The sequence below is a fragment of the Medicago truncatula genome, chromosome 5 (genome assembly GCF_003473485.1).
Source record: "Medicago truncatula cultivar Jemalong A17 chromosome 5, MtrunA17r5.0-ANR, whole genome shotgun sequence".
Lineage (NCBI taxonomy): Eukaryota > Viridiplantae > Streptophyta > Magnoliopsida > Fabales > Fabaceae > Medicago > Medicago truncatula.
In genome coordinates, this window is record NC_053046.1 from 33,809,298 (window position 1) to 33,881,386 (window position 72,089).

General features: G+C 32.6%; 6 protein-coding genes, 2 long non-coding RNA genes and 1 pseudogene across 12 annotated transcripts in view; 2 read left to right on the forward strand and 7 right to left on the reverse strand.

The window, feature by feature from the left end:
- Positions 1-1,506, reverse strand: part of LOC11434410 (helicase sen1) — a 5,474-nt gene extending 3,968 nt beyond the window's left edge. Inside the window, exons 1-2 of the mRNA XM_003616070.3 lie at positions 1,414-1,506; positions 1-175 (exon numbers count right to left, since the gene is read on the reverse strand). The exon at positions 1-175 is cut by the window's left edge and continues 374 nt beyond it. Of these exons, the coding sequence (XP_003616118.3) occupies positions 1-175; positions 1,414-1,506 (268 nt within the window). The remainder of the gene's footprint in view (positions 176-1,413) is intronic.
- A 6,160-nt stretch (positions 1,507-7,666) lies between these two features.
- On the reverse strand, positions 7,667-12,274 carry LOC11433628 (uncharacterized ATP-dependent helicase C29A10.10c-like; annotated as a pseudogene).
- A 2,749-nt stretch (positions 12,275-15,023) lies between these two features.
- Positions 15,024-18,804, reverse strand: LOC11430062 (helicase sen1). Its single transcript, XM_024784957.1, has 7 exons — positions 18,752-18,804; positions 18,468-18,639; positions 17,440-18,009; positions 16,080-17,165; positions 15,662-15,986; positions 15,313-15,541; positions 15,024-15,240 (listed from the first exon to the last, which is right to left on the reverse strand). The coding sequence occupies exons 1-7, from the start codon at positions 18,802-18,804 to the stop codon at positions 15,024-15,026; spliced, it is 2,652 nt and encodes an 883-aa protein (XP_024640725.1).
- Positions 18,805-24,985: 6,181 nt separating this feature from the next.
- Positions 24,986-31,179, forward strand: LOC11426666 (uncharacterized). Of its 4 annotated transcripts, none has more exons than XR_005646177.1 (9): positions 24,986-25,424; positions 25,630-25,755; positions 26,497-27,036; positions 27,419-28,708; positions 28,820-29,144; positions 29,654-29,909; positions 30,039-30,272; positions 30,422-30,590; positions 30,917-31,179. XR_005646177.1 is itself a non-coding variant. In XM_024783928.2 (8 exons), the coding sequence occupies exons 2-8, from the start codon at positions 25,639-25,641 to the stop codon at positions 30,447-30,449; spliced, it is 2,790 nt and encodes a 929-aa protein (XP_024639696.1). In that variant the 5' UTR covers positions 24,986-25,181; positions 25,630-25,638; the 3' UTR covers positions 30,450-30,871. The 4 variants fall into 4 exon arrangements, 2 of the variants coding, with proteins under 2 accessions (XP_024639696.1, XP_024639695.1); XR_005646178.1 differs by having other exon boundaries at positions 30,422-30,537; XM_024783928.2 differs by lacking the exon at positions 30,917-31,179 and having other exon boundaries at positions 24,986-25,181; positions 30,422-30,871.
- Positions 31,180-33,662: 2,483 nt separating this feature from the next.
- Positions 33,663-34,266, reverse strand: LOC11430063 (ubiquitin). The gene is made up of 2 exons (XM_003616074.4): positions 34,143-34,266; positions 33,663-34,047 (listed from the first exon to the last, which is right to left on the reverse strand). The coding sequence occupies exons 1-2, from the start codon at positions 34,164-34,166 to the stop codon at positions 33,811-33,813; spliced, it is 261 nt and encodes an 86-aa protein (XP_003616122.2). The 5' UTR covers positions 34,167-34,266; the 3' UTR covers positions 33,663-33,810.
- A 2,885-nt stretch (positions 34,267-37,151) lies between these two features.
- Positions 37,152-37,877, reverse strand: LOC11428696 (uncharacterized). Its single transcript, XR_003012130.2, has 2 exons — positions 37,727-37,877; positions 37,152-37,545 (listed from the first exon to the last, which is right to left on the reverse strand). It is a non-coding gene; the product is annotated as an uncharacterized lncRNA (long non-coding RNA).
- Positions 37,878-41,533: 3,656 nt separating this feature from the next.
- Positions 41,534-44,496, reverse strand: LOC11436875 (E3 ubiquitin-protein ligase SINA-like 10). Its single transcript, XM_003616077.4, has 4 exons — positions 44,459-44,496; positions 44,139-44,300; positions 42,336-42,983; positions 41,534-42,024 (listed from the first exon to the last, which is right to left on the reverse strand). The coding sequence occupies exons 2-4, from the start codon at positions 44,286-44,288 to the stop codon at positions 41,800-41,802; spliced, it is 1,023 nt and encodes a 340-aa protein (XP_003616125.1). The 5' UTR covers positions 44,289-44,300; positions 44,459-44,496; the 3' UTR covers positions 41,534-41,799.
- A 4,266-nt stretch (positions 44,497-48,762) lies between these two features.
- On the forward strand, positions 48,763-56,590 carry LOC11436417 (probable helicase MAGATAMA 3). 2 transcript variants are annotated; one of them, XM_024783686.2, is made up of 9 exons: positions 48,763-48,959; positions 49,234-49,296; positions 50,589-50,708; positions 51,285-51,839; positions 52,086-53,612; positions 54,218-54,542; positions 54,667-54,925; positions 55,024-55,266; positions 56,229-56,590. In XM_024783686.2, the coding sequence occupies exons 2-9, from the start codon at positions 49,291-49,293 to the stop codon at positions 56,248-56,250; spliced, it is 3,057 nt and encodes a 1,018-aa protein (XP_024639454.1). In that variant the 5' UTR covers positions 48,763-48,959; positions 49,234-49,290; the 3' UTR covers positions 56,251-56,590. The 2 variants fall into 2 exon arrangements, with proteins under 2 accessions (XP_024639454.1, XP_024639455.1); XM_024783687.2 differs by lacking the exon at positions 49,234-49,296.
- Positions 56,591-57,280: 690 nt separating this feature from the next.
- On the reverse strand, positions 57,281-58,220 carry LOC25494866 (uncharacterized). The gene is made up of 2 exons (XR_003012132.2): positions 58,063-58,220; positions 57,281-57,954 (listed from the first exon to the last, which is right to left on the reverse strand). It is a non-coding gene; the product is annotated as an uncharacterized lncRNA (long non-coding RNA).
- Between the last annotated feature and the right edge of the window lie 13,869 nt (positions 58,221-72,089).

The following is a 72,089-nucleotide window of genomic DNA, read 5'->3' on the forward strand; positions in this document are numbered from 1 at the left end:
AGGCGTGGGGATAGTTGAAGTCTTTGGATATTTCCATTGTCCTGATTTCGCAAAAAGCTTGAGGAACATTCCACAAGCTTGAAGACAGATAACTATGTGTTTCCTCAATCAATGCAGGAAAGAATGAATTCACGTAGTCATTTGTTGAGATGAACGTCTTTGGAATCTTTGGTACCTGCGCAAAATTAAAGAGCACTTCAATTCAAGATGCCTTTACTGAGACAAAGAGTTCTTTCTACAAATATGTTTGACATGTCACAACAGAAAATGAAGAGACTAGGCAAAAAAGCTAGTACAATTTAAGTACTTATTATATCTTATAAAGGGATCCTGTGTCGTCCAGCCAAATCTTATCCATTAGATTAATCTATCGATTGAGATGCGATTTTGTTGGCAACACAGAAGGGGTTATATTAGTAGGCAATCTAACTTACAACAAATAAAAATGTGACTAGCATCTAATTCTTCCAATTATTTTCTTGATCCAATTTCCTCACAATAAAACAAAAACAAATGATAACAAGATCAAGAGCAAAAAAAAAGCAAAATCAGCAGTGTTTCTATTTTCTTTCAATTAATTAACAAAATCAGCAGTGTTTCTATTCACCTCAATTAACAAAATGAAACATCCTCATCTCCACTACGCTTACTTTATTCTCGTGTTAGTTCTAAGCCGCCCAACACTCTATTCCATACAACATCGTCGGTCTAACAGCTGTCCGGTAGAATTTTCTCTTCAATTTGAAAGGTACTTTTGCATCACATAAAACACCTGAGGCACTTCTCCATTTCGTATTCAAGTTGGGTGTTTTATGTGATACGAAAGTACCGCTCTAGTTGAAGGGAAAATTATATTGGACAGTTGACATACCGGTGATGTTGTATGGAATGGAATGTTTGGCGGTTAAGAACCATCATTAGAATAAAGTACACGTAACGGAGATGATGATGTTGTGTTGGATGTGTGGTAAGACTAGACAGGATAGACTTAGAAATGACAACATTAGAGAGAGTTGGAGTAACACTTATAGTAGAAAAGATGGTGGAAAATAGGCTTAGGTGGTTTAGACTTGTAAAGAAAATACATGTAGATTCTGTAGTATGGAGAGTAGATCGGATGAAGGATAATCAGATTACAAGAGGTAGAGGAAGACCTAAAAAACTATAAGAGAAACTATTAGAGCAGATTTAGAGATTAACAAGTTGGATTCAAATATGGTTTATGATAGAATATTATGACGTAATTTGATCGATATAACCGATCCACTTAATGAGATAAAACTTGGATGTTATAATTAACATAATGAAAATGGAATAAAGTCAAGGCATCAAGAAGTTGAAGGATGAGTAACCCAAAAAAATTACAAGCTAATGTGTTTTGCATGTTAGAGTATTGAAAAGTGAAGAAAGAACCTGGTATTTGAAAAGATTTTCATTGAGAATATCCTCTAGAGTCCAAGAGAATACAATATCTATTAAGCTTCCACGATGAAGACATTTCTCCATTGCAGTATATCTCATCTCCATATTTCTTCTATCCCTTTTGATCAACTCTATGCATGCAACAACCAATATCACAATCCATGGTTTCTTTGTTTTGTACACATGAAAATACAATAAAAATATATGCAAAAAAAAAAAAAAAAAAAAAAAAACTTGTTAAAAAGCTAAGCACATTTACATATGCATGATAAACATGAAAAAGTAGAAAAAGAAAAAGAAAAAATTACCACGAGCTAGATAAACCAAAATACTTGCTGATCACCAATATTTGGAGAATTATACAAGTGTAGTAAGACCCTCTTTACAGAACTTTTGTAGCTAACTACAACAAACTAGAGTAGTAAGACCCTGTTGACCAGACTAGAGTAATAATAATATATTAATTACATAAAGGAAAAAGAAACTGTTTATTGAAATTTGTTAAATAAGTTTTTTATTTATATTTGATAATGTATATTATTAAATAATGGAAAACGTTGACCCTTAACTCTTTTATTAATAAGTAGTTAATGCAATAATTAAATAGGGTTATATTCAATAAACAAAGGTAGTGTAGAAAAAAAATAGCAATAATTAATATTGTACAGTATTGTTTTAATTAGTATTTTAATTAGTATATTATTTAAGTTCACAGTAATTATATATATTTATTTAATTTTTTTAATAATGTGACCTTTAATTTTTACTTTTCTATAATAAATAATTAATGTGATTGATTTTGACCACATTTATTAATGTTATCTTAAAAGTTGAAAAAGTCAATTTTTTTATTGGGAAAATAGTCATCTTGATCCCTGAATGTGTAACGGGACTTACAATATTCTATCAATGCATCGAAATTTTAAAATAGTCCCTGACTGTGCACTACATTGGTCAAAATAGTCTTTTACATTTAAATTATTCGTTAATATTGTCATATCAGTCTATCAATTTATTTCCTTATTGTTATATCATTTCAAAATAGTTAATGTCATCATTGATGAACTATTTCAAAGTCGATGACTATTTTGACTAACCAAATGTACAATTAGAGACAATTTTAAAATTTCGATACATCGAGACAATTTTAAAATTTCAATACATGGTGTGACTACTCGTTACACATGAAGGGACCAAAATAACTATTTGCCCTATATTATTTCAATTATGTACGTTTTTTAGAAACTTGGAATCCGATCCAATGACCAATTAAATAGGACTAATTTTACAATCCAAAAGTAGGACCTAATTGAAACATGATCAAAACACTATATAGATTGATTCAACGCATAAATGGCTGGCACCTAAGAGATTTAAATTCGAAACCTATATAAAAAACACACTCCTAATCTCAATGGGGGTGTTTGTTTCAAGTTTAGTAGATTTATTTCTAAGAATAACTTTCCGGAAAATATAAGGGATGAAAGTTTTTTTTTTTTTTTTTTTGTCAAACAACCTAATGGTTCAGGCTCACACATTGTAAAATGTGGATAAGTGGGAAATTCATGGTTCGAAAGCCAATCCTTATACATGTTGTTCAAAATAGTCCTTTTAAAAAGGAGTAATAATCATTTTGATCATTGAATCTGTAACGAGTAGCAAGAATAGACCTTAATGGATCAAAATCAAAATAATCATCGATTGTGCACTATTCACTTATGTTAAAATGCTTCTTTAATTGTCAAATTAGTACCTACTTTCATATTCGTCTCTACATAAAAAGAGTTAATGCATCATGACTATTTTGACTAAGTATGCAATCAAAGACTACTTTAAAATACAAGGTTAATTAAGTTTTTGGTCCCTATAAATATCTGCAGTTTTGTTTTTAGTCCCTATAAAAATCAATCACACTTTTTAGTCCCTAAAAATTTTCCGTTAGTGTGTTGAGTCCTATAAATTTTCCATCAGCATTTTTGGTCCTTGTTAAAATTTCCATCAACATTTTTGATTCCTAAAATGCTTAAGAAAAATGTTACAGGAACGAAAAAGTGTGATTTTATTTTGTAGAAACTAAAAACAAAATTGTGAATATTTATAGAGACTAAAAACTTAATTAACCCTAAAATATATAAACACCTTAAATTAATGACTTTGACACATCATAATTGAGTCAGGGGACTAATTTCTTAAAAAAATTACAATGACGAGACCAAAAAATTGATTTTTAAAACAGAGGGATCAAAATTTCAAAAAATTTAAAATAAAAAGACCAAAATTACATTTAAGTCCCAAATCAAAGGCAGAGAAAGAATGTCGAATCAAAATCTTTAGCTAGATTTTACTTAGCATCCTATCAAACTCTAGCTTCTAATTTTGTTGTTGAAAACATCAAATTCTTAACACAAAAAGAATGAGTGATTGCTTGATTTCACTTTAACAAAAGACTAAAATTGTTCTGACTCAAATTCTTTTAAATAATTCGTCTTAGACTCAATAAAATTTTCCAAACCTAAAGGATATCGTGGTGTAAACATGAACGTTATTAGTGAAGAGAAAAAAAGTGACATCTATATTGAAAGAATGATCAAAACAAGTTACGTACCTCTTAAGCTTGCTTTGAGTGTGTTCTTGGAGCTTGATTCTTCTTCTCTTCTCTTTTCTTCCCCTAACCCTATTCTATTTTCACTTGTGCGTGTAGTTTCTTTTTAAAACAACTTATATAAAATAAATTTGTATCTTTCGGAGAGGTTATAATTATATATAATCAATGGAATCAACTCACGCGATTGTAGCCAAATTTATAGTCTTTTTTTTTTTGTCACTCTCCAACTTTCCTATTTCGTTTATGATTTTCAAAATTTCCGCTTCACTTTCATCAAGTAACATTTAATTAGAAGGGGGGTATACGAGAGTGTAACTATAATTTTGAGATCCATATTTTTATTTTCTTCTCTGTTTTATTAGTAAGTTTAGGGATGATAATTGGAATCAAGTTCGTCGGACACCCGCAAAAATATCCACAATTAATCTGAGTTTTTGGCTCAGGTAATTACCCACAAATTTAAATGAATATGAGTGCGGAGCCCGACCCTAATCCGCACATATACTCATAATATTATATATAATTTAAATCTACATACCATTAAAGTTGATTAATTGTAAACTTTTTTATAATTATTTAAACCTAAATCTTTTTTAGAAGTGTTCAAACCTAAACCAAAACAATTGTTCTCGGTTGAAATAGACTTAAAATTTGATGGATGAAGAAGATTGTTGCTGAAAATATATTTATGTAGAGTAAAAATATATTTTTGTACCGTACGAAGAAAAATTTGATGCAAACATATTTTTAAAATAAATATTTAATGCAAATATATTTTGCGCTTAAGGAGAGAAAACAAACATATCTTCAGCGTGATATCTATTCCAAATTTACAAGTTATAATTCTAAAATGAGAGAGTAGAAAAATAAGGATTAGAAGCCAACAACAAAACTAGGTTTGTAGAGATCTCTGGTGGCAACAAACACTATGGTTGGAATTGAATCATCATTGATTCACATTCGAGAAACACTATTAAGATTGAGTCTCTCGATTACGGGAAGAGATTCATGACTTTGGGTAGAATTAGGTTTGAAAACTGATTCTTGTAACCCTTTGGAATCTTTTGTAAAGTTACTAAAAAATTATAGCATAATCGAGAGCTACTCTCTCTTTGGAGTAGGTTAGTATTAGGGGTGTTCAAAACCGAACCAACCCAATAGAAAAACCGCAAACCAAACCAATCCAAACCGAAACCGCAAAAAACCGCACTTGGTTCGGATGAATTCGGATGACTTTTGCAATGAACCGCGCGGTTCGGTTTGGTTTGCGATCTGCATCTCAGCAACCGAACCAAACCAAACCGCAAGAATGATGAATATTACTTAAAGATGTACTAGCCCAATTACATAATTTAAGAATAATCTCTTTTGATTCGATTTTTTCATTGTTGCACCATCAGGTTCGATTCTAGTTCATTTCCATCTCTTTCAATTCATTTCAAGTGATGAATTTGTTTCTTTTACTTCCCAATAATTTGTTTCATGCTTATGTTTCTTCTTAATTATACCGATTTTTATACAAGTTTTACCTAATATTTTATCATATAAACAACAAAATAAAATGTCCTATGTTTATTTTGTAACAAGTTGGCAATATTAGAGTTAATGTAATATTTTTTTTTATCTCACGATAAACCGCACAAACCGAACCAATCCAAACTGCATTGATTTGGTTTGGTTTGGATGAATTTTTAAAAATCAACCGAACCAAATTAAACCACACTGTGAACACCCCTAGTCAACACCCCTAGTCAGTATTGTACCGAACTGGATAAATAAACTTGTTTCTATTCTTCATCCTCTCTCTCTCTCTCTGATTTCTAATTTTGTTTTTGTTTATAATTGTCACCCACGTTGATATTGGTTGCTTGATTAATTTGCTTCACACATCAAATTTTTATTGGTGTGTTTTTTAAGGAATTCACAACACTATGCTACATATCAACATCTCTTCTTCTTTTTTACATTTTTTTTTTATCGTTGTCTTGTTTTTATCGTTAGTCAACTTTGGATAGATATTCTTTCTTTCAAAAAATTATATGCTTTTAAATAAAAATTGTTGAATCATCTCTAAATTATTTGTTAATTTATACGTCTTTTGTTTTTTTTTGGCTTAATACATATGCTTTGATCCCTTAACTTATTTTTAGATTTTATTTTGGTCCCCTAACTATAAAGTGTCTCAATTTGATCCATTATGTCTTTTGCCGTTACCTCTTTTGGTCATATCCGTTACATTTTAACTGTTTGATCTATTCTTCATATTTTATAAAAAATATGAATTTTTTATATATTTTTCAAAAAAATCAGGTGTTAATCATTCACTGTAGGCTACAATAAACCTACATGATCCAACGGATAGGACCAAAAGAGGTAACGACAAAAGACACAAGGGACCAAATTGAGACACTCTATAGTTAGGGGACCAAAATGAAATCCGAAAATAAATTAAGAGACCAAAGCATGTATTAATTTTTTTTTTTGTCTTTTTTGGTAGGTAATATGTGAGTGCGGATACAAACACTTAGATACTCATAGAACATGATGACAAACAATAAAGTTGTTGTCCACAAATATATGAGTTTGGGTAGGGACAATTTTTTATTTTTTTTTATAAATATAGGTATGGGGACCGACGCTAATGTATCGTATCGTATCCATTACGGGTTCATTGACATTCTTAAGTAAAATTGGAAGAAAAAAGTTTACTCCGTAACACGGTATTATTTTATATAAAGTCAACATTAGTTACTTTTAATAGTATTCAATATTGTTCTCTTCAAAAAAAATAGTATTCAATATTGTTTAAAAACAATAAATTTAAGCAAATGTTATGAATGTTGCAGATATTTTTTTTAAGTAAAATCGAAAGTGTAGAAGCATAATTATGATCAATTTTGACATCTAACTACGCTGCTACTCCATCAACTAACAATGATTTGAACCATCCTAAAACACTCTCGGTCACATTTACAAGTTAAAAAACATTTTTTTTTGATATATTGAATAATTAATGTATGCAGTCACATTTATAGATCAGATACATTAATTATTCAATGTATTTAAAAAACTATTTTTTGATTATAAACGTGACCGGAGTGAGTATATGAGAAATGCTAAATAGTGCCCTTGGATATTGGTTAAAGGAACAAAAATAGAAATATTTTGTTGGGAAGTGATAAACATTGGTGAATTCAACTTTTTAAAATTTAAAAAATTATTATTTCCAATGCAAAACTACTATTTTTAGTTTCTTTAACTAGTGCTCTAAGGGCACTGGGCAAGACCCAAAATATATTAGCAAAAATAAAGAAATTAAAATAAGGGAGGACATAAATTAAACACAAAAATACAGATAAAAATAGCATGAAATGAAAACAAGACAATCTAAACAGTGAAAATAAATTGCAAAAGAGTTACATTTTAGGATGATTCCAAAAGAAGCAAAGATAATCATCACAAGTATTCCTCTCTATAGTGACCAAGAAAAGTGCACGAGGACTGAATTGTGTATTTGTTATCTTGTTTGTGCCAAACACAAAAAATAGAAGCGGATAGTACAATCATCAAGGGGACACATAAAGCTAGCTTTTTTGACCTTACAAAACCAGCTGGTACATATCTTTAGGACTAAGTTATCTAAACATTTCTTGAAGGTCCACTCTTCAAGATAATCCTGTTCCAAAAAGAAGAAAAAAAACATTGATCATTCTTCACCACCTTGGTTTCCTGGGCCTTGCAACAAAAACACAACAATTCCTCATATTAGTACTTATCCTAGGGATGAACGAACATAAGAGTTTAAATCCTATATAAAGACAGGAAATTTAACACAAAAATTCGTGAGCAACTCAATTGGCATAGAAATTTAAGTATGCGGGAAAAGTTCAAACTCTGAATTTTCCATTTATTCATCGGTGAATTTCTAATCAATAGATTATGTCAAAAGAAAATTACAAGAGACCGGATTAGTGATACACCATAAACCAATAAGAGAAAAGCCCTAAAATCCAAAACCCTAGCTAGTGCACAAAAGAGTGAGTTCTCCCAACCGTTCGCAGCTACCACACCAATATCTTGACAATGGTGGCGGAGCAGGCAACTATGTCGGCAAAGGGAGACTGATCATACAGGTTTCAGGTGCGGCAAATTGACTCTGTTGTTTATTTTGTAATTTAAAATTGTAGTGTCTTGGTTTAAAATTGTGCTAAGATTTGATTTTGGCTAATTTATTTATTCTAAACAATATATGCAAAGGAGTTCATGATTGTTCTTATTTAATTTCATGGTATAGAAGTATATTACATATTTTAAACATCTGGGTGGACATTATTGTAAAACTTAAGTTTGATATTAGCATGAGAACAATTCATCAAGTTAATGAATGAGTATCTTAAACAACAAATATGATCACAACAAGAACAAATAATTCAGCACCAAATTCTATAAATAGGACTCACAAGATTGCCCCACTTGAAACTTGATTTTTCCATTACCATTTGTAACAATTAACATAGCTGTTAATAGTATAGATTAAATTGGTTCCACTAACCTGGAGGAAGAAGTTGATGCTTCTGATTTTTCACCTAAACTTAGTTTCATAAATGGAGACTCAGATCCTTCAAGTAGTTTGATCTCGAACAAGACATCATTAATAGCCCGGGCCAAGTTCTTGTCCTCTACAGCATTATGGAAACAATCTCTTCTCTTAGCATCAAGAACTACATTTCGCCAAACCGAGTCACTGTTGATTAGAGTAGCTGCATTTCCTAATATCCAAAGGCAATATCTGCGCAAAATGAACTCAAGAGTTTTCAGTAAACATTAGAGAAGCAATGCAGCATAACAAAATAAAAATAGTATTTAACATACCTAGCCCTAGTCATAGCCACATTTGCTCTTTGTCTATTTGAAAGAAAACCAACATTACCACTTCCATTTGATCTCACAGTAGATATTATTATAATATCTTCCTCACCGCCTTGGAAACCGTCAACAGAACGAACATTAACAGAAAAGTCCGAAGTAGTATCCCAAGTGTATTGCTTAACTTTCTCCTGGATTTCATTAACTTGAGCATTATATGGAGATATTATTCCTATGCTTACTTTCTTCTTTGTCCTCATGAACACTGGAAGAACAAAAAATTCCCCGTTACACCTATAAATGCATAATTCATACCGAGGCTAAAGATTTCTTATTCAACGAAATACAACATAAAATTTAAAATAGGAATTGACCTTTATTAAGGCTTTTAATCATCTCTGAAATAACAGCTACCTCAACCATGTTCTTCAGACTTTGTCCACAATGTCCAAGTTTCTCTTTACCCTTAGCTATGTTAATAAAAGAATAAGAAGAATACATATCTCCTACAAGGAAAAGCTTGTTATAGCTTACTTCCTTGACGGCAGGAGCATCTGATAGCTTTTCATCGTAGAACTCTTTGCATGGGAATAAGCTAATGGAAGGATGCATTCTATATTGAATATTTAGCATATGCCTCTTGTATCCTAAAATTACCAGCCTCTCAAACATACTTCGGCCAAATTCACATTTATCTGCAATCTACAAATATAACAGTTTCGAACATATTAGACCAAATCATCAATTACAGAGAAAACCAACAATTAAATGCAATGATCAACTACCTTGCTTTTCACCAATGCAGGAAGTTGTCTCTCATCTCCGATCAGGATGCAATTGCGGAGACCAGACAGCTGTAATGGAATCGTTGATTCACATTCTTTTAGCTGTGCCGCTTCATCGATTACTAAAAATTGAATTGGGCTCACCTCGGCTGTGTATAGTTTAACAGAACTTGATGCAGTACAGAAGATTAGGCAAGCATTTGACAAGCAAAAGTTTCCTACTTCAACTCTCATGTTATCTCTTTTGTCAAATTTAGGAAGGGATATTGTGTCAGAAAGCGAACTTAGTACTTTAAGGCACTCATCTCTTCTGACGTAGAATGCTTGAATGTATGCAGGAAAGCTTTCATCTTCACAATTAAATTGATTTTTCTAGAATTTGGCCTGCCACAAAGAAATTCCAAGAGATCTTAGCAAATCAAGAGCTTGAAGCATTTTTTTCACTGTTTCAAGTGAAATGAAAGACTTTGGCATGTGGGTGTATAAGGTTTGCATCAACAGCTTGAGCTTCTCTCTTTGTTCAACAAATTTCTGCTTGTATATAAATGCAAATACTGCCCTATACTTTTTTCTCAAAGTAAATTTCTCCATGGACTTGAGCAGCCGTATCATGGATCGCAAGTTAGTTTCCCATCCAATATTTGAATCAAAGCACCGCTTGAGATTCTCTACACGGTTATCAAGAAAGATATCAACAAGGCCTGGATGAGAACTTAATTTCATTCTCTTACTATTTCCAAAGAGCACAATGTCACCTAGACCATATGTTTCAAGCTCAAGTGAATCCATAACCAACCTATGCAATCGAATTGCCACTTGCAAAACTGCAGTATTAGTAGGAGCACAAGTCAATGTTCTGGTTTTTAACTCGAGTAAAGAAAATAGCAAGCATGCAACTGTCTTCGTTTTCCCTGTCCCTGGAGGTCCCCATATAAGTTTGACATTAGAATGATTACAATTTATCATATTAGCACTGCTCGAAACAGCATCTTCCTGGGATTCATTCAGTTTCTGAGAGCGAATTATCATGTCTTCTTTGGTGAATGAAGCTTGACAATTTTCTTCGGAAAGGCAATTTTGACAGTTTTCACCACTCTGAAATACAAAGCAAGCATTAAACAGGTTAAATTTTACAGCACACAATGCACATGTATTTCACAGTAATTCGCGACCGTTGATTTATTGTGTATGTTAGCATTACACAGTATGCTACATAATAAATTAAGGAGAAATTCATTCATATCAAAAATTATTCTTACAATGAGATGCGGTCCCAACACTGTTTTAATTATGTTGAGGTGTTCACCCTCTGAGGGTGAATTCAGTGCATTCGAAATACGAAGATTTGTTGTCATGTTCATAAGGTAAACTGCATACAGTTTAGGCTCTTCTCTATTCCCAAAATCATGTTCAGTATCCGTCTTCAGGCATTTGGATGATAGAACTGAAACCATATCTGAAAATCGTTTTTTGGGCCGATCAACATAACCTATATGGTAGGGACTTTTGAGTGTGTTCAAGTCATCTAAGCTTTTGGGTCTAATGTTTGTGAAAGCAATGAGATCTCCACTTCCAGGTTCATAATCTCCACCATCTTCCACACTGTAAAATGTACTCTTCAACTGTATCTTATGACGGAACTGTTTGAAATGCTTTTGAGCTTTGGGAAGTTGCAATTGCTTGCTTTTTATAACTTTCTTGATTTCACAAATGGGAGCTCGAGACACACCAGACAAGCTTGAAGATAAATCAGTGCGCGTTTCCTCACACAACAGAGGAATGAAAGAGTTCTTGTAATCTGTTGCTGACTTAAATGTCTCTGGTATCTTATGAACCTAAGAGAACCAAGGTGTTTTCCAATGTTAGAAGTTAGAACATCAGATGGTAGTATAATTAAAAATAAATCCACAAATAAATAGAAGAAATGAAAATAGAAGAATAGAGCAATTTTCATTTCATACATGACAACTTTTTTTATTTATATCTAAGTTCATTACAATGTCAAAAATGCAGTCCATACTTTATGTTATACCTAATTAATGCCATGAGGAAGACAACCATTACCAACAAAAATAAACAAAATTGTTGCACTCATTAGCAAAGTATTTTAGAAATGTTTTATGGATCAAGAAATTCCTTAATTTTAATTATTTTCACATAGCAACAAAGTAACACAATTTTTTTTGGTACATGCTATTGTGTAAATAAAAGATAACATAATATAATTAGTATCTTAAACATTGGCATGCGTATTAGCATTTTTATCAAGATCATAATCATACAAGCGTATGAACATTTTTTGGGTCAAAAGTGTATGAAATGCAGTTCTAATACTCATTTCCCACTTTGCTCAAATAAGATTTACCCCTAGTCGAGAAAATCTTTAAATTACCGTAAAAATAAATTTGGAAAGAATCTACAAAAATAGTAAAGATTTCAACACAAGTTTTCATTGTGAGTGTTCAAAAGGTGTAAATGAAACCTTGTGTTTGTAAAGATTTTCGTTGAGAACATCCTCGAGGGGCCATGAGAGTACAATATCTAAAAGCCTTCTAGGTTTAGCATCTCCTTCACTTGCATTACTAGTCTTATCCATCCTTTGCTCTTTCTCAACTCTAAAGCAATCATTAGGGAAAATAAATTAGTATGCATAACAAAACACAAAGATATAGTAGAGAATGGAACAACCTGAGGAAATAGTTAAAGTGTATGGCTTGCTAAAGAATTCAAGTATACATGATCAAAAATGAAAAGATAATATAAAGCATGAGAAAAAGTTAAAGGAACAAAAACAAGGTTGGCCAAAGTGTAAAATACCGTATATGGTAGAATATGAGAGGTTAGAGTTTCAAGCACAGTTTAGAAATTTTAGTGATGTGGGACGGGGATATAGAAGTTTTACTAGTAGAACTTTTATGTTATTAATGAAATTGGAGTTTAATTATAGGAATACTAGCTAGTTTTAACATGGCGTTTGAAGGTGCTTTCATAGGAAATGACAAGATGCATCATTGCCTTTTCGACTTCTACACACCTTTTTATTTTCCTGCATGAAAGTATGGCGCATAATGATTAGTGGGTGGCATTTAATCAAAGGAAATTAAATAGACCTAAGTGACTTAGTAGTATATGATATGGAAAATGATGAAATAAAAAAAGAAGATAAAACCAACTTGAGATCATTTTAGTACTTGAGAAAATTGTGATACTCAATTTAGTGCCTAAGAAAGATAACCACATTCCTTGTCTTTTTGCAAAAAAAGGAATTGGTTCAACTTATTGGTCAACCCAAACCCAATGTTACCGCTATCTCAAGCACATATAATGTGTTTTAGTGTTTTATATAATGTATTTTAGTGTGTTATAGGGTGTGTTTGATTTGCAAAATAGTAAGTACTGGACAGAACAGTACAAGATAGAACAGTACAACATAAGGCAGAACAGCACATGACAAATTTTTTATGGCATTGAATAATTTTTTGTTTTATACGATTTTTGAGGGACAAAATGCTATTTTGGTATTTTAGACAACTTGTACGTGGGACAAAAAGTTGTGTTGTGGTTTGGTGAGGGACAAAAATATGAGTTTTTGTCCTGTCCCTTGTCTCCAGTTTGTCCTGTACCTGAAACAGTTTTACAAATCAAACACTGAACAACTAGAGTTGTCCTGTCATGTCCTTCATTTTTTAGCAAATCAAACGCACTCATAAAGTCTTTTTGATATTCCGTTTGGTGCACATGATATGATAAAGACGGGATATGATAAAAAGTTAGATAAAGATAGGATATGATACTGATATGATAGACACTTATTCTATCATGTGTTTGGTGCATAGATGATAACAAATATGATAGTATTATTTTGTCAAAATTATAAGAAATATGATTAAAACAAATTTTCCTTAAAAAAAAAATGATTAAAATAATTGGGTTTCTTGTCTCTCGTATGTGAGCTGGTAATTTCAATATGATGTGTTTTTTCTTTCAACAATGAAATTGGGTTTCTTGTTTCAACATGACATGCGTTTTTTATTCAATCAATTGTTTAATTGATGGAGAATAGCATGAGGTGTGACGGAGAAGAAGCAAGAGGCGAGAGACACAGAAGGAATTTTTGGGGGAGGCACGATAGAGAAGAAGATACGCGTGATTTAATACCTTATCAGGTTGCTAACACACCAAATACTAAGGATTAGAAAAAAAGGATGAATAAGATATGATTAGAAATAAGTTTAATTTATTCTTTTTTATTGGTGCACCAAACAGCGGATTGAAGTAAGATATATGATAGTTTTATCATATCTTGTCTTCTTATCATGTGCATCAAACGAACCTTTAGATGTTTAAGATTTTAGAATGAGATGCTAATAAGATTTCAGACTTCACTAAGAATAGAATTAGTTTTAAAATCCTTCGATTGTTGCTCAACTGGATTTATTACTACTTCTCCTTTAGTTTTAAAATTGACCTTTGACCATTGGTAGAAGAAATTAGTTTGGCCGTTAAGAATAGAATTTTGCTTTATAGTTATCACCCTATTTAGATATTTTAATCACTTATACCAATCTCAAATTTTATGTAGATTGAAAATGCCCCAAATAATGATCATGTAGATTGTATTATTCCTAATTTAGCAATAAAATGAATGAAGTTTATTTTAGTGTAAGGATAACTTAGTTGGTTGGGACAACACAACACACATGGTCGAGATTCGAAACCAAATTCTCACATTAAATGACAAAAGTTAATAGATAGTGACTGAATAAAAATCTCTCTAATTCGCTCCGATCTACATCCGTTGTAAAAATTCTCCAGTGACTGAATTTAGTCACACATAATAACCATAAGCATAACTTGGCAATCATAGTAGACTAGTAAAACCCTATCTTGAGAATAAGCACAATTACTCCCCCTTTGATACTTGTAATTATATATGTTCTCAAATGTTTGCTTAATTTTTAATTTGAAATTGCAGACTGTTTGGTTTTAAATTGTGCTTAGATTTGATTTTGGTTTTGATTGTGCTTTGACTTGTTCTTATTTAAATGCATGGCATAAAACAATGATCACAACAAGCCCAGATAATTCACCACAAAAGTTAATAGATAAGACTCAAAAGATCTCCTAAATAAGGTCTCAAAAGATGTCCCCACCCTACTTGAAACTTGATTAACCATTTGTAACATAATCACAGTTGAGCCATCACGATTTTAACAAAAACTACACTTTGGAGATTAAACAACAGCACATGACACCATGATTTTGAGAAACTCACAGCTCATCCAAACATACACAGATTAATTTGGTGCCACTCGCCTAGAGGGAGTATTTGATATTCTATGATTTCAAAATTTCCCTCCTAAACGCCGTTTCTTCAATGGCGACTCAAATTCTTCAAGTTGTCGAAGCTGAGGCAAGACATCCTTAATAGCTTGGGACAATTTTTTGTCCTCTTCAACATTGTGGAAACAATCCCTTTTCTTAGCATCAATAACAACATTTCTCCATACAGAGCCACTGTTGATTAGAGTAGATGCATTTCCTAATATCCAAAGACAGTATCTGCACAAAATGAACTCAGTTTTCAGTAAACATAGAAACAGCATAACAAATTGAACATTATATACATCATACCTAGCCCTAGTCAGAGCCACATTTGTTCTTCGTCCATTAGATCTCACAGTAGATATTATTATAATGTCTTCCTCACCACCTTGAAAACCATCAACAGAACGAACATTTACAGAGAACTTAGAATTAGCAACCTTAGTGTACTGCTCAATTTCCTCCTGAATTTCATAAACTTGAGCATTATATGGAGATACGATTCCTATGCTAACTTTCTTCCTTGTCTTCATGAACACTGGCAGAACAAAACAAAATACATTGTAAGACATAAATGCATAATTCTTACGGAGACCGAAGATTTCTTTTGCATGAAAAAGTTAAAAATAAAAAAGCTTAAAAGAAAAGAGAAATTGACCTTCATAAAGGCTTTTAATTATCTCAGAAATAACAGCAACCTCAACCATGTTCTTCAGACTTTGTCCATGTCCAAATTGCTCTTTACCCTTGGCTATGTTAATAAAAGAATAAGAAGAATACATTTCTCCTTCAAGGAAAAGCTTATTATAGCTTTCTTCCCCGACAACGGGAGCATCACATAGCTTTCCATCATAGAACTCTTTGCATGGGAACAAGCTAATGGAAGGATGCATTCTATACTGAACATTTAGCATTTTCCTTTCGTATCCCAGCATTACAAGCCTTTCAAACATACTTCGTCCAAACTCACACTGATCAGCAATCTACAAATATAATTGTTTTGAACATATTAGAGAAAATATTCAATTGAAGAGAAAAAATCAATAACTAAATCCAATGGTCCAATGGTCAAGTACCTTGCTTTTTACTAATGCAGGAAGTTGTCTCTCATCTCCAATTAGGATGCAGCGGCGGAGACCGTGCAGCTGTAATGGAATTGCTAATTCACATTCTTTTAGCTGTGCGGCTTCATCGACTACCAAAAATTGCACTGGTTTCAACCATGATGCATGAATTAGTTTAATTGAGCTTGATACAGTGCACAAAACTAGACAAGCATACGACAAGCAAAATTTTTCCACTTGAACTCTCTTGATCCCACCTCTCCTGTCAGTTTCAAAATAAGGAAGGGAAACTGTTTTAGAAAGCGAACTTAGTATGCTAAGGCACTCATCTCTTTTGACGTATAGCAGTTGAAAGTAAGCAGGAATGCTTTCATCTCTTTTCTTAAATTTGGCTTGCCCGATGGAAATTCCAAGAGACTTTAGCAAATCAAAAGCCTGAAGCATTTTTTTCACCATTTCCAGTGAAATGAGAGATGTTGGCATGTGTGTGTATAAAGTTTGCATCAAGAACTCGAGCTTCTCTTTTTGTTGAACAAATTTTTGCTTGTATTCAAATACTTCACTACTCTCTTTTTTGTTAGCAGATTTCTCCATGGACTTGAGCAACTGTATCATTGATAGCAAGTTAGTCTTCCATCCGGTATTTGGATCAAAGCATTCCATGAGATTCTCTACATGGTAATCAAGAAAGAATTTGACAAGGCCTTGATGAGAACTAAAATTCATCCTCTTGCCATTGCCAAATAGCACAATGTCACCCAAACTATATGTATCATGCTCAAGTGAATCCATAACTAACCTATTCAACCGACTTGCCACCTGCAAAATTGCAGTATTAGTTGGAGCACAAGTCAATGTTCTGGTTTGTAACTTGAGTAGAGAAAATAACAAGCATGCAACTGTCTTAGTTTTCCCTGTCCCTGGTGGTCCCCATATAAGTTTGATATCAGCATGATTGCAATTCATCATACTAACACAGCTTGAAACAGCGTCTTCTTGAGATTCATTTAGATTCTGAGAACGGATTATCACATCTTCTTGGATGAGAGAAGATTGACTATCTGGTTCAGGCGGGCAAAGTTGACAGTTTTCTCCACTCTGAAATACAAAAAGCGTTAAACAGGTTACATATTTAACTGCAAAAGTATTTTAAAGGACATAACGACATGTATTTCAAAGTAATTTCCCATGCGGGAAAAATAAACATCATTGATTTATTGTGTATGTCAGTATACCACAGTATGCTATATATACTAAATGAAGGAGAAACTTATTCAGATCAAAAGATTACTCTTACAATTGGACGTGGTCCCAACATTGTTTTAATTATGTTCATATGTGAGATTGATTTCAGGGCTTTGCAAATACGAACATTTGTTGTCATGTTCATAAGGTAAACTGCATACAGTTTCAACTCTCTGTTGTTCCACAAGTCATCTTCAATATCCATATTCATGCATTTGGATGATCGCTCCTTGTTGTTCTGCAAGTCATCTTTGATATCCATCTTCATGCATTTGCATGACAGTACTGAGATTCTATCAGGAATCCCATTCCCTGCCTTGATTGCCTTCTTAACATAGGCGATACGGTAGGGGCTTTGGAGTGTGTTCAAGTCATTTAAGCTTTTAGGCCTAATGTGTGTGAAAGCAATGAGATCCCCTGACACAGGTTTATAATTTCCAACGTCTTCAACTTCATCAGATTCAGTTGTACTCTTTAGCCGTATGTCATGATGGAACTGTATGAATTGATTTTGATCTTTTGGAATGGAAAGTTTCCATTGTGCAGTTTTTTGGACATTATTGATCTCACAAAAAGGAGCTTGAGAGACAGCAAACAAGCTTGAAGATAAATCAGTGTGTGTTTCCTCAAACAATAGAGGTACAAAAGAGTTCTTGTATTCTGTGGCAGACTTAAACGTCTCTGGAATCTTATGAACCTGAGAGAACGTAGGTTTTTTCTAGTGTTATTAGAACATGTAATAGTTGCATAATTAAATAGCAGAGATAAAAATGATCAACAGAACAATTTTCATTTCATGGTAATACAGACAATTTTTTTGTTCATAAAAAAAAATACATCTATTTTTATCCAAGTAACAAAATGGTTGCACTCATTACCATAGCCACAAAGCAACATAGTTTTTATAAAAGATAATGTAATTAATTGGAACGAACCTGTAATTCTTATTCATTTTCTTCAATAGTTAAAATTTACTCATTTTGTTCACTGCGATATACTCCATATGTGAGGGTGAGACTACATAGAAGGAAAACTATTTTCTTTATGTTTGAAAAGAGCATAAAAATACTCAATCTTTATTTAGATTGGGTATGGTTCAAATCCTTTTCCAAGAAGCAAGTGCACTTTGTAAAGAATCTAAAGATGGAAAGAAACCTTGTCTTTGTAAAGATTTTCGTTCAAAACATCCTCGTAGGTCCATGAGAGTACAACATCCTCGAGTCGAACAACCTCTACATTTGCATCGCTAACATCCTTTTCACTTGCATTGCTAACATCCTCTTCACTTTCATTACTAGTTGTCTCCATCCTTTGTTCTTTCTCAATGCTAAAGCAAATAAGCAATTAATCATTAAGGAAAAAAATCAGTATACATGCACCAAATTAACGAAAACGCAAAGAAGAGTTGAACTGAACAGTTAAAGTATGTCTTGATCTACCTTTCAAGTAAACATGACCAAATTTGCAAGTTATTATAAGAGGGAACAAACATTGTGTCGCAGCAGAATATGAAAGGTTAGAGCCTCATGCACAGTTAAGTAGCTTTGGTGATTTATCTGAAAGAAAAATGTACTTTGTGATATGTGACGGGAAGAAATTTATAGTACTATTTAATAATACTAGTATAATTAATTAAAGTGAAGTTTAGTTATGAAATGCTAGTTTTAATACGGCGCATGAGGGTAGTTGTACATTACTGCATAGGAAATGACAAGATGTCAAGATGCATTGTTTGTCTTCTCGACTTCTACAGCTCCTTTTTATGCATGAACTGAATTATGGTTGAATCAGGCTGATGGCTCATAAGGTCACCAAGAGTATCCACAATTGAAGAGTCTTAAACATTTAAGACCTAGTACTTAATAGGTACCCTCATTTTGGAAAAAAGAATTGAAGGTCTTAAAAGATGTAAGGTCTAAATTAAGACCTTATTCTTAAATTGGCCCACATCACCTTTTTATTAAAATAATAATTAAAAAATGTATTAAAATAGATAGTGTATTAAATAAATAATATTGGTGGAACCAAATTAGACATTTTGTTAGAGGGTCTCTCCATTGGAGTGGTTGAGTACCTTTTAGGTACCATTATTAAAAAAGTGATGTGTCAATGTGAGACCAATTCAAGACCTCAAAGATGAGACTCTCCATTGTGGATGCTCTAACATGTGAACTTGAAAAAAATTGTGATGAAATCATGAAAATATTACTCCCTCTCTTAGGTCCCTAAGATGAGTATTAGCTAGGTTTTTTTTTTTTTTTTTGGGTGGACACATGAATTTGGACACTCTATTTGATTACACAAAAAAAAGTACTCTTTCTATTTTAAAATAAATGTTGTTTAAGGTTTTTACACACAAATTAAAAAAATATAATAATAATGTCAATTTTACACATTATTTGTTTTTACACACAAATTACATGATAATTTTACTAATCTAGCCTTATTTATTATCGGTGTAATATTTTGTAAGTAGTGTACGCTCAATTAACTAGAAGGTACAATTGGAAATAAAATAATAATTTTACATTGAAAAGTGTAAGTGACATTCATTTTAAAACGGAATGAGTACACGTGTTATAATCATTTTAAAATTAATGATTATTTTAATTATTTATATTTTCTGCTTTTTTTCTTTTTGTGCATGTGTGACCAAATGGAGGGTATAAATCCCTCTGTCCTTCCAAAAATTGCTCGTTAATTAGGAAGTGAATACTCCATTTTCAACACTATCACTAACACAATATTTTATTGAATGAAATTCATGAGTCTCACAACTTTAACTTCAAATGAGACCTATTTTCAAAGGGTGTGTTTGTTTCAAGTTTACCAAATTTATTCTTAGGAATAACATTCCTTGGAATATAAAGATGGGAATTTTAATCCAAGGAATTTAGGAAAAATATGTTTGGTTAGCTTTATAATATTCTCAGGAACCATAAAAATAGGGGTTATAATAGGTAAACTATTTATGAATTTATTCCCATCTCCATGGGAACTTTATTCCCACCCTTTTCCTTAGGAAATTTTTTCTATTCCCAATAACATTTTATACCAAGAAATAAATTTTAGTAAACTTGTAACAAACATAAACATATACATTTCTATCATTTTATTCCTGGGAATCAACAATTATAACTTAAAACAAACACACTCAAAGTGTATGTTTCACATTGATTTCATTTAATAAATAAATAAATAAACGCTAGAGAATGTTAAAAAAGAATCTTTTGAAGATTATCTTGTATCTAATAATAAAACTTGTTATAAACAATTCTTCGTCCTTAAATACAAGACAATGTAAACATCCACTTGTATTAATGATTTGTTTACATAAATGCCCTAATTTTATTTATTAATGAAAAATGTACATATAAATATACAAACTTTTTGTTTTATTCCTTTTAAATTTTTTGTTTGACTTTTAGTCCCACAAATTATTTTTATCACCATTTCTGATCTCTACTTTTAAGTTAACTCAAGTGTCGCCTTTATATTTTTTTAAAGAAATTGTGTAGAAATGTATAGAATATTAAAGCATTCTCTAGCCATAAAAAAGATTTTTTTTTTAAACAAAAAATAAGTTAAATATGAATCTTTAAGTGCAAAAAACATAACAATTCATATTTAATTCATGCTTTGTTAAAAAAAATCGAATTTCTTTTTTGAGAGAAGTTCTTATAATATTCTAAAGATTTATGAAAAATTTCATTAAGAAATGTGAAGTGTACACATGAATTGATTTAAAAATAAGTATAAAAAATGGTGATGAAATTTTTTTGAAGGATTAAAAATCGAAGAAAAATATTAGGAGTACTAAAACGAAAAGTTAGTATATTTATATGGATTAAAATATATTTAACCCCATGCATAAATTAATACACATATCAAACAAATTTTTTACTTCACCTTTTTTTTTGTTAACGGGTTCATATAATGAGGGACAAAGAGAGTAAGTTTTACTATTTTTTCTTTAAAGTTGATTTTGTTTTTGAGAAATTGAATACACCACTTCTAATATACTCACGTTATGTTGTTATTTTCTCTCTTCTTTTTTCTCTCTCTATTGTTTTTGATCAATAAAAAGAAAGAGAAAAAAATTATCACAAAAGTTGTCTCAAATAGTTGTTCAAAGCACACTACTATTTTTTTAACAACAATGTTTATTAGTAAAATGAGTGAAGTATAAAGATGACTAAATTTGTAATTCAGAAAAAGTACAAGAGGTATTCTACCCTCAAAAAAGAAATCCGATTAAGAAAAAAGACATAAACGCGGGTTTGAAAACCACATTTTTTGCTCGCCCCTCAAACAAAAATAAACGACCAATCCGATCTACATTGAATATCAGTTATCAAAATACGCTAATTTGTCAAAGTTTTTTTTTGGTAGTGCTATCAAGCCGTCTGGTATGACGTGATATCATATTATATTATTTTCTTCACACGTTTTCAGGTTTTCTAACATTTACCTTTTGCTAGTAACGGTAAACCAAAAAAAAAGTTAGAAAAGCCGAAAACGTGTGAAAGAAAAAATATGTCACGCCATAACAGATGTGGGTTTTACTAGTAGGAAATTAAAGAGACCTAAATATTTCCTTTGTCTCTAAGCACAAGACTATATTTAGAAAAAAAAAATGTCACGCCATAACAGATGTGGGTTTTAGTAAACGAACCTTTGTGGTGACAAGAGTTCAAGAAAAAAGTAACAAAAATATGGACGTAGAAATAAAATCTTGAGATACTTTTTGCACGTGAACTTTTAGTAATGTTCTTTAACACTTTTGCAAAACATTGTTCAAAATCTCAAAAGTTTAAGCATAATTAAACAAATTTAGAAAACAATCACTACCACATACAATTCTGCGAACCAACGTAGGGGTTTGAAAACGAATTGCAAATAAACTCAGTGTGAATTTTCTAAGCATTTAAATAGGCGTATGGATCGTCTGCCAACACATAAACGACCGAAGTTTCAACATCTCCCTTCAAAGTATCAACAAGCCATAAACGCCCTTTCGATCCAAAGCAACCAGTTACGAACCTAATCTATAGATTCACAATGGTCTTGAGTTCAACCGAAATCAACATCGATGGATGAACAAACAGTAGAAATCTATCCCATTCCACCAATTACGGAAGAAGCAACCATGTAGGATAAAATCCTTTAGGTACGATGAATGACCCCTACCGTCAACACGGAGCATCTATGCACCTAGCCCTTTCGAGCAACATCAAGATAAAACCAATTATGTTGAATCTAGATATGCATCCAACAGAACAACCCCATAACTAAAGAACCCGTATCTTCAATTCGAAAAATCAAATTCAAGATTTTCAGACCAAAATCACAGAGCCGGAACAAATCCACCACCCATCTTAATCACTACGAAACAAAACAAAAACAAACGTATAAAAACATAAAAAAAAAGAAGCAAAAATCAGATCGAAAAACTCACGATCTAACATAATCCACCATAAAAACTAACTCATAACCGCGTCGGTGCCAAAACAGTACAAGACAACGACGATGTTGAATGAAACCAATGACCATAACATAATCAACTCAAACCAAGACTGTGAGAGGATAGTCGGGGCGACGCTTCACCGACGATGATCTAAAACTCACAAAAATATATTTTTCTTTTATGCATAAAAACACGAGACATATGTTCTTCACTAATAAACATAAAAATGAGGCATATTTGTCATCATTGCAGCAAAAAAGATACAGACAAATTTTAAAATTCACGGGATAAATAATTTTCATTGACAAATAAAAATAATAATAATTTGAGATTGAAAAATAATAGTCTATCACCCGTGCATTGCACAAGTTAACACACTGGTAATTAAACAAATTTAGATTTAGTAGGGACTAAAATTGAGTGCATAATTTTTTTTATAGGGACCAAAAACATATTTAATCCTAAAAAATATAAAGGATACACATTAATTGACTTAAAAGTGTGGACGAAAGTGATCATTGAAAACTTTTAGGAAGATTAAAATGAAAATTTGATATATTTACAAAGACCAAGATATATTTAACCATAATATTTATTATTATATTTGAGAAGAAAAAGAGTTAATTAGAGTATGTTAATAAATAAATAACTACGTAGTTGAAAATTCAAATAATACCTTTGAGCATTTGCAACGGTAATTTTTTTATTTTATTTTAAAGATGCAACGGTGATTCTTAGCTTGTCCTCAAATCCTTAATAATCTTTGTCCTTTTACTTAGTTCACTATTGAAGAAGGGAAAAATGACTTAAATGAGTTCGGATTCCAATGATTGGTGCATTCATAGGTGTGTTTCTTTGCACCGAAGAATTGTCATCACATCACATATTTAGTACAAGTTCTTTGGCTGTCTACTTTTTCTTTTGATAAAGCAATTGTCTACTTTTAATTTATTTAGGGGAATTATTCACCTTACTAATGAAAAAAAGAAATAGTCACTGAACACATAGAAATTGCAAAACAGTCTCTGAATGTAGAGTATATTAATCAATTTCAGGACTAAAGTGACTAACATAGTCTACATTCAAGAACTAAATTGACTAACGAAGTATGCATTCAGTGAGACTCATTTTTTATTCATGGACTAAAATGAATCTCCCTTTTATTTAACTCTCAAGAGTGTAGGCTTTGCAATCAGAAGACACATATATCTTGACTTTTTAGTACTACTACTTTTAACTTTTACTTCATCAGTCCCATAATAACCAAACTTTTTGTAAAAAAATATTGTCATAAAATAACCGACCCATTTTACTTTTCAATACAATTTTTTTTTCTTCTAATTATAACTCTAATTAATACTATTTTCATCACTTCCGATTTAATATATTTTATTTTACATTTATGATAGTGGAGAATGCACCAATACATAATAAAAGCACTTAAAACCATCTTTGTCTCTCCTTCGTTTATTCATTTATCTTAATATGTGTGAAATGAGCAAAGACCCACCCGATTAATCTTGGAGAGAGGGAGTACATTTTATTTTAAAGGAAATGATAAAACGTGCTCTTAAAAAGGAATGTATTATTTGAATATCTATCTGGATTACAACTTTATGAGACAATTATAAATTTACAAAAAAAAAAAAGTAGATATTAACATAAAAACCAAATCAATAAAGAAAAAAAGTAAAAACATAATGTTAGTATGAGAGAGAAAGCTGTTACAAAAGTTACCGCAAATTGGTTGTTCAAATATAATTTCTCTTGAAAGAATAGGTTAAAAATTTCAATATGAAAATTAATTTTTATCAATAAATATTTTCTCTTAAAAGAATATTGGTTTCTTTAACTAGTGTTGACAGAACCACTAGTTAACATTTTCCATTTTTAAATATGGTTCCCTCCCTTGATTATTTTAATACGATCAATACATTGAAGAAATGGTCGGATCTGATTTAGTCACAACTTTAAATAAAAAATATTTAGACAAATAAGGAAAAATATTAGTAGAAGAGAAGTAAATTAGCAACATCAATTTTTATTTTTATCTTTTAATTTGTCTTATATATGTGTATGTATAAATATTTTTTATTTGTGTTTATGACCAATTATTAAGACTTACTCTAGAAGAATTGTCAAAAATAAAATAAAGACTTACTCTAGAAGAAAGAGTACAACATGCATGTAGCTTAGGCTGAAGAAAGCTCGTCACTCATTAATATCTGTTTCATACATCAATATCAAACTTGCAGCAACCATTTGACATATTTGCACAACCATGTAAGCAAGTCATTTACATTACATTTTGATCAATATTTGCTGTTATTGCTGCAATGAATCTTAGATGGGGCAAAAGCACAATTGGAACAGATGAAGGGTGAAAGGAAATCAACTGGAAGGTGGGGAAGATTCATAGTGTGAAGTGAAGTGTACAAATATTATATTTATCATATGTCACTCTTTCTTACCAGTAATTAATACATTATTATTGATTGGTGGTATTAGTATATAGTCTGCTCAACTTCTGTAATTAAAGAGTGTCTTTCTAGCTACACAAGATTCTTGTAGTTCGCTAGTACAAAGAGGGTCTTAACTTATCTTCAGTATTTCTCCAAATACTTGTGCTCTTCAACTTCTCAAAGGTTGAGTGACATTCTACTGCTTAATTACTAGTATTATGGTTTTGTTGTTTATCTTGCAAATTTTTCATCAAGTTCATGATAAATTATTTCTCCTTTTATTATGGACATGTAAATGTGCTTTAGCTTTTGAACAATTTGTTTATCCTTTTTTACACAAACTTTTTATTTAGTAAACTTGTAACAAATCGACTCTCTTTTTATGCAGATTAATTTAATGGAGAAGAGATGCAGTAATAAAATGGAGGAATGTCTTCACCGTGCAAGCTTAATAAGTGTTGTATTCTCTTGGACTCTAGATGATCTTCTCAACGAAACTCTTTTCAAATACCAGGTTATTTTTTTACTTTTCATTACTCTTAACATATATGAAAAACCACAATAGACCTTTAAGATATAATAGTTTAGAATTTTTTAATCACTCACCATCAATTTTTAACACCTTATCAACTTTATTCTCCTTTTCATTTAATTATTTCAAAAATATTTTTATAAGCTTATTTCCTTTTGTTCTTTATATTGATATCATTTTTTTCTTTCCATTTGAGGAAAATAAATTAAGAAATTACCTAGCAGAACTATGGTAGTGTAATTTATATTGTTTGAATGTTGATTAGTTTGCCGTCTCTTCAAATTCTCTGATGTAATTTGAACTGTTGGATTAATCTAAGAGGAGTACTAGAAACACTCCATTTTCAAAGGTCACTTACGCGGGTCTCATAATTTTATGTGGGACCCATTTTCAAAGTGTGAGACCTACATTAAGAAAAAAGTGAGCGTCGTAATGAATGTTGGTCTAAGAGTGTTCTTAACACTCCTGGTCCTTAATAGGTCAAATTTGGTTAGAGGTTTGAAAAAGATCCAATTTCAATTATAAGTCTCTTTTCTTTCTCTAGTTTTTTTATGTCATTTCATCTTTCTGTTTTGAAATGGTAAGCTTATTTCTAGTGATCAAATTTCATCAAAACAGAACAACGAAGTATTGAACCGTCTATAATCCTAGCTTGAAGGAAGACAACAAAACTTTCAATGTCTCCGTTAAGGTAGCTTGAAATGTTTCTCAATTTTTTGGTAGGTACCGAAGATTCCGAAGACATTCTTGTCAACAAATGATTACACGAATTCATTCTTTCCTGCATTGATTGAGGAAACACATAGTGATCTATATTCAAGCTTGATGAGTGTGCCTAAAGCTTCTTTTTGTGAAATCAGAACAATGGAAATATCGAAGGTCTTCAATCCTCCGTACGACTTGTTCTATAAAATTACATTGAAGAACATTACTGATGAAGTCTACGGAGTAGGAAAGTATGAACCTGAGGTTGGTGATCTCATTGCATTCACAAATATTCGACCAAGAAGTGTGGATGACTTGAGTCGGATCAAAAGATACTGTCATATAGCTTATATTCATGGATCAAAAGATGAATTTACTGATGAGATTCCTATACTGTTGTCATATGAGTTTGACTTGAAGAGGAACAAAGCACAGAAACTCTATGCAGTTTGTCTCATTAACATGACTACTAATGTTCGTATTTGGAAAGCCTTGAACTCAGAGATGGAGGGATCGGACATGAATATAATTCAAAAAGTGTTGCAGCCTTATTCAAGGGTAAGAATCACAATTTGTTATTCATCCTAGACTTCTGTGACCTTTCTTTACATCTTTATATAATCAAAGCTCTAAATCGCATTTTCATGGTATTGCAGAGAATCATGATCAAATTCAGCTGACGTGGCCCCAATTGCAATTTTGCTATAAAGTGATAACAAATTTAATACCATAGATTTAGATTGCATTCGTTAGCCTCAATGTTTATGTTATTTTTGCGACTGCTATTGTTGCTGTTTCAACCATATTTTTTTGCAATCGCAACGCTACTACAACCTCTATTTAATACCTTGCTTAACAAGATTACTTATTGTTCTATTATATTGTTACTACTCTATTTAAATTGTCATAAAAAGTTTCATGTTTACATTATATTTTACAGATGGAACAAAACTGTCAGACTTGCTTGTCAGGAGTAAATCTCGGTCGATCCAATTCCCGAGTCAAAACTATAATCAAAGCTCAAAATCTAAACGAGTCTCAGAAAGATGCTATTCTAAGTTGTCTTCATATGAAGAAGTGTCATCACAATGATCCTATTAAACTCATATGGGGTCCACCAGGAACTGGCAAAACAAAAACAGTTGCATCCATGCTATTTTGTCTCCTCAAGTTAAGAATCAGAACACTAACATGTGCTCCAACAAACACTGCAGTGTTGGCAGTGGTGTCGCGCCTTCACAGCATAGCTAAGGATTCACTTGAGCATGGTTCATATGGTCTTGGTGACATACTACTATTTGGAAATAGTAAGAGAATGAAAATAGAATCTTATAAGGGTCTTGGTGAAGTGTTTTTGGATAATAGAGTTGATGATTTGTTGTACTGTTTTTCTCCAATGACAGGATGGAAAAATTGTTTAGAATCAATGATAAGTTTACTAAAGGATCCTGAAGAGCAATACGCTTTGTATTTAAACAGTAAACATAATGAAAATGTTATGTCATTGGAAGAATTTGCCGTTGGAAATTATAGTCATGTAAAACCTGCATATTTATCATACAAGAAACGTTGCAAGTATCATTGTCTTTTGACATTGGAGGAGTTTGTGAAGAAGAAATATGGTTACATTGTAGAGCAATATGATATATACCAAGATGATAAAAAGGTAAGTGTTGGTATGAGTATGGAACAGTTTTTCAAACAAAAATTCTGTTGCTTTGGAGGGAAGTTGAAGTCATTAATGAAAACTTTGTGTACTCACTTGCCAACAAGTTTCGTTTCACTTAAGGTGGCGATGAAAATTTTCAGAGTTCTTGAGTTGCTAAAATCTCTTGAAGTTTCATTGAGTCAAAGCAAACAAAAACAATCTTTAAATGATCATTTTGGAGTTGGACAGAGAATTTTTTCTTGGTTTGGATGGTTAAGCTTCGAAAAAGAAGAATTCCTTCATACCCTTTGTTTTCTTTGTGAGACTATCAAGCTTCCTAAACTTACATCAAAATATGGCATATCACAATTTTGCTTGAAAAATGCATGCCTTCTTTTTTGTACTGCATCAAGTTCTTCAAAATTGTACACGGAAGGAATGAAACGAGTGGAGTTTTTAGTGATTGATGAAGCTGCTCAGCTTAAAGAATGTGAATCAGCTATTCCTCTGCAATTACATGGCCTCAAACGTTGTATTCTCATTGGTGATGAAAGACAACTTCCTGCAATGGTCAAAAGCAAGGTACTTAGAGAATTATTTTCTGCTTAATTTTACTTGAAAATCAGTAGTTCTACTTCTTTTCAAGTTGTGAAATTTTTATTATGGCTTATGATTATAATGTTTTTGTGTCAGATTGCTGACAGGGCTGAATTTGGAAGAAGCTTATTTGAAAGACTAGTACTGTTGGGATACAAGAAGCATATGCTTGATGTTCAATATAGAATGCATCCATCCATAAGCATGTTTCCAAGTAAAGAGTTCTATGATGGTCAACTTTCTGATGCCAATATTGTAAGAGAAATAAGCTATAACAAACGTTTCCTTGAAGGAAAAATGTATGGTTCCTACTCTTTCATTAACATATCTAAGGGTAAAGAGCAGTGTAATCATGATCATAGTTTGAAGAATGTGATTGAAGCTGCTGCTATCTCTGAGATTATTGGAAGACTTAAAAAGGGTTGCTTTCTCTTCCTCCTTTTCTTCACTCAATTAGTTTGTTAATCTGTTTTTTAGCAATATAATATACTATGTTTGGATCGACACATTTGAGCTTATTTACTGAAATAAACACTTATAATCACTTATACACATAAGCTCTCCATGATAACTTATGAAAACAGTTAATAGCTTCTGTGAAAATAAATAGTTTGACATTATTTTAACTTTTTCTATAGAAATAGCTTAGACATAAAGACATATGATAGGTTTTTATGCCGCTTAATTAAGCTCTTTATCCAAACAGGGTCATAATATTACGATACACATTATATAATCTTTTATTTTTCTATCGGAGTTTATTTTCCTGCCAGAGTTTGTTCTCATAAGCTATCTTGGAGAGCTTATGAAAATAATCTGAAAATAGATTGTAGACATGTCATAAGCTGTTTATACGGTCTCTCCCAATTAGTCTCATGATATGATAAATAATATACCATACATTATATTAATCTTTTATTTATGTGGCAGAGTTTGTAAGGGCAAGGAATAAAGTCAGCATAGGAATCATATCTCCTTACAAGGCACAAGTTCATGAAATCCAAGAGAAAGTGAAGCAGTACATGGTTTCGGATCCTAACTTTTCTGTTAGTGTTCGTTCTGTTGATGGTTTTCAAGGTGGCGAAGAAGACATCATAATCATATCTACTGTTAGATCAAATCTGAGTGGAAAAGTTGGTTTTCTTTCCAATAGACAAAGAGCAAATGTTGCAATCACTAGGGCTAGGTATGTTGTACATATATGCACATTTTAAGGAAGAAAAAAAAAGGTTAAATTTGAAGTGCAAAAACATCTGTATGAAATGCTGACATATATAAACATGTTGGTTTAAAATTTATTTATTACTTTTTGCAGATATTGCCTTTGGATTGTAGGAAATGCTACAACCTTAGTTAATAGTAATTCTGTGTGGAGAAAGGTTGTTGTTGATGCCAAGGAAAGAGATTGTTTCCATAATACTGATGAGGACAAGAAATTGGATCAAGTTATTGAGGATGCATGCTTTGAATTTGAACTACTAGATGAATCTGCATCAGCATTTAATAAACTAAGCATAAGGGACATGTCAGAAACATCTACTTTCTCTAGGTAAGAAGCCGTCACATCTTTTCATATATTCATGTTAATTGTATAATGCTGAACGTGTAAATCAGCATTTTGATACTACAAACTGTAAACTCTGAGCAATTTAGTCTCTCAAATTTACAAACTAATATTTGCATGATTGTATTTCATAGGAAACCATTGAAATTGTGGCGACGATGAGCAAGTAATAATGGTTGATGGATTTACTACAGTTCGGGTTGTCAGCACCATGGAAAAGTGAAGAGTGAAGATTTTGAAGCACGACTATGTATGAATGCATTAAGAAAATAGTACTTTAGAGATTGTGATGCAATCATCGAGGTGTTTATTTTATATTTGTGCCACAAGCAACTCAAAATAGACTTCTTGTCATTTAAGATTGTATGACTCTTATCGTGGTCTTGATTATGCTCCTTATTTTAGCCTTGTAATTGAAACTATAAATTATTAAAAAGTACCAATTTTTGAAATCATGAAATTTGTGATGATATGGGAATATTGCCAATCAATATAAATTTGTGATGATATGGGAATATTGCCAATCAATATTATATTAGTTATTTCCGGCTTGTAATCGCTTTCTGTTGTCTGCAGTCATTACTGTATCACTAATTTGGTCAGGCTTTCTGGTGCTGTTTCTGCTACAGGTGTGCGGTTTCCTTCTGGTTTTTGCTAGCCTTCTGTTGTGTTCAGGCGAGGCTGTTCTCTGCTGATTCGGTTACTATTCTATTACTGAGTTCTTTGGGGTTGTTGGCGTGTTTTCGTGGGCTAGCAGTAGCTTTTTGGTGGTTTATTCCTTTTGGGTTTAGGTTCCTCATGTATTCGGAACGGTTTTTGGGCTGGTGTTCCGCATATATACGACACCTTGCATTTGTTTTCTTTTTTACCAAGCTCCGTGCGTCTTACGCCGGCTTGAGTTAATAATATTGGCTGATTAAAAAAAAAATATATATTATATTATCAAGTCTTGAATGATTGGTTAAATTATTTATCGAAATTGTAGTTATTGATCAAATAGTTTTGAATTTATAGGAGTTTGTATCTTTCATTCCTAAAATTGTAACAAAACTCAAAAAAGTTCATCCATCAAGTTTCACCGTTAGAGAATACAGTGTACTAATATGTTCAATTAAAAACGTGGTTTTTTATATCGAATTTCAATCTCACATATATTGACATCAGGACTGCAGTGCCCAATTGTTTGCTCAACTATTTGATCAAGAACTCATTTTTGAATTGTATGACTAATACTTATGCCCATTGGAATTGATCTTAAGTATCACTCTTTAGATGTCTAAAGTTGATTATATGACTAATACATATGAGATAAGAACTTTCAATTGGTATTTGGGAATAATTTTGTATATTGTAACTACAATTTATCCCCTCAATTTACAATTAATTTTGGTTAATAATTCTTATCTAAGAATTTTTGAATGTGTTGTGTATGTTCCAATTATTCCAATATAATCCAAAGATTTCTTTTGGACTCAAGTAATGCATTAAGATTGATCTAAAAAGTACAGTTTTTTTTTTTTGGTGAGGCCTAACACAAGCGCTTTGGTTGCTTGACCCTTGGGCCGGCCCCACACAGTTGCACATGATGAGTCACACCAGCATCTGAATATTACAACTAAGATGCCTCGGAGTGAGAAGATTGAACTTATGCTCTGGTGTGGTAGGTTTGAGGTTGGCTTGCAGATGGCACCGGTGGACGAGAAGATGATTGAGCACCATTAGAAGCAAGTCCAAGTGAAGGACCAAAATAATTTTGCCACTGATTAGGATTAGAGTGCCACTGGTTCCAGTCACGAGCAGGAGGTCCTTATCATGATGCAGACACTAGAGTGAAGTTATGGAAGTAACAAATGCTAGCAGCATGACCAAACTTAGACAAATTCGAGCAAGATAATAAAAAAGGGATTTAATACTTTCAGCTATAGATTTAAGCTTGAATCGTAACTGTCGTGACTTTGCATGATAAAACTTGTGAATCTCATCCCAAACTTGAGGTGCATGAAGACAGCAAACAACATGAGGATCAGCGGAATTTGTGGTACAGACGACTTGAAAACGTGAATATAATTGAACGTGATGCAAAAGATATTAGTGTCTGACTACAATGCCACCCTGTTTACTACAATGCCATCATAGACTATACACCAAGGCTCACTAACAATCTGGATTGGTTCTAATTCTAAATCAAACATGTAAATGTGTCCCCCCAGAATGACAAATGAGACTATACTGCAGGAGTTATTACTTATTACATCTATCTATAAGAGAAGCAGACTACAATTTCTGCTAATGTATCAATTGCAGACAACAATTTTAACTACAATGCAATCATCCCTATCCTTTCATTTTTTTAGATAGACGGAATGATAATAACATTTGAAAACTCACATAAGTGGAGGATTTTGGGTTCGAATCCAAGGTCACAGTTTAACAATTTCAGCACCAGTTGAACTAAGACTTGTGGACTATATGGTCACAAATGTCTAATCTCTATTATTAGATCATGTACTGCCTTGTATTTCGTTGCACGTATTTCCTTTTTCCTCAAAATGATTCCTCCCCCTAGTTCTACATGTACTACTGCACTAGTTCCAAAACAATGCCTCATAATTAACAATTCCTTCTTGTTAATAGGGTACACATTTACCTGGCTACTATACATTACTTCCAAAATTAAGAATGTTAGCTTTATTAAAGGTTTTTGAAACCTATTGAGACCTCAGTATCAGAGACTTGCCCAAGGCTCACTAACAATATGACTTCACTCTAACTCAGAATCAAACATACTCTTTAATTTCATCTATATTTACCACTTTCTTTTGAAACACTTGGAGTGCTTTCAAACCACTCATGCCTTAATCAGACTATATAACTGGAGTCATTACATCTATCTACAACAGAAATAAAGTACAACTTCAGTTGAAAACAGGTGACCCCATGATGTTCAAGCCGGCAAACAACAACGGAAAGATGAAAGAAGATCAGTGGGCATAACTGAGAAATGCGACGAAGAGAGAGAGAGAGAGAGAACACACATAACAAAGGCACATGTGAATGACTCGCTTAACCTATGTTTTAATCTCATACACAGATGTCATTCTCACTTGATATGCCCCTAATTTGTTGTTTTTTTTTAGGCAAATCTCCTAACTTACAAATGCACTCAAAATATTTCATTCACATGCTGCAGTGTATTTCATTTCACTCACTAACTTTAAAAACAATCAAAACACTAGAATAGAATCACACTTTTTCTCTTGATGTACTATCACTAACAATCTGCCTACTCAGATTATGTAAATTTATCTCACTCAGAGAATCACAAATAAACCAAACACAGGGAATGTATTCAAGACAAAAAAAAAACAGCTAATGTTAAAAAGTAAATATGTTTATTTAAATGCTGAAAATCATCCCAAGTAAAAGAAATCATCATACAGCTCAAGACAGAACAAAAGTACTGTTAAAATGTTTGATTTCATTTATAGTGTCGCCTATGGCGGCAGCAAGATGAGGTGGTGATCTAATCCGCCATGATACGGACAACGAGGTCAATAGTTGAATTATCTTGGATGTTGTAGTTGGCAAGGGTGTGGCGGTTGGAACATAGCGCCTCATTGTCAAAGAACAAGTCATATCCGTGCACTGGGATCCCTTCCTTGTCCTGAATCTTCTTCTTCACGTCAAGTATCGTGTCTGAACTCTTAACCATCAGAGGGAACCTCTTGTTTTCAAACATGATGTCTATGAATATTTGCATCTGCACCGCAAGAATACAAAATCCCTTGCAAAATTTATTATCATACTACTAATTCATATACCATACACATATAAAAGAAATTCTACAACACTTACAGAAACGGAGCTGCTGCTATTCATCTTACTACTCTGTTCACCGCCGTGCAGTTACCTTCGCAGAGAAGAGAGTTTTGAATGTATGTTTGTCTGAACAATCAAACTTATCTTCGGTCACATTTATAAATAAAAATGGATTTTTTTAGGTTCATTCAACATTAATGTATTTGATCTAAATTAAAATGTTCGAAAAATTTATTGTGTTTTGGTCAAAACATTTAATGACCCTAATTTAATCAGGTTCATTCAACATTAATGTATTTGGTCTAAATTAAAATGTTCGAAAAATTTATTGTGTTTTGGTCAAAAAAATTTAATGACCCTAATTTAATCAGGTTCATTCAACATTAATGTATTCACAGCGGAGGCTGCATTAGCAATGCAGATCATGTTGAACGATTGGTAAAAATAATAAACTTTTAATTATTTTTTCACATCATATTTAAATTTGATTGTTTTAAATCAATAATGATAAATTTATGCATCTGATGTCCCTGTGAGCTTAGTTCAGTTGGTAGAGACATTGCATAATTTATGCATGGGCAGGGGTTCGAACCCCGTACACCCCACTACTCCACATTTAATTGTGTGAGCTCTAGCCACCAGCCTACTAGACCAGAAAAAAAAAATTATGCATCTAACCATAAAATTTAATATTTAATTAATTAATAATTTTTTTTCTTGAATAAAATAGGTCAGGAGGCTCGGCAGAGAGCCATATGATTTTTAAGCAAAAATCAGTCAACATAATTTCATGTATTTTGGAACGGAGGGCGTATATTGCAATTATTCTCAATTGTTTTATTAAGTTTTAAAAACTAGTTGTTATTTGTCTTTTATAGCTATTTTGTTATTATTTATACAGGAGGTGTATGATAGGAAGCTTGTTGAGAGGCTCTTTTCCAAGGAGCATCAGTTGATCATGGTTTGACCCTCCAAACTTGGACTAATGTTGCCGGCGATAAATCTAAAGGGAAGTTATATGGAGCTGGTAACTTAGCTGTCAACCACCAGAAGGGAATTGCACATCCCTCAAGCTCACCCTGAATCATGGTGAGGGATCCTCACACCAGCCTGAGATGACCCATGAAATGCGCGAGCTGATTCAAAAATTGACACAAGAGCAGCTCATACAACAAATGGCGAGTCAGGAGGCCCTTATGCAAAAATTGCTTGAACGAAAACGGTCATATATATATATAATATGAGGAGCAATTGGCCCAATTTAAGCAAGCACATGCTGGAAGGTCAGGTGAGCATGTGCAAGTTGAAGAGCCTGCCCACACAGCACACAGGAGCGCCGACTCTAAACGACAATGATGACCCTTATCCTATTTATGATGAAGAGGAGGTGGAGAGCGACGATGAGGATTGAAGATGGACCCCTGTTGATGTGTTTCTATATATTTTCTTGTGTCTATCTATTTTACTGGTTTGTAATATTTTGGGGAAGTTGCATATGCTTCCCGATACAACTTCTACGTATTTGCTACTTCTGGTCTATAATATTACACTGCACAATTTTAATTTCATTGCTGCTAGACTTAATATTTTATGTGTGTTCTTACTTTAATTTGTATTTTTTTACTACTTTTTTAAAAAAAATTAAATGAAAGAAAAAAAAAAACAATTTCAGAAAGGCTTTAAAAATGTCAATGTTTTCTGAAAGAGGTAAGGGGTTTGGGGGTCTGAAATTTTATTTTATTTTCCTAAGATAATTTCGATGAACAGGTAGAGAGGTATATTGGTGTGACTGTTACAATGGTCTGATGCGATAGCTGGTGTCGTTGCAAAAGTTCATACCCGTGATTGAAGATCAGACCTCAATTGCAGTGTGATGCAATTGCGGTTGCATGAACACAGCGAACAACGTAATTTGTTGCACGGACGTCTTGAAAACGTTCTTTGAAGTACAAAAAGTAACTAGCGATGATGGAGTTGGCACAGGTGGAGGCAACGGTGATGGTGTTTGAGAAGAATCAGACTCGGAAGCCGTAGAAATGGAACTAGAAAGCTCTATATACCATAACAGAAAAGCGATAAAGCTATAGAAACTTGAGAGATTGTGTATTCATCTCTGAAATTTGTTGAGATTTGTTATCAATAGAAAGTTAGTTACATGAAAGACTAGGAAAGGCTATCTACAGCAACACCTAACTGCGGTGACACAGTTAGTTATAGTTCTTACTAGTTTACCCTTTTTTTTTTTGTAGAGTCCAAATGATTTTATTTGGTTTCATCGCAAAATATGAAAAACAAAATACAAATAAGGTGATAATAGATTAATAATTAACGGGGCTAGATTCAGATATTGACATTCAATTCATGTTATATAGTGAGCAATTATATTCACTTGTTAACTATTCTCAAAAGTTGAAGCTTTGAGAATGGCATTTACAAGATTAACTTGGCTATCAAATTCAAACAATACATGCTCAAAACCATGACCATGAACACGGATGTGTACTCTACTCGTATAAGAAGTACAAAAGGACGAAAAAACAAAAATACAAAGGCATCGTATGCGACTACCACCCCCTAAATAGGGTAAAATACAAAAACCCCAACTAACATAACACCTATGGATATTGAAACTCGAAAAAAGACTCCCATCTCCCAAGCCAAAACTCTATCTCATAACACAGTTGTTAAATATATCAAAAGACGGAGTTCAAGTCTACTTGAGTCGATTGTAAGATAATCATTAACGTTACTATAAAAACACTCAAAATTTCATTCACATGCTGGAGAGTATTTCACACACCTACTTTAAAAACAATCAAAACACTAGAAACACTCTTTCTCTCTCTTCATGTACCATCACTAACAATCTGCTTTCACTACTCAGGTTATGTAAATTTGTTTCACTCAGAGAATCACAAATAAATCTACCCTCTTTTCAATTCACCACTTTTATTTCAAATAGAGGGAATCAATTCAAGTTACTTGACTCTTTTAACTTGAATCATACTCAAGACAAATCAAAAAGAATTACCGTACGATTTCAGCTAGTGTTGAAAAGTAAATATGTTTGCTTAATTATAGTATTGAACATTATCCAAAGTAATAGAAATCATTATATTATACAGCTCAAGACAGAACAAAAGTACTGTTAAAATGTTTGATTTCATTTATAGGGTCGCCGATGGCAGCACGATGAGGTGGTGATCTAATCCGCCATGATACGGACAACGAGGTCAATAGTTGACTTGTCTTGTATGTTGTAACTGGCAAGGGTCCGGTGGTAATCTAGTGGCGCATTAGAAAAGTAAAGTTCTTGATCATGCACAGGGATCTTTTCATTGTCATGAATCTTCTCTTGAACGCTGAGTATCGTGTCCGAACTCTTAACCATCAGGGGGAATGACTTCATTCCATACTCGATGTTTATGAATATTTGCATCTGCACCGCAATTGTCAACACATTAAATTATTAATCAATCACAAAATAAAACAAAATCATACAATTAGCTAGAATAAAATTAAACAAGAGATTACACATATAAACGAAAATCGAATCATGTATGCAATAAGAAATTGATACAAACACATATAAAACATATACAAAATTTAATGACACTCACAGGAACGGAGCTGCTATTCATCTTACTACTCTGCTCACCGCCGTGTAGTTTCCTTCGCAGAGAAGAGAAGAGTTTTGGACGTATGTTAGCGTTAGGTTTTCTATCGGCCAGTATTGAATATTAAGTTTTAGAAAATTGCTCTTCTCCCATTTTAAATTGTTCTTTCCCATGTGTTCTGACAATAATACCCCCCAACGTGACTTAAGAGTTAAGTTAGGACGTGAGTTACGTCAACTGCCTCTGTCATTTGATTAGTTTTTTTTTTTTTTTTTTTTCCTTCCATATTTTCCTTCATTCATTCATGCTTCCATACACTCATTCATTCATTTTCGACCCTTTTTAATCCATTCATTTCAATCAAAATTAAACCAAAAAACAAATGTCATAAAAAACACAAAGGCGCAAGTGTAAATATATTACATCAAAATCAGCCAAAATGTCGTAAAACCATCTAAAAATAAACAAATGTCATGAAAACATTAAAACAAATCATACTTCTATGGATTACAGCTTCTAGTCCTCCTCCGGGGAACTAGCTCCTCCTGCAAAATGCTATGCAACACACCCATAAAGATAGGAAAAGAAAACACATCAGGATGCCCCATTGCACTATCCACTCTAGCTATGATGTTCGAAATAATCTAGAGTGGATCGGGAAGCTGTTTAGCCCACTGTTGCTCACCAATAACCTCCTCGTAATGAGGGACAGAAGTTGTGTATTCAGCAACAGACGTATGGTCACTCATAAGATGAGATACACGGTATAACCATTTGATGTACCCCTCCTCATACTTCCACAACTTCCTCGCTCTTGTCTTCCGACCCCTCTACGCCTGGTCAAGGACATGGGCCATAAAATCCTGAAAGGTTGCAACCACATCCCCTGGCTCAAGAGCCCCAATCGTCATAGGAGATCTTGTAATGGTCTGGATATAGTTGTAATGCCTGAGAACCCGCTTTGGCAAGTGAAGACATGTCCTTTCTTTGTTGGCCATGATCCAACCGGGGTATCAACAGATGTCGTGTAAAGGGGTGATATCTCGCCAATCCTCGTACGACCTCTAGAGTACATCGACATTCACCATCAGATCAATGAGGCATCATTAATGTGAAGGATCAGAATGGCCCCTTGGGGGTTCCTTCTGGCGGCAAGCAGGTCCGCACGATCGTAGTCTTTAACAAGCTTCCTCGGAAAGAGCTTCAGGAGTGCTCCAAAACCCATCCCTACAAACACAAATAGACACAATAATATTAGCACAATTATCATAAACATGTATACAGACACATATATAGACACAATATTATCGTAAGTGATCTATGATTATTAAAAAAAATATTCCCTCAAGTATAGTCATGTAACCGCGAACAGTGCCAACCGTAGGGTTCGTAGCAAGAGAAATCTGGTTATAGAGAAAAGCAAGTGTCATCCCGCCACAGGATCACTCACGCACGGTGTCCAAGTCCTGCAGCGCCGTCAGCCATTTCAGCTAAACGTTTTTGCTGTTCTTGTTGGCAAAAATGGTGAGGCCAACCAAGAGCAACAAAAACGCCATAATACACATGGTCCTACGTCATCATTAAAATAATAATTCAACAATAAGTCAATTAACTTCAAGGTGTTACGTCATCATTAATGCAAAACATGCAAAGGTTATAAAACTTCATAAACAACCGCAGCGAAAATACAACTCAACATAAAGTCATAATCTCAAAATCTCAGATACATCAACACAGCAAACTCAATAGTTTCTCAAACATAAATAAAATATCCCAACATCCTAATCAGAGCACTGTTAGTTAAGAAAAGCTATAAAAAAAGATGAGAAGGCGGCAAGCCGTCCTTAGATACTCACGTCAACTAAGCGTCATCAACCTACACGTCTAACCACGAGGATGTAAGCGACCAAAAAGCCACTAGAGGGTAAGATATACGTTAAGTATAAAGAAGATATGAACGCATGCATAGCATTAGGATCACAACATCAATTAAGCATATATTCATCTTAGTTAATATCATATCCAGTTGTACACTCATCATCATGCGATTCATTTTTTTTGTGTTTAATGGAAGATTTGATTTTGATCAAAAGAGAGAATTAGATGAGATTTAGGGATTTGAGGATTGAATTCGGGATTTAGGAATTTGAGATTTAGTATGAGATTATTGATTTTCGGTTCAGGAACCAAGTGACAATTTTCTACTTTCACTTTAGTCCATGTGACACCTCATACTCCTTGTCAGCATAAAACCTTTGTCATATCATCAATTAACATAATTATTTAACGTCGGGGACTAAAGTGCACATTCAGGGACTACATTATATTTAATTTTGAGTCATGGACCTTTATGATAATAAAGTGTGGAGTTAGAGACTAAAATGACCATTTACACTTGAATTTATTTGAAACACTTCAAGATTAACACCTAAAAGTCTTAAACCATCCCTTTTACAAAAAGGCTTAAACTATATTAAAAAAAAAGTAATTTAACATTTTGGCTTAATTGCATTTTTGGACCCCTATCTTTTTAAAAGTTGCGGTTATGGCCCCCTAACTAATTTAAATACAAAACAGCCCCTTATGTTTTGATTCTTTGGCAGTTTTGGACTCCCAGTCCATTAGTGAGGTGCCACGTGGCCCCCTAAATAATACACGTAGCACCTCACTAATGGACTGGGGGTCCAAAACTGCCAAATAATCAAAACATAAGGGACTGTTTTGTATTTAAATTAGTTAGGAGGCCATAACCGCAACTTTTGGAAAGATATGGGTCCAAAAGTGCAATTAAGCCTAACATTTTTTAATGGATATAGTTCACGGATTCATGAATTTAAAATTATAATCCTATTATTCTAGTCAAACTATTTTGAGTTTGAATGGGTTGACTTAGATTAGATTGAACGTAAACTTGAATGAGTTTGGCTAAAATACAGGATGGGTTGGGAATGGGTTGAACTGGTCATCAAGACCCATGAACATGTTTGATTTTCCCTTCAAAAAATTTCCCCCTATTTTCCTTTTTCCTCTTCTCTTTTAATTATTTCCCCCCTAATTTGTCATGCATTTTGAATTGAACATGAACTTGGATGGGTTTGGTTAAAATACATGATAGGTTGGGCAATTATTTCTTATTAATTATTAAGGAGCGAATGAACTCAAGTGGTTAACAAGTTCCGCTTAAACACAAATCGTCAAAGAGAACCCAAATTTAAATTTTGGTTGAGCAATTCTTGATCAAATTTTACTTAACACCAAAATCCAAATTATCATGATATCCTATGTACTACAGGGATAACCCCAAACCAAACAAAACAAAACTATCACTATACCTTATTATTCTATTTCACTCTTCATAGTTTATATAAGATGTCATAGACTCATAAATCCATCGAAAATAGACCAAGACTAACATCAGCTACCATAACAAAAGATGTTCTATAATAGACCTTTTTTATGGAATCAAATAAACCATGTGTTTACTACAGTCATATTTTCATGCAGCCTATGCCATGAGACTGTAAATAAAATTTCATAAGATCTAATAATGCCTACACTTGATGTTTATTACTCCCTCCCTTCCCTTTCCTCAGTTTTCCTTTCTTTGTATAAAAAAACCTGTGTAACCATACTCTTGCATGAATTCTGCCTGTATTTCAGCAGAGTCACTCTGTTTACTACAATGCCATCATAGACTATACAACAAAGGCTAGCTAACAATCTGTATTGGCTTTCACCCGAGTAAGCAAATTTGTCACACTCAGAGAATCCCAAATAATTTGCCACATTTTTTTTAAACATAAGGGTGGATTTAAATAACTTCATTCTTTTATACATTGGGGCTGCAATAAGCTACAGTTAGACTATACTGCAGGAGTCATTACATCTATCTATTATATCAAAATAAACTACAATTTCCGCTAATGTATGTTTCTTCATTTGCAGAATATCATAGCAAGCAAAAAGATCATTAGAGAGCTCAAGCAAAATAAACAAAAAACAAGCATAAGACAAATCCTTGAACATGAGAACCAAAAGTCAAATGTTTTGTCTTAGCATTGATGTCTGATCTACTTCTAGGGGAGGCGGAGGATGAGGTGGAGGGTTGCCTTCTCTTGGATGTTGTAATAGGCAAGGGTATGGCTGTCATCTAGTAGCTTATTGGCAAACATCAGACGTTGTTGGTGCACTGGGATCGTTTCCTTGTCAAGAATCTTATCCTTCACATTTGCTATCGTGTCTGAACTCTCCACCTTCAAGGGGGTCATCTTTCCACAACCATGTGCTATGAATATTTGCATCTGCACCGCAGTCGCCAACAAATAAATCAATAATGAAACCACCAGAAATAAAACAAAAACACCTTGGACCCTTCATTACAACACAACATGGTAAACAAATTTCATGATCAAATGAATAAAAGAAAATTTAATTTTGATATTTCCAGAACTGATCCAAAATTGAAAAACGGAAAACACTAACAATCCTTTTTGGCATTTGAAAAACTGATGAATTTGAGATAAAATGCTAGAGTATATATTCGAAACATAAAAGAATTTTGTAAGACTATAATTGGAAAAACAACGAAAGTAATGAAGAGGAGAAGAGGTACCTTGGGGGTTATGCAAATTTCTAGCTCGAGTGGTTTAGAAGAACCAAAATAACCAAATGGAATCATGAGATACTCTGATGAATGAGTTGCTGAAGTAGACCGTTGGATATTCTTCGGAGAAGAATGGAACTTCAGACGGGATGTCTTAGACCTAGCCAATATATCATAACTATAACCGGCTTCAGAAGAGTTGACATCAATGCAGCTAATATTGACTGCATTTCCCAGAAGCATAGTACTATTATTGAGAGTAAATAGTTTCCCATCATTTTCCTCTTGAAGAACAGCAGCTTCATCATTAGAATTCAACGAGACAGTGAAGGAGTGACCATAAGAAAATTCGATTAGAGAGTCCCCGTGTTTATGGTTGAAATGGTTGGACAACACTTCTAATGAGGCAACAAAATCACAACCTTTAACGGGACAGTAACATGGCACATAGATGCATTCTTCTTCATGTTTCCTCTTTCCACTTTGACTTATTGTCTCCCTGCAGCCATATTTTTTGTTCGGGCATGGCATTTGGATAGATTGCGATATATTCTCAATGACTTTGCAACATTTTGAGCTAATGGGCATTGAGCACTTGTGACAGTTGTTCATAAGTTGAGGAAAGCAAGTAGAGCAAACAATATGATCATTATCGCACTGAATTGCAACATAAAAGATAGTCATCAAATTAGACTTTGAACCATTAGGTAGAATAAAATAAAGTAAGAGATTTCTTTGCAAGGCTTGTTAGCATGTCGTGCAATCAAAAGTATAACCAACACAAAACTAATCATTCTCAAATTTTTCTTCTTAAAGTCTATTTCGAAGTTTAGGGAAGCCATACAAGAAGTTCATACTGTACACATAAAAGTTCAAAAATTGAAGGTTATACAAAACTAAAGACATTCATAATTAATATTCAAACCCAATGTAAAGTAAATAAGTATTGGCCTCCATGGCTTACTCATCTGAGCATTTAAAATAAACAAAATTGATTCCTTAAACATAATCCAACCACTTATTCATCATCACCATCATCATGCTCATTCTCTTCACTACTAGTCCTCACTAGTGATACAATTTCTCCTTTTGTATGCCTATAAGGACAAGTTGGTTCCCCTCCCCATTCTTTTCTGCTGTCTACATAGGCACATAAGACAATGAGGGTGAACAATGTAGTTTTTTGGTCGAATTAGACTCTTCTAAAGTCAATAAAGGATAAAGTGAGAAAATCAAGTGACTTATATTTTAACAAATTTGTGGTTGTTATAATGTATCTCTGATATCCATCCTTAGTTTTTCTTGGGTTAATTAAGCAAATGGTCTCTATTAAATATCCCAAACTTTGTTTTGTTCATACAAAAAAAATCATAACTTTTTAGTCCTCTGACATTCTTTTAAACATTTTTAAAGGACTGTGCTCGTGAGCTGTCCTCGTGAGCTTAGCTCAATTGATATTGACAATGCATAAAATATGTAAGGTCTGGGGTTCAAATCCCGGCCACCACCAAATTATATGATTTTCTCAAATTATTAATGATAGTGATGTCGGCATGTACATGTCCGTGTTGTGTCTGGCATGTGTGTATTTGTACTTCAGTGGTAGGGACTAAAAAAGAAATTATGAATATTTATATGGATCATTTACGTAACTAACGGATCTTTTTTAATGATCAATCATATTGACCATTCAATATTTTAGGGTGAAATAACAAAAAAGGCCAAAAAAAAAAAAAGAAATAACCATAAATTGAGGGTATATTCGGATTTTCATATTCCCAGGTGTGGGAGTGGGAAATATGAAACGCATACCTGAAAGACCGGAATACTTGACGATGGTTGAAGACAAATGCAGCACTCGAAATCTTTTGGGAAGGAAATCATCACTTTGACGGAACTATTCTTATTAACACCTTCTGCGGAATCAACGATCTCTTCGTTTTCTTTGTTGCATGTCTCCATTACACCGTTTTACTAACAGTGATGATGACGAAAAATTAAGTTTATATAATCAAAATCAAGATCAAATTAAATCAATACAAGTTTATATAATCAAAATCAAGTTTTTAGCTAAAAAAAAGGAAAAGGAAAATGAAAATGTTAAAGATTGCTACATTTACCAAAAGACTCACCGAGAAAGTGCTTGAAGTTGTTGGACTTTGGTCTTCCGTATGTTACTTTTGCCCGCTATCGATTCATTTCCTCCTTTTTAAAGCCAAACGTTAACGATGATTGACACGTGTATTGAAGAAAAAAGAAAATTTTATTTATTTTATTTTAAGGACGAAAATTAATTCAATTGCTGACTTGAGATAGTTCTTATATTTGTTTTTTTTTTGTTGAGAATTTCATTGTATTACTCTCTCTCCCATTAAGTGCGTGTTTGGTTATGCGGTGATGAGAATTGATTTTACATAATTGATTATGAATAAAAGCGAGTTGGATGAAAATTGATTTTTGTTTGGATACTTTTATGATAAAAGTGATTCATATGAAAAATGTTGTTTGGATATTTTGTGTCAAAATTGCTTTTAGTTATGAAAATGACCAAAATGGGTTTTTCCTATATGTGCATTTAAAACAAATTTCATTTATTTTTCCTACAAATTTGATTTCCAATTTTAGGTTCATGCTCGAAAGAGCTTTTATGCTTGCTGCTGCTGTCTGTCAGTGAGCTGCTGACACTTGGGTTTTTACCGTGTTGGCGGTCAATTCATTCGCCGATTTTAAACCGTAATTGTTCTTTACAATATTCACTTTTCATATATTTTTTTTTGTAATCTGGTTTCGCGCCCGTACGCGGGTTCGCTGGATTGCGCTGTGATTTGTGAATTTTTGTTAGATTGATTAGGGTTGATCCACTAGATTTAATGTATCACGATGTATCCCCTTTTTGGGTTTTATCTGGGTCAGGTCTAATGTCCCCCCGTCTCTATATCTTTTCCCTTTATATATATATATATATATATATTTCCTTTGGCTAAAAAAAGAAAATAGCTTCCTGCATTTGTATACCTTTTTCACTACAATAATGGTTCATTCATTCATAAACTTCTTAGTTACGAAGCTCCTTCCACTACTAATATGTGTTTTTTTTACATATCATTGCTGCTAAAAATCAGGATAACTATCATTCGACTAAGAAAGAACTCTATTATTAACTCTTTTAATTGCATGCTTTCAATCTAATGCCAATTTTTTTTTATTGTTATGTTGTTATGGCTGATTTAAATTCTATGAATGTAAGAATTCCAACTCAATGCACACGAGACAATGAAAGAAATAAAAAGAAAATCAAAGAAGAATCCATTTAGATTTGTTCCGAAATAATCATACGGCCATGTGATGTAATTTTCTACATTTCCTTGTCTGCATTGCTCGATTTCTACTTTATGTTATTTCTTAATTCATTTAAATATTTGTTTGTATTATTTTTCTATACGACTCTACGAATTCCAACTCAATACATATGAAGGCAATGTGGGAAACAAAAATGAAATTAAAGTAGAATACATTTAGATATGTACCAAAATAATCACATGGTCAAGTAATGTAATTTTCTGCTTCTCATGAACTGAATTGAGTGATGAAAACTTATATTAGTCTAACATATTGTTGCATGTGTATTTATTTATCTATATATAGAAAAAAAATCAAATCCAAGCACAAGATGTATTTGAATAAGAGGAAAGAGATACAAAAGTAATGATCTACTAGAAAAGATAGATGAGCCATAACAACGACCAAAACCATTAAGTAACAGAAATAGGGAGATGGTATTACCACTAAAAAAACAACCTAGAAGAATAAAATAGTCTGTAATTTTGGATTTTTTTTTAGTCTTTTTATTGTCCATCAAATAACTGAATATTGACTTTCTTTTTCGATTTCTTATTTTAGTTATATCAGCTAGGTAACTGAACAATTATATTTTTATTTTTTGAAATTTTGAGGTGTAAATCACGTATTTTGTCAATAAAATAAAGAAAGACGTTGAACAACATTTGATCACAAGCTTTTGAATCACAAAGCCAATCATATATACATTGGTCATGACATTATTCGCCATTGAACAACACATTCATTACATGCAACCTCTTGCTTCTTCGTTTTTACAATAGCAAATAATATAAATAAATATGTAATTTTGAGTCATCTTCATTTTCTGCAAGCATTTCTTGGGTGGTTTTCTTCAATTGTGTATAATAGTTTTTGTCTATATTTCTTACTCTTCACACATGTCTTAATCTTTTTTTTTTTTTTTGCCGAATATGGGCTCAACTTACTTTAATATTGTTTAAATTGGCCTGATGTTGTCACTTGGTAATTTATGTAATGTATATTAGTCTATTTTTTAGCTTTATTTCTTATTGTATTGTTTTACGTATATATGACTATTTTTTCCATGGAAATGATAAGAAGATGATAGAAGAGGCTTCCATTTTGTCTTTTGTTGCATCTTTAATGCTAGAGAAGCATATGAAAATTGGCATCTCATGTAAGTATATATGTCTTTGATCCAAATATTAGAATCAATTAGATTCAAATTTAATGAATTTGAATTGAATTTTTCTTATATAGTTGAAAATACATATAACACTTAAATAATATCTTTCATAGACCCTTATTTTTTTTATTTGGAACTTATTTATGTATTAATGAAGATGCCGAATCAATAAAAGAAAATTTAATGATTATTATTAAAAAAATCTACGACAATCATTTGTTTGCTTCACTAATCTTTGAACCGTCTCTTTCTTTCTTCATATTCTAAAACTATTTACCACTCTCTTACTCAATACTATATTAACGCAAATTTTAAATTAATAAATTTATGATTTACAAGTTTTTTAATTGCTTATTATTCTATTCACTTTAACATAAACAAAAAGAAGAAGAATTAACTAAATAAAAAAAATGGTAAACCAAGCAATAGATTAAAGAAAATCGAACCAATGAAAGTTGGGATAAAATTTCCCTAAGTAAAAGTTTGAGAGGAAAAACGAAAAGAAGCCGTTATATCATCACATGATTTGCATTTTCAACAAAATATGAGAGATATGGAAACAAAACCACCAAATATAAATCACAATCTAACAACTGATTTCATCCCTTTTATGAGCAATATTAAGTGCCTCTACCTCTGATTGAAAAGAAAAAATGATACCAAGATAAAAAGTGAAACAACTTGTGTCTGCACAATTGCACCATCCATAAAAAGAAAAGCTGTTATATGATTACCCTATTAAGATAAAATGATAATTATGATATATCTTTACAAGAAAATTCTATGGTGAAGTCATTAAAATGATTTTTCTGATGAAGTTAACACTATAACATCAAAAGTGTTGTGAGTAACACTCCACTGTCTGTACAGTGACATCAAAAGTTCAGTCCCCTTAATATCATCAATTCATCAGATTAACAAGAATACACTTAATCTAATTTTATCCTACCTTGTTTTAAGTGTAACAGCCCACAAAGTGTAACACTCACATGATATCAGCAACTCTGTTTGCATGTTATAGATGCCAACGATAAAATAGTACATGTAAGTCTAAGATGTTGCAAGAATTACTAGATAAATTATTATTGATCATTAATCAGCAATTAACAATTTAAAAATGAATCAAACATTAAAATTAAAATTAACTTTTTCAAAAAAGTCAGTTTCATAACTGCACCGTAGAAGCTCTCTTCTTAACAGACTTATGAAATAGTAATAACACCCATGAAGAATGAATTCACATATAGTTTCTAAACAACCCTCTTATATTTGATATAAATTAATATTGAACATAACAATATCATTTATTTTAAAACATTATCAACCACCAAACTCTATGCGGTTATGCTTATCACAATTATTATTTTCTCACTTATACAAATATTTCAAATACGAATTTTAATCAAACCCGTGCGTTTAGTGGAGATTCCTAGTATTTATACTGTGCTTTTTGGTAGCTTCCTTTCACATTCCACCCAATAATGTTGAATGAAGCCGACCTCTTTTCCATGCTTAAATCAAATAATGTAATTGACTTGTTGACTTGACGTCAATATCATCATCGTACCTTTGTCTTCTACTTGGGGTTTTCTTTATTGAAATAAGAAATAAGGAATGTCATCGAAACATATTTTTCAACATATTCTTTTTAATTGGTTAAAATTTACATAGATAAATGATCAAATTTTTTTAAAATTTTTTTAGACACACCACTTGATATTATCTTACTTTTAAATTTTATCATCTATGTGTGTTCAAATAAATTTTATTTATAATTTTGTCTTTTAAAGAGTTGATATAGTGTAACACTTGTTTCCCCTTTAGTTGTGACGTTTTATTGTATACGTCATGTTGCTTTTTATGACTGTACATTAAAGGTCCATTCAAATCATGTACGAGGAGCATCTTCTTTTTACTTTCATTATTATTATTACTAGCACTATGATATACTTCCTTCAGGCATAAGAAATTCTTTTTATATGTCTGTCCTTCATGTATAAAAAAGAAGCTTTGAGTGACATCGTTGCTACATGCTTTTGATTGCCTAGCTTGTTGCTCCTCCGCCAAAATCTCCAGTCTCAATATACTTCAAGCCATCACTGCGCCGGAGATCGTCTCCACCGTCGGTATGTATTTTCCGATGTCTTTCATTCATATTCTTCTTTCTCTATGCACAATTATGAAAAAAGACTATGTTAAGTGATGATGTTTAGACTACTTTTTCCATCAATAAAGTTGTTATCCGTTCTTTAAAAAATTAAAGTTGTTGTACGGTTTCTTACCTTTAGCTCAAACTTAATACCTTTGGCATCTTTTTGAATCTTTAATTTGTTATTTTTTTAACTTTTGGTAGTGGAATTATGTGATTAGTGAATATGCTTTTGATTTGATTATTTGCAGGGATATTAATTATCATTGCTAACAATTGTTCTCCTTTGAGAAAGTCTGAAATTTAATATGGAAGTTAGTTATCTATCTAGCTCCCATTCTTATCCTTGTTTTTTTTTTCTTCTTCTTTCAATGTTAGTGCGAACTGAGTGATTGTTTATAATCCTTTTTTATTATGTCACGACTTTTCTTTAGTTTTATCTTAGATTGATTCAAACTAACTGAACTTTAAATAATTTTATTTGTGTTTGTATTTATATAAGACTTTTTTTGTAAAAAAAAAAATTATATAAGACTTTCTTCCATTGTACTATCAATTACTTTATTCTATACCCACAAATTAATATATTTAATTTTTCCCTAAAAAAAGTTTAATCGATTAATTTTGTTACTATTTTATATGTTTCAAAGATAATCAATCATTGTTATTTTGTATTATTAATTTTTAATAAATCAGATATTATATTTTGTGTCAAATCTATTATTTTATCGTATTTTTATAATAGTATTATTAAAAAAAATTACAATATGTAAATTGGATATGTAAAAATCGATCCAAATTGGATCAGATTTTTTCTTCTTCTCAAAATTGATCAAAACCACAATGGTGAATACTCCTAGCAAAGTGAGGAAAAATATAAAGAATGGAAAAGTAGGAATATGGGATAAAAAATAGGGTTGGAAAAAGCAACCATTAATTTCTAGGTAAATTTATCATGGAAATTGGCCTTTTATATTAAATACATATAATTTTGTCCTCGTGAGCTTAGCTCAGCTGGTAGGGATAATGCATAATATATGTAAGGTCCGAAGTTCAAACCTTGGCCACCACAAAAAAAAAATACATATAATTTTGTGATAAATAATTTTTATTTTTCATACAATAATTTTTATCATTGGAAATAATAGTTTTGAAACTTTTATAAAGTTGTAGGGACACTCTTTAACGTTTTCCTAATAGTCCTAATAATATAATAATTCTAACCAATGGTCTAAGGGCATTATTTAAGGAAACAATACAGTAAGAATTACTTGAAACTCATGTAATCAAATACTTAAAAGTATAGAATATGTTGTTTTGAATGCAAAACTAACCATAATAATAATATTAGGTTTAAAAAAAGGGTCATTTTAACTGGTGCCCAAGACACTAGTTAAGAAAGTTAAAAATAGAAAATTTCCATTAAAAACAATAAACTTTTGACTTTTATAAACTCGAATATTCCACTTTTCATCACTTTCCAATGTAAAATTTTTATATTAGTCTCCTTAACTATTTCCCTTAATATTTGTGGTTCCATTCAATATTTCATTGTGTTTTAGTTTACTTCAATGTGTTCTAATATTTTTTCTTAATGATTGTTTAGCAAAGGATGGAGAAGACTAGAAATGGAAGTGAAGAGAATCTTAAACTCGGGAGTCTTATAGATATTGTACTCTCTTGGACCCTCGAGGATGCTCTCAATGAAAATCTTTACAAAGACAAGGTTTCTTTTACACCCTTTACAACACTCGCAATGAAAAAGTGTACTTGGTTTTTGAAAAATAATTTGAACATGAAAGAATACAAAATCTTACAAAGAACTCGTGTCAAAATCTCGATAATGATTGATTATTTATATAGATTTTCTCCACTTCATTGTTAGATTTTCACCCTTTTTAGTAGTTGCAAAGATGTTATGTTGTTTAAGAGTTGCAAATAATTGTGTTGCAATAAGAAAGTCGCTGTATATAGTCCCCTCATGTTTGCTCAAAAGCTCCTTAAATGTATCAGAATGTATCTACCGATCACACAAACATATCAGGAAATACGTTCAAATCGTTTTTTATTCCCCATCGAAAGCTATATTCCGATCGATCTTTTTTCAGGCTATAGCAACTTGGGCGCCATATAGAGCAACCTTCTTAATAATTTCAAGGAATTTTTTGTATGTGTTCAATATAGGCCCAGAAAACATATCTAAACTTTTTATTTTCTATTGAGTGCAACCATCTTATAACATTTGAATGATTAGAGCAGCACTATTAAGTTGAAGTATATTGTGAAAATTGTTTTCTCTCAGGTTCATAAGATTCCAGAGACATTTAAGTCAGCAACAGATTACAAGAACTCTTTTATTCCTCTATTGTTTGAGGAAACACGCGCTGATTTATCTTCAAGCTTGTCTGGTGTGTCTCAAGCTGCTCTTTGTGAAATCAAGAATGTCGAACACAGCAAGCAGTTGAAACTTCGCAAAGCTCAAAATCAATTCATTCAGTTCCATCATACCATATGGTTGAAGAGTACAACTGATTATGAACCTGCGTCAGGAGATCTTATTGCTATTACATACATCAGGCCAAAAAGCTTAAATGACTTGAACACACTTAACAGTCCCTACCATATTGCCTATCTTAATGGGGGTAAAAATAGATTTTCTGATAGAATCACAGTTCTATCTTCCAAATGCATGAAGATGGATGTTGACACTCTATCCAGGAAAAACAATACACAGAAAATGTATGTTGTATACATTATGAACATGACAACAAATGTTCGTATTTGGAAAGCCTTGCACTCAAAGTCAAAAGGTGACCACCTCAACATTATTGAAAAAGTTTTGCAACCTAATCTCAATGTAAGAATTACTACATCACTTTCTTTGATGAGTTTCACCTTTATTTATGTCATACTGTACAATTTCTCAGAGCATACTTTTATGGAATGTAAAAGTACTTTGAAATGCACTAACTGCGCTGTTTTATGCAAATGATACTTTTTTCAATGATTATGCAGTATGGAACTTTAAATACTACATGTATTATTCAATTTTCTCCTTTGGCAGCTAAATATGAATGTAACTTGTATAATTTTTGTATTTCAGAGTGGAGAGAACTGCAAAATTTGCATGTCTGGATCAAATAGTCAAGCCTCTTTCATTACGAAAGACATAATTCGATCTCAGAATCTGAATGAATCCCAACAAGATGCGGTTACAAGCTGTGTTCGTATGGTAGATTGCTCTCATGCTAATACCAAACTGATATGGGGACCACCAGGGACAGGAAAAACAAAGACTGTTGCATGCTTGCTTTTTTCTCTACTCAAGTTGAAATCAAGAACATTGACCTGTGCTCCAACTAATACTGCAATTTTGCAGGTGGCAATTCGTTTGCATAGTTTAGTTACAGATTCACTTGACCATGATACATATGGTTTAGGTGACATTGTGCTATTTGGCAATGGGAAAAGAATGAAAGTGGATAGTTATCCAGGTCTTGAAGATATCTTTCTTGATTATCGCGTGAAAAATCTCATGCAGTGCTATGCTGAATGGAACCATAGTTTGGTAGCAATTATCGAATTTCTTAGTGATCCTAGCAAACAATATTTCTTGGAGATGTCCAAAAAGGATTTTGTTATGGATAAAAATAGGATTTTAGCATCTGCATATCATGCATACAAGATAAATAAGGGGAACCATGGTCTAATTATGAGGTTTGAGAATTATGTTCAGAAGGCTCGGACAGAAATCACTAAGCTATACCAATTGGATGAGAATGACAAAAAGGAATGTATGTTGACAATTGAGCGATTTGTGAAACAGAGAATTGATAAACTAAGAATGAATAGAGTCAATTTCTTCATGACCGTATTTACAAGCTTAATGCAGCTGTTTGAGGACCCTAGAGAGCAAATTTTCTCAAAGATGGGTTACAAGTCCCTTGATGATTTTGCTACAAATAGTATTGTAGTATCTGCATATAGTGCATACAAGCAAAATATAAGGTATGATAAATATGATGATTCTTTGACTTTTGAGGGATATGTGAAGAGAGCAAGGAAAGATATTATAGAGCTATACCAAAGTATCATGACCATGGAGCAATTTGTGAAGCAGAGATATTTAGAATTAAGAGAGAAGCTAAAGTTCTTGCTACTTACCTTATACATCCACATGCCAAAATCTTTCATTTCAGTGAACAATATTCTCCAAGCTCTTGACTCGTTAAAATCACTGGAAATTTCCTTGAGTCAAGCCAAATTTAAGCAAGCTGTTGATGATTGTGAAGAAGAAAGCATTCCTGCTTGCTTTGGACCATCAAGTTTGGAAAGAAAGGATTGCCTTCACATACTAAGTTTCCTTTCCAAGTCAATTTCGCTTCCTGATTTTAAAGTGAGACATCAAGTGGAAAAGTTTTGCTTGTCAAATGCTAGTCTAATTTTGTGTACTGTATCAAGCTCTATCAAACTTTACTCAGAAGAGAAGAGTCCGGTGAAATTTTTAGTTATTGATGAAGCAGCTATGCTAAAAGAATGCGAGTCAACCATTCCATTGCAGCTTCCTGGTCTCTGTCATTGTATCCTAATAGGTGATGAGAGGCAACTTCCTGCATTGGTAAAAAGCAAGGTATTTGATCATTGCTGTTTTTGTTATTGTTTAAACTGTAGATATTTTTCCTTAATTTAAGATTGTTGTCTAATATATGTTCAAAATTAAAGGAACATTGTACGTTAGCTGAAACACACGAAGATTGTACGAAACACTCATTATTGAATCAAATTTGATAATAAGTGAGTGTTTAGACATGAAAATTATGAAATCTGCCTCTAAGTTAAGTGGCAAAAAAATTCATTATGAAGATTGGTTTTCTTAAACACTTTTGCTCATAATATTCGGTAACATAACACTTAGAGAAAGAAGAGCGGATTACTACACAAGCTACAACAATAAACTCTACCTCACCAAGTTTACTTGAGTCACAAGCTATCTAGTCTTAATTAGTTTGATCTAGTGTATTAGCATGTGATTAGGTTCTATGTACTTTACATTTTGTCTATAAATACACATTGTACTCCCTTTTTCATCTATGAGAAATGAGACTACTTTCTATCTTTTACTTTCCATAACAACACTTTCTAGTTTATTTAAAACTAAAAACATGTCACTATTTGTGCATTTTGTGCGACACAATTTTTGTAAACCATTGTATCTCAAAGAATTTATATTTATAGATTGCAGACGAGTGTGAATTTGGACGAAGTATGTTCGAGAGGCTAGTTACTTCAGGCTACAAGAGGCATATGCTTAATGTTCAGTATAGAATGCATCCATCAATTAGCTTATTTCCATGCAAAGAGTTTTATGATGGAAAAATTTCTGATGCCGTCATTGTTGGGAAAGAAAAATATAATAAGCATTTCCTTGAAGGAAAAATGTATGCTTCTTATTCTTTTATTAACATAGCCAAGGGAAAAGAACAATTTGGTCGCGAAAACAGTTTGAAGAACATGGTTGAGGTAGCTGTTATTTCCAAGATACTTGAAAGCCTAAAACATGGTTTGTTTCTCTATCTTGTACTATGTGGATGTATTATATCTAATGCATTAACTCCAATTAAAAAGAAATATTTAGATTAAATATGCATTATGCTTTCATACTTGTGACCCTTTTTTGTGTACAGAATTTATGAGGACAAAGAAGAAAGTGAGCATAGGCATCATATCTCCATATAATGCTCAAGTTTTTGAAATTCAAGAGAAAGTTAAGCAGTACATTGCGGTTTCTGATACCGACTTCTCTGTTAGTGTCCGGTCTGTTGATGGTTTTCAAGGCGGCGAGGAAGATATAATAATAATATCAACTGTAAGATCAAATGAGAGTGGAAAAGTGGGGTTTCTTTCCAATAGACAAAGAGTTAATGTGGCAATCACTAGGGCTAGGTATGTTATAACTATATAATATTTTCCTTTTTTACTGAAAACACAATAATATCTACTAGGAAAATGTTTACCGAAAACTGAATACATTTTTTGTGCAGATATTGCCTTTGGATATTAGGAAATGCAGCTACTCTAATCAACAGTGACTCGGTTTGGAGAAATGTAGTTCTTGATGCTAAGAGAAGAGATTGTTTCCATAATGCTGCAGAGAACAAGAAATTGGCCCGGGCTATTAATGATGTCTTGTTCGAGATCAAACTACTTGATGGATCTGAGTCGCCATTTAAGAAACTCAGTTTAGGTGGAAAATCAGAAAAACCAACTACTTCCTCCAGCTCTAGGTGAGTGGAAATAATTCATTCTTTAATATATCTATTGTGGTTTTGAATTATTTGTTCTTGTTGTGATCATATTTGTTGTTTATCTTTATCTTTTTTTCTTATAAGCAAAATATATTAATCAGTTTGAAGAGAAGCCAAAGAATTAGAATACCAGAAGGAATAATTATATTAATATCTAGATCACAACTTTAAGTATGGTGCATACGAAAAAATTAAGCGAGAAACATATTCTAAATCTTGAAAACAAAACTACTAGGACTGGCTTGGTGGTATAGGTTTGCGACTTAGGAGTGTCCTCATCTCTGTTCCAGTTTGAATCCTTCAACGTATCAATAATTTATGTGTTGGGTCCGTCCATATGACCTTGGGCCCAATACCAAGTTTACAAATTTATTTTATTGAAATTTAAGTTTTACAATAATGTTCATCCAGTTTATTAATCCAATTCCAGGTAATAGTTATATGAACATGAACTCCCTTGCACATTTTCCTAAGTTTAAATAAAGTAACCAAAATCAAATCTTAGCTCAATTTAAATAAACACAGTCCATATTTTTAAATTTTACATTAAGCTATAATTTCATAGTACTATGAGTATCAATACTCAGCAGCAAAATGAAAAATAAATTACTTTGGTTCGCCACAATTCGCAACATCTGTCTACTTGCTTGTAACGGATATGATATTTAATTGATATGCACCGACAGTATACAAATATTTTACACCGTTGTCAAATCACACATACAATTGGTTGCCAGTGTATTTTAGACTCAGACATTGCGTAGAAATTTAAAGTCGAAATAGGGTTTTATTATTGGTCGATAATAATTGATAAAGTGAATCTTATCGATCTATAACATATATTTTTATGACTGATTTAGTGACTAACATGAACATGCAATAGCATTGTCTATAATCATGTGGAATTAATACTTGTATGATTTGTTGTGTTTTGGTTGCAGGGCACCTAAACAAAGGTGGTGAAGCATGGGGCTTGTATGATTACATTGAAACTATCCTAACTCATCTTTCTTATCAATGAATGTTAGTGTTCTATTTCCAGTGAGACTCTTACAAAAAGAAAGGGTGAAGTTTTTTTTTTTTTTTTTTGAATAGTAAATACTAAATATTCAATTTCGAAATTGTATTCTGTTTAGTTAATGTGTTTTGTCAAATTAATGTGAATTAGTTTTGTTTGGATATTGGTACCTAACCAAATTTCATGTACTTAAAAGGATTTGTAGTCCCCCGCCTTACCACTCTACCATATCGCCAAAATTGTACAGAAAAATATATCCGAATACCACTTGTCCTCTCAAAAAAACAAAAATGGGTTTTTAAAGTTGTTTTTTTGATGTGTTTGTATCTTAAATTCCGTTTTCTTTAATCCCTTTTTCTATTGAAAACAAATGTATACCTTTCGGTCACAAGAAAAGTCAAAATTTCATGATTTTACCTGCAAAAAGTTCAAATTTACTTTGGTACCAATTAATACTGCAATAGTTGTGTTTTAATTTAAACACATACTTTTAATATTAAAAAATATCACATTGGATTAGATAAGAATCGATAGTTTACAAACGGCCCCTTGCAAGTGGAAGGTGAGATATAATCCCTCAAATTAATCGATCTTTGTGGTCATATACCAGTTTTTATTTTTTTATTTTTACAAAGGACCGGTAATTTGGATAGTCATCACTTTACAAATTAATTTTATAAGTTTGAGCTAAACTCACTTAAAATTTTGATACTTTAATGTCAGAGTTTATGGAAGATCTTATCTGATCACAAGAATGACTTGGTTGCTACAATGTTATTGCTTCCAAAGTTTATGGAAGATATAATTTTCCAAGAATATAATCCCTTTCATTCCATAGTACATGTGGCATATTATTAGCCTAATTTGCATTTAATAATTTTCTAATTCAATGCATAAGTACAAAATGTCTAATGAAATGAAATTGTTAAAGGAATATTTGTTCTTCTTCAATGAAAAATTAAGATGCAAATCAAATAATATAAAAATCAAAGTAACACATTTCAAACAAAAACTAGCATCAATGTATGGTACAAAAAATTACTCTATTCAGAGAGTAATTCAAATTTGGCATAAATTTTGCATTTCACAATAAATAACAACTATTATAATCAATGTGAATGTATTTAAATACCACCAACCACTCTCAACTCAGTCTTCTCTAAATCTGATAGGAAAATTGTAGTGACTCAGCTGAGTATTCCTTAAATATATTTTTTTTCTTTGGTTGTGTTTCCACTTTACCTTTTCTATTCAAGGTTATTATATTTGGTTTTACCCTTTTTTGTGAGCTTCAATCTTAACGTGATGATGAAGGGGTTTCAAATACATTAGTGTTATGGCTACCTTCCACAATATCAACTGCTTTAGACATTAGATAGAAATGCAACAACTTTATTTTCAATTCAATTGATTGATTTTTTTTTTCTTTCAAATTTTCAAATAGAGAAGTTGATAAATGTCATTTCGAAGAGCAATATTAATAATGATAGTCTCATTGTGTAAACTGAAGCAGGAAAGAAGTGTCCAACATTGATTCCACCCTCAATGCCACCTTAATCCATATATACACAAACGACTAACACACGTAGCTTTATACAAATACATATGAGGTGGACAATCAGCAGCAATGTCACATTCATGTGATTCTGCTGTAATGAAAAAAAGTAACAAAATAATACTATTAAAACATGATAAAAGATTGTGTATGAACTATAAAATAGATAATGAAATTTGAAAATGATGAAAAAATAGTTTACCGGATATTGTTGCGACATGAAAGAAGAAAAGAAATAGAATCGTGACATAAACAAAATTGATAATTTCAGCCATAACTTTTTCTCTTTGCATGTAAAAGGTTGAATATGATTTTATCATTTTATAGTGTGCAAATCCCACACTTACCTAAAAATAATCAAGTAGTTTTTAGCATTTCCAAAGTTGTAAAAACCCTTCATAAATTTTGGATCATTATTACATGTATGTTAAATATATCAATGTGTTGTGCTTGCCCTTTTAACATTCTTAATAAGGAACATAACAAAGTGACTAACCATAAGAATTCATTATTTTTAAACTAATTTTTTTCATCATTATTTTAATATTTCACGTTAGTAAAGAAAAAAGTTATATTGTCGGACCATGGTAAAGTAATATTTAGGAAAAATGCAATATTTGTTTGGAAACCAAATGGTTGGATAAAAAAGAATGCCTATTGTAATTCCATGATATATCAATTTATTCATATAGATTTCCCAAAATAATTGGGTATTGAATGTAAACCAAACATATTTTTTGAAATTATTAATACACACACAGGTATGTGTGTGTGTGTGTGTTATGGAATCATGGTATAAGTAGAGTTAATTTTCAAGTGAATTTACAACAAAAGAAAACTGCGCATTTTTCTTTGATTGAAACTACAAATGTGTGCATTTCTTAACATATTTCTTATAAATAATTGAAGGTTGAAAGACTCTACCTAAAATTAGATATGCAAATGACGTTTACTTATTATAAGCACCGATCGTAGTCATAAAAAAAATGCATGAGATATTGGCCCTTGAAAACATCCATATAAAAAATAAGTGGTACCGTGACAATATAAATTTCCCTTTGCACATACCTACAGACAACTAGAAAATTCTATTTTTTAAATACTCTCACTAGAATCATTATTTTTTTTCATGTTAGATTTGGATTCGGTATATATTATAATCTTAGTTTATTCATATTTTATAATTTCATTTGATTTATACAAAATAATTTCAGAAAGTCAATCATCTTAAAATTGCTCCAAGTCAAGCACGCTTAACTATGAAGTTATTATAGTTTGGGCTACCAAAAGAAAGATGCATTTTGTTTGTATAGGTAGTACCAAACAATTCCTATAAGCCTTCTTTAACCGTGCAGTCTCATACCTACACGACATCTGAAACCCTTTCATTCTGATTTGGATTTGGTTCGTCTAGAAGCTGTCAGGAGCCGCTCATTGTTATACCTTGTGCATCGGAGACCACAATGGTTTATTGGATACCTGCTCGAACCAAATCCATTTTGACAGGTTTTTCCCGCTTTGACCTGGGTTTGGGGACAGGTTTGGGTTTTCCCCGATTTCAAAACACAGATACGGGATGGGTAACATGGATATATGTACCCATCCCGAACCCAAACCCAAACCCGCCCCGAATGTAGAATATCAATTTATTACCCCTTTTATATAAATAAGAATCGATTTACTCGAAACCGTCGAGGACGGGGATGTGATTCGAGTTTTCTTCCCCGCTCGGTATGGGTAGAATAACATGTAAGAATATGGGCATAGGGTATGGGGACAGAGAAGGTAAAACCCATCCCCACCCACCCCATTACCATGCCTAAGACCACACCCCGTTCTCATCAGCCTCAAGCATTAGACCACATCCTAAATTTTGAAGAGAATAGCCCCGTCAACCAGTTGGAGGAAAATGAATTTAAAACAATTATACGGTGGTTTCTGTTTCATTAAATAGAACAAGATTTGATCTCGTTATAGTGTATAAAATTTATGCTCTATTAAAACAATTAAATGGTTTTTAGCATTTATAAGTTTGCAAAACCCTTCATAAAATTATAATCACTATTAGACACCAATTAAATATATGAATATATTGTGTTTGTCCTTTTAACACTCTTAGAATTGAGGTCATAAAAACTTGCTAATCATAAGAATTCATTTTATTTTCTAAAAACCTTTTGATTACTTTTTTTTTAAACTTTCATGATAGTAAAGAGAAATTATTTGTTTAATAATGCAACACTGGAGTAAAAACATATTTATTTATACACAAGTAAAACGTAATTGTATAAGATATTTTTATTTTTTTAATAATTTTATTGTTTGAGAGAATGACTTATGTATGTATGTAGTAAAGATTCTTTGAATTGGTATTTTAAATTTCTAATATTTATTAGTTGTGTATGCATTTCTAATACACCAAACCTAATAGTAATTAGGAAGTGACCTTTCATCTTACTTTTTTTTTGAAAGAGACCTTTCATCTTACTTGAAATCCTATATTTGTACGTTCCTACGATCAAACAGACATGTACTTCCAAAAACAAAATCTAACAAACATGTTGTTTTTAGTCCTGCTAACAAGAGACGTGGTTAGCTTATACAATATGCATGTGCACACCCTTTTATTTTCTCAAGATTGTGGCATATGCTATGTTATTAATCGAACTCAAATCTCACACTAATAAATTTAGATGTGTTATAAAAAAGAAATAGTAAACAATAATTAAATTAACCCCAAGCAGCAACAACAACAACAACATACCTATATCTAATCTAGTAACAAAATGTAAAACACAAACCATAAGCAAATTACCAAAGCAATCTGTCCACGGTCGCAAAATGACTTTTTTCTTGTAGAAAACGGGGAAGAGAAACAAACACACCAAATTTTTTTCATCCAGTTCTGTCCAACAATATTGACCTACATCTGAAGGAGAGGGATCTCTCAACTTCACTATTAATTAGTTCTTTAAAAGAGATACAAAATGGTTATAAGTAATTAGCTTCAACAAGCTTTCCATGAACAATTATAATTTCTATCATTTTCCCGAATCTCTTATTGTGATCAAGAGACTTAATGATTTTCACTCATCTTAGGTGTTTACAATTGTTTCCCAACCCAAGAATCTCACCCAATAACACTCAACTCTTAACCTATAAGTCCCCTAAAATTTAACTCCTTTTGTTACCTGAGATTTCCTATCAAATGGGTCAAATAATGCTTATATAGTGTCAGGTCTTGAGCAAATCGCTACACGATTTGGCCTGATCGTGCCAAAATTTTCAGTTTCATACACAATACTGATGCCAACGAGCAAAATGGTGCCTCAATTTCTGACGAATTAGCAACACCCATTGTTTTTAGCATAATTAAACCGTGCCACAATTTTTTGAGAATGTTCAACACTCAACTTTGAGTCATCACATTACAACAATTTTTCACCTTCCTCTAGATTTACAATTTTTTTACCTTTCTCTAAATTAGTTTTGATGCCAATTTAACTATTAACCACCTTAATCATTATCTTTGCATTTATCTATGTCATGTAGTTCCACAAGCTTCCACCTTACCTTTTGAACCCTCAAAATGCTTTCCACCTTCTTGAAGATCCTTGATGCAACTACACTAGGATTTTTAGGTTGTTCCACATGATTCAAAATAACGTCTTCATCCTAAAGTGTGCCTTTATATCCTTATGAATATTCTTTTTCTTTCCACTAGAGCATAACACACAAGGATTTCATAGTTGTACCATTTAAGTACCATCGACTTGTCTCCCCTAGTCCCAGTAGTGGAAGACTCCACATAAATTTGAGTTTTCTCTTCCTCAACTTTCAAATGAGTATGTTAACTATGTCTTTTAGTTTGCAGCCTCCATCTCCAAGGCCAATCATGAATATTCTTACCTTCGCATCTTCAGAATGACCATAAGTATTCTTAGTACCTCATTTTCAGGCTAATGTTGAGTGTTTAACGTCTTTCTATATGAACATCCATTCTACATGAAGGTCAACTTGTAAGTGGCATGATTTCCTAGGGGAAAAACTCCACCTTCTCCCTCTTTCCAAAAAAACACCCGCATCCTCATAATCTTAAGGGGAAATTTCAGATTGTGCGGAGTCGTGCCCTAACTTGGGACATCCCCTATTGAAATGACCGATCTTATGACATTTTAAGCACTTTTACAAACGTCGCGTAAGAGATAACCACAACAGTTATGTGGGAAGATTGGAGTCATTGTATATGACCAAGTCGCTGGCTTATAGGAAATTTCTGAAACAACAACTCTATTCCTTTAGGATGATGGAGTCCAAAACCGTCACAAAGCAATTAACAGAGTTCAATTAAATCCTTACTGATGTTGAAAACATCGACGTCAACATTGAGGATGAAGACAAGACTCTACTCTTGTTATGTGATTATCCTAGGTCTTGAGTCCTTCAATGATACCATGTTTTATGGAAAAGAAGGCACTGACATCTTGGAGGAAATCTAAGCGACATTAAGAACTAAAGAGTTGACCAAGTCCAAGGACGTAAGAGATAATGATAGTGGTGCAAGCTTGAGTGTCTCTAGTGGAAAAGGTGGAGGTAGAGGAAACTAGAGAAACTCAAAGGGTGGTGACAAGTCGAAGTATATATGCTTCAATTGTCACAAGACGAGTCACTTCAAGAGGGATTGTCCCGAATCAAGGAACAATGGTAACTCCACACAAGTTGTAATTGTCTTAGAGGATTACAAGGATGTGAGTGATATGGCGGTGTTATGTTGGGGGAGATGAAGAAGGTGAAGTTCGTCACCTTGGAAATGATGACATTGGCAAGTTGACCTTCATGTAGACGAGATGATCGTTTGGAGAGACATTAAGTACTCAACATCATCCTAGAGAGGCGTTGAGAAGAATACATAAGGTCAATCTAGAGAGGCGTATGTAAGAATACTTATGATCAACCTTAGAAGTGAAGTTGCAAGGTTAAAGACATAATGGTTGGTAACCGGAAAAATAGTTGGTTATCACGTTGCACTTAGCTCCCATAATGGGTAAAGAATTGAGTGATTGCATTGCCTAAGACATCAAATAAGTGCATATTTAAGATTTTATAATTTAATTTTTTTTTAGTGTTAATTAATTCTTTTGAACTAGTAATGCTTGTCATGGATGTTTGATGATGTAGGAAAAGGAATGAGTCTAAGATCTTCAAGAAGATGAAAGATGTTCTGTGGTTGAAAAGGTTATGGTGAATCTTGTGGAACAACCTAAAAGTCCTTGTGTAGTTTGTTTCATGGATTTTTCAGAAAACGAAATACATTCCGAGTGTTGAAGAAGAGTTAATGGTGGAAGCTTGTGGAATTACATGGTGTAGTTGGATGAAAGGATAAGGATCAAGGTGCTTGATAGTTAAATTGGCATCACCATCAATTTATAGTCCATGTAGAGAAAGGTTGAAAATTGGCTCAAAACATATGTTGAAGTTTCTACAAAATCGTGACACGATTTTGGTTCAACAATTTGTTGTAAGGTACAGGAAATATCGTGGCACGATTTGGGAAACTATGGTAGGATTTTCGATAAGTTTCAGTATTTTACTCGTGTACGAGTACAAATCGTACAATTTAGGAAAACGTGGCATAATTTTCATGGGTTTGAACACTATAAAAGGGCTTCGTTCATCATTTTTTGGGCAATCCCATGAAACTAAAGGAGGGAACTTTAGGAAAATTAGATGCTTAGAGTTGAGTGTCTCTGGGGTAGATTCTTGGGTTGAGAAATAATTGTAAACACCTTGGATAAGTGAAATCATTGAGTCTCTTGGCCACATGAAGAGATTCGGTAAACTGGTTGTAATTAGGTTTATTTTTGGAGAGCTTATTGAAACTAATTTCTTGTAACTCTTATGTATGTCTTTGTAAATAACTCATTGAAAGTGAAGTGGAGTGATCTCTCTCCTCCAAACGTAGGTCATTCTTTGGCCGAACTAGATGACCAAATATGGTGTGTTTGTTTCTCTTCTCTTTCTTTTTTCTTTTGCTTGTGGTATTTACTTTTACACATAGTTACTAAATTAGAACTAGTGTTTGTTGTTGCTGCTGCTTGAGTCTACATTTATATTCGTTACTACTTTCCTTTTGCTCTACACATCTAAGTATATATTGGTATGAGATTTGAGTCTGAATTCACAACACGAACTCTACCCTAAATTAGAAGATCCGAGATAGTTACGAAGGCAACAAGAAACAACACAGCTCAAACTTTGAGAAGGGTAATTAACTTTACCAATTGGAACATCCAAAACTCCAGTCAAGTAGGCCTTAAATAGTTCTTATCAATAAACATTTATTGATGGTCTAATTTTATGATTTGAATCATACACATGTTTCTTGTTTGAATCCTTTTAATGATAAAAGGTTTCTACCAACTTGAATACCACTTTTTCAACCTCGGACTTTCAACACTTATTGGTGAACTTGATTTCCATACCAAATCTACTTGAAAACCTTTTTTTTTTCTTTTCATTCTTTTAGCATAAAATGTGTTCACCTTATTCTTTTGATCAATGATGTCGTTTAAAGCCACCATTTTGCTCCTTCTAAATTTTCTAAATGGATATGCAACTCTTTTCAATGATTTATCTATGATTTTTCGAGGAAGCTGGGTGGATTTGACCAATTAAGTCTAACTCCCATTCTCGAAAAGGATATGATAAATATTTATCTTATTTGTATTATTCTTTAACCTGTTCTAAAATTTCACTAATCATCTCGTAGAATAAATAACTTTTAAAATTACAAGATACATTTTTCATAAGTTAAAATTTCACTAATGGTCTTGTAGAATAATTAATTATAATTTTTTTGACAAGAAATAATTATAATATTATAGGGACCCTCCCATATCTTATAAATCCAAAAGGCATTTGAAGCTATGTAAGAGAAATGTACATTTTTTTTTTAAGGAATGAGAGAAATGTAAATTGAAGGGTTTGAAAATAATAGACGTGATAATGTTATAGCATAAAATAAATAAAATTATAGGCTTTAAAGTAAGATCAATTTATTTTTCAACTTAACTATTTAAGTTATTATATTAGTGGTTTGGTTGGAAAGAATGTGTGATATGCTTGAATTAGAGGTCATGGTAATAGCTCCAAAATTATGAGAGAGAAAAAGACGATTTAAAATAACACTCTTTGCTGCTTTCTTTATAAAATTATGAGAGTACAAAACAATAACTTCAAAGTCCACGAAAATACCAAAAAAAAAAAAAAAATACAAATTATCTGATGCCAACACAATAACTAAATGATAACTCCGCAGGACGTTTATGTCCCTCTCTTGAGTCTGATATTCATAGAATCAGTGAATCTTTGCAAAATATCTACAAACTTCACGAATACATATTTTTCTAACACCAATCTCTTCTTGACAATCATCATCAGTTTCACATGGAGATGGTAGAAATTGTATTGTAATGAAAAAAAGATAACAAAACAACGTTATTAAAACATGATAAAAGATCATGTACGATCTATAAAGTAAATAATGAAATTTGAAATGATGAAGAAAAAAAAAGGTTCACCGGATGCTGTTGCGACACGAAACAAGGAAAGAAATAGAATCGTGACATAAACAAAATTAATAATTTCAGTCATTGCTTTTTCTCTTTGCATGTAAAATGTTGAATATGATTTTATCACTTTATAGTGTGTAAATTCCATACTCACCTAAAAATAATTAAGTAGTTTTTAGCATTGACAAAGTTGTAAAAACTCTAAAAATTTTGAATCATTATTAAATGTATGTTAAGTATATCAATGTGTTGTGTTTGTCCCTTTAGCATACTTAATAAGGAAACATATGAATATAATGCACCATTTTTTTTTTAAGAAGGAATAATGCACCATTTGGTTGGGAACATATTTAGGAACATATTTTTTTGCTAAAATGGTAAGATAAAATGAGTGGTACCATGACAATCTAAATTCCCATTGCCTACGGACAACAATTAGGAAATTCTATTTTTTAAAATACTCTCACTAGAATCGTTATTTTTTCATGTTAGATTTTGATTCGGTATATATATATATTATAATCTTAGCTTATTCATATTTCGGAATTTCAATTGATTTATACAAAATAATACTTGCCCCCCAAAATATTATAGTTTTGTATTTGATCTTTACATCATTGTTGATATTTGTTGTATAAGTCATTTGCTTAAGTAGTGTAAGTTTTTTTTTTTTTGATACATGCTTAAGTAGTGTAAGTTAACTACATTACATTGTGGATTTGCATTCTCATTACTCTATGACCCGTATGCTATAGCAAATCTATAGTAATTGTATCCACAAGATGTTAGGTTCATCATTATTACTTTAACAAAGAAAGAAAAATTCATGATTGGTAATGATGTATGTTTGGATTGATCAAAAGGTGAGTAGTAAAGTATAAAGATTCATTACCTTATGATGGTTGGATTTCGAGAAATGTATTAAATTGTTTAGCAAGTAATAAAGTATAAGTTGAGTATCTTATTCATAAGGATTGTCGTTTTAATTAGGCAATTTACATTACTTACTTTGGAACAATAAAATAAAATATAAAGGGAGGTTTTGCAATTTAATCTATTTATAACAGAACAAGAGTTTAGAAGTTAACCTATTTTGATTGCAGAATGTTAACAATTGTTATGATTCTTTGAATCTCCTCGATTCGTTTGTTGGAATCAATTAATGGTCAAACATTATTCAGATTTATTAAGTGTTTTCTATCTAAGTGATAAGTTTGTGGGATTTTACTACCTACTAGTTGTCACGTTGCATCTACTGATCACACTGGTTTGTACGTGTGGTCTCTCTCTCTCTCTCTCTCTCTCTCTCTCTCTCTCTCTCTCTCTCTCTCTCTCTCTCTCTCTCTCTCTCTCTCTCTCTCTCTCTCTCTCTCTCTCTCTCTCGCATGTTTGAGTTCATTGCCCTCCAACTGTCAGTTGCAACCTTACACCAAGGTTTCTACACGGTTCAGTGTTTAGGATTGTTAGTACTATAAGAAGATACACTTCCACGCGTAAAGGATATGTAAGTTCTTTACTTTCTCATAGGTATTTGAATCAATGATGGTTATTAGGTTTCCTAAATTCTCTATGTCCGAAAGGTGCCATCGTTTATTGAATCTTAGAAGGACATCAACATATTCTCCCTCTTGTTTGTTCTTCAAACAGACATCCATATCTAGTCTACCTTACCAAGGCCCAATAAATTGTAAGAAGAATAAATTTACTATTCTGATTTAAATCTCGGTTATAACATTTTGCTAATTATCGTACTCGTTATCTTAGTTACTTCCTGATTCGGGTAGATTTTTCACCAATATTAGGTATGTCACCTTCCTAAGTACCGTTATGATTCGTCAAGAGAAGCAAGTCCTACAATATAGTAAAGTTAAATAGGATTCACAAAATATCTAAATAAAGAACTTAAATTAAAATATTCAACAAGCAAAATATTTAGATGGAAGTAAGTTAGCAAGGCCCTGTGCATACATTTGATGAACAGATGTGGTATTTGCCACACCACACCACTACCAATCTAACACGCATGTTGTTTTAAGTCATAAAAAAGAGACGTGGTTAGCTTTTAGAACATGCATGTACATACCCCTTTATTTTCTCGAGATTACAATATCTTTTTTGTTATGAATTTGAAATCAAATCTCACACTAATTAATTTAGATGTGTGGAGCAAAAAGAAGTAGTAGCCAATAATTAAAGTAATCTCAAGCAACAACGTATATACCTATATCTAATCTACTAACTAACTGCAAAACACAAACGACAAGCATAAAGATAAATGGAGAAGAGAAACAAACCCACCAAAATATGTCCATCTAGTTTTCTCCAACAATATTGACTTACGTCTGGTGGAGAGAGGTATCTCCGCTTCACTATCAATGAGTTCTTTACAAAAAGATACAAAAGAGATACACATAATTAGCTTCAACAACCTTTCCAAGAACAATCATAATTTCTATCATTTTCCTGAATGTCTTCTCGCGATCAAAAGACTCGATGATTTTCACTCATCTGAGATGTGTACAATTGTTTCCTAACCCAAGAATGTCTCCCAAAGATAGTCAACTCTTAGCCTGTAAGTCCACTAAAAGTTCCCTCCTTTGGTCACTTGAGATTGCCCATCGAATAGGTCAAATAATGCTTATATAGTGTCCATATCTGGAACAAATCGCGACACGATTTGACAGGATCGTGCCACAATTTTTAGTTTCGTACACAGTATTGTAGCCAACAAGCAAACTGGTGCCACAATTTCTAACGAATCAGAAATACACATCTTTTTAGCATCCCCAAATCCTGCATGATTTTATCCAGAAAGTTCAACGCTCTACATTGAGTCATATCTTAACAATTTTTCACCTTACTATAAAATTTTGGTGATGCCAATTTAACTATCAACCATCTTACTCTTTATCCTTACATCTAACTACACCATGTAGTTCCACAAGCTTTCATCTTTACTTTTTAAACCCTTGGAATGTTTTCCCCCTTCTTAAACATCTTTCCATCCAACTACAATAGGATCCTTTGGTTGTTCCATAAGTTAACCATAACATCTTCATCCGTAGAGTGCACATTTCTCTCCTTTTGAAGATTTATTTCTATCCTCTAGAGAATAACACATAAGGATTCCACAGTTGTACCTTTTAGTTTCCATCGACTTGTCTATGTAGTCTCGGAGGTGGAAGACTCCACCTACATTCGAGCTTTCTCTACCTTAACTTCCAACGCTAATCATGAGTATACTTACCACCGCCTCTTTAGATTGAGCTTGAGTATACTTAGAACCACCTTTCCAAGTTGAAGTTGTGCGTTTAACGTCTCTCCAAATGAACGCCCCTTCTACATGAAGGTCAACTTGCAAGTGTTATCATTTCCAAGGTGAAAAACTCCACCTTCTTCCTCTTTCCAACATGACACCAAAAAAACACATGAATGTGCAGAGTCATCATTGGCCCCTAACTCGGGACAGTCCCTCCTGAACGACCAGTCTTATGACACTCGAAGCACCTATACAAATGTTGCGAAGGAGACAACCACACCATCTATGTGTGAAATGTTAGAGTTATTGTATGTGACCAAGTCGTTGGATCATAGGCAATTTATGAATCAACAACTTTATTCCTTTAGGATGATGGAGTCCAAAACCACCATGGAGCAATCGAAAAAGATCAATAAAATCCTTAATGATTCGAAAAACATTGAGTTGAACATTGAGGATGTAGACAAGACTCTACTCTTGTTGTGTGCTTTACCTAGATCTTTTGAGTCCTTCATGGATACCATGATTTATGGCAAGGAAGGAACTATCACCTTTGAGGAAGTCCAAGCGGAATTGAGAACCAAAGAGTTAACCAAGTCCATGGACTTGAGAGCTGATGATAGTGGTGCATGCTTGATTATTTTAGGTGGAAAAGGTGCAGGTATAGAAAACCTAGGAAACTCAAAGGGTGGTGAGAAGTCAAAGTATATATGGTTCAATTGTCACAAGACCTGTTATCATGGTTTTTGGGTGCCAAGCCATTAATTGGACTTGAACCTTTTGACCGTTGATATCTCTCTTTTTCTTGGGAAGGGTAAAAGGAGAAAAACCCTTAAAAAGTTCTAGATTCGGGGGTCGTTTTCGCTACGGGAAGGTGTTAGGCACCCGGAGCGATTATGGTATTCCATAAGAACCGCTCTCCTAAGTTTATTTCTACGCTTTATTTTCAGAGACTATTTGTAAAAAATGAAGGTGTGATTAGTTAAGAATGGGGGTGAGAAGAAGTAGAATTTGATTTTTATTTCGGCTTGGATGAGTTTTGACTCATTGCCTACGTACCCTTTTAAGGGATCAAAACCGTTCGTAGTTCATTCTCAAAAAGGTTTTGTTTTTGTTGGTTGATTTTAAGTTTGAAAAGAGATTTTGAAGAAAGGAGATGAGAGGCCTCAAGAGCATAAGATTTGGAAAGTGTGAGGTGGGATTAGTCATTTTGCAAAAATAAAGTCTAAGGAGGATTAAGATTTATTGAAAATTTTACTTAAGAAAATAAAGGGGGAAATAAGGAGTTTTGACTCCATTTTATTTTTCAAAAAGGTTTTCAAGTGTTATTTGCATGTTTTGGAAAAAAGTTGATTTTTATCTAAGTGTTTAAGCCTAAGCATTCATCTAACCATACAATCCTATGCATACATCTAAGGTGAGTGTGTGCGTCATAGTGTCCATAGTCCATATTACAAAAATTCCCTAAATACATTCTATGGCCCCTTTGCCAAGCTACAAACCAATGATAACAAATTACATCATTAAATGGATTAAAACTTGCAAAAATGAATACTAAACTAAAGGAAGTGAAGGAGATAGTGGTGACATGGAGAAATGCTCATGAAATGAATGGAACAAAAGAAATGAGGTGATTAGTAAAATAAAGCATAAAATAAGAGAAGTGCACAAAAAGGTATCAAAAGGAAAGATATAAAAGAGACTAATAAAGTGACAAAATGTGCATGAAAGTGGCCATAAGATTCTAGCATGTGTATGACCTATGACCCCTTCATTATGGCAAAATTTTAGAAGTCTTACTTTGTGCCATAAGGTGAGAATTAATAGGACATACTCAAGCTAAAACTTATGGCACATTTTTAAGCCATTTTACACCTTATTTAATTATTAAAACACATACTAATTGCAAGGCAAGAAGAAAAAATAAGATTCATATTCACAAACAGCAAGCCACACATAGGATTATCATAAAATTGCATTTCAAAAATTCAAATCACATGTCAACAATTCATGGGGGATATGCTACTAAAAATACACAAGTTTATGTCCAAACACACTAGTTAACCAAGAAATATCACATGTTTTTTTTTATCATTTTAAAACCATTGAGAAATATAGAAACAAGTCATGAAAATACATCAAGAAACATGTGATAATTTTTGGAGATTTTTAGAGAAAATTTAATGCATGCAGGGGTTCGAACAGCAAAGAAAAATGGTGCAAATAGCAGAAAACAAACAAAAACGTAGAAAAGAACTAAGCCCAAACCAAAGCCCAATCCTACAAGGTCCGGATGCACAGGAACCACACGATCGATCCAGGATCTTGAAACCCTAGATCAAACGGCCAGGAATCAAAGGGGAATGGACCGGTTCTGGACCGGTCCGGTTCACTGGCCTATATAAACAAGAGTGCACCGGTTTTCTCATTTTTTACTTGGCTTTCTCTCTCTAAGTCCTTCTCTCTTCTCTCATCTCTCACCTCTCTCTAGAAACCTCACCGCCGGTGAGGATGAAGCTACGGCGGAGACCTTGAAGGTCCGCCGGAAACTTCATCTTCTCCGGCGAGACTATGAACTCCGGTGACCTAAAATTTCCAGAACTTAAAGATTTTTGTATTTTCTGGTTCGTCCTTTAACCCTAAACACGAATCCAGCAGTTGTTTTTTTAAATACGGCTTGAAACGACGTAGATCTAAAAAGTTCTGTACGGTTTTGAAACTGATTTTTGATTTTTTGAAAGGAAATGTTTAGATCGTTAAAGATCTACATCGTTTCGTTGTTCGCTGCTCTTCTTTGATGTTTGTTCTTGCTTTCAAAACTTAGATCCTTATGGATCTAGGTTTTGTGTTTACGGTTACGGTTTCGTCTTTGAGTTCTGGAAATTTTGGATCTGTTGCTTGCGTGATATTTTTTAGGTTTAACAGTGATAATACTTTTGAGAAAAGATTCTGAGTTTTACCTAAGGTTTTGGTTGAAACCTTTAATGGAGGAAATCTTTGGGAAAACTTGAATGTTCTTGATGATTTTGATTCTTCTGCTTGCTTTTGGACCGAAAATAAATCGGTGATTCTCCTTTTCTCACTGATTCCGTTTCTTCATCTTCTTCGCCGGTTTAGAACTTTGCTTCTTTCCTTCTTCTTTTCACGCTCTGTGATCAACGCTTGAGCTTGCTTCAATGCGAGCTCGCGTTTGGAATTGCAGAGAACGATCAATTCAGTGATGAAGATTCAACAGAATCTCTGAGAATTGATCCAAAAACTGTTGATTCTAATGAATTTTGATTTCTGGAAAAACGGTTAGGGTTTTGTGTTCTTGGTGATTTCTCTGTGATTTTTGGTTTTGATCTAGCTGCTGAGAAAGAGAAAATTGGAATTGTGTTTATGAGTTGGCGTGTTGTT

Coding starts and splice junctions, on each gene's coding strand:
- LOC11426666 (XM_024783928.2), top strand. CDS start 25,639: ATGGAGAAGAGATGCAGTAATAAAATGGAGGAATGTCTTCACCGTGCA. Junction 25,756..26,496: donor AAACTCTTTTCAAATACCAG/GTTATTTTTTTA, acceptor ATTTTTTGGTAG/GTACCGAAGATTCCGAAGAC. Junction 29,145..29,653: donor TATTGGAAGACTTAAAAAGG/GTTGCTTTCTCT, acceptor TTTATGTGGCAG/AGTTTGTAAGGGCAAGGAAT.
- LOC11430062 (XM_024784957.1), bottom strand. CDS start 18,804: ATGTTTGTTCCCTCTTATAATAACTTGCAAATTTGGTCATGTTTACTT. Junction 15,987..16,079: donor CTGCATTAGTAAAAAGCAAG/GTACTTGACCAT, acceptor TTATATTTGTAG/ATTGCTGATCAGTGTGAGTT. Junction 15,542..15,661: donor AATTAAAAGCCTTTATGAAG/GTCAATTTCTCT, acceptor TTGTTCTGCCAG/TGTTCATGAAGACAAGGAAG.
- LOC11436875 (XM_003616077.4), bottom strand. CDS start 44,288: ATGGAGACATGCAACAAAGAAAACGAAGAGATCGTTGATTCCGCAGAA. Junction 42,984..44,138: donor CAAGTATTCCGGTCTTTCAG/GTATGCGTTTCA, acceptor GTTGCAATTCAG/TGCGATAATGATCATATTGT. Junction 42,025..42,335: donor AAATTTGCATAACCCCCAAG/GTACCTCTTCTC, acceptor ACTGCGGTGCAG/ATGCAAATATTCATAGCACA.
- LOC11430063 (XM_003616074.4), bottom strand. CDS start 34,166: ATGAATAGCAGCAGCTCCGTTTCT. Junction 34,048..34,142: donor ATAGCAGCAGCTCCGTTTCT/GTAAGTGTTGTA, acceptor CTTGCGGTGCAG/ATGCAAATATTCATAGACAT.
- LOC11436417 (XM_024783686.2), top strand. Junction 51,840..52,085: donor TTTTGCAACCTAATCTCAAT/GTAAGAATTACT, acceptor TTTGTATTTCAG/AGTGGAGAGAACTGCAAAAT. Junction 54,543..54,666: donor ACTTGAAAGCCTAAAACATG/GTTTGTTTCTCT, acceptor TTTTGTGTACAG/AATTTATGAGGACAAAGAAG.